This window comes from Terrapene carolina, unplaced genomic scaffold (genome assembly GCF_002925995.2).
Source record: "Terrapene carolina triunguis isolate 2854851 unplaced genomic scaffold, T_m_triunguis-2.0 Scaffold95, whole genome shotgun sequence".
Taxonomy (NCBI): Eukaryota; Metazoa; Chordata; order Testudines; family Emydidae; genus Terrapene; species Terrapene triunguis.
In genome coordinates, this window is record NW_020664446.1 from 43593922 (window position 1) to 43648653 (window position 54732).

General features: G+C 44.4%; 1 protein-coding gene across 1 annotated transcript; it reads right to left on the bottom strand.

Moving 5' to 3' along the window:
• Nucleotides 1–9049: 9049 nt before the first annotated feature.
• TSPAN15 (tetraspanin 15) lies at nucleotides 9050–43762 on the bottom strand. The gene is made up of 8 exons (XM_024198125.2): nucleotides 43527–43762; nucleotides 30290–30475; nucleotides 26780–26854; nucleotides 16998–17093; nucleotides 14923–15039; nucleotides 12625–12672; nucleotides 10929–11045; nucleotides 9050–10441 (listed from the first exon to the last, which is right to left on the bottom strand). The coding sequence occupies exons 1-8, from the start codon at nucleotides 43620–43622 to the stop codon at nucleotides 10289–10291; spliced, it is 888 nt and encodes a 295-aa protein (XP_024053893.1). The 5' UTR covers nucleotides 43623–43762; the 3' UTR covers nucleotides 9050–10288.
• Nucleotides 43763–54732: the final 10970 nt, after the last annotated feature.

Below are 54732 nucleotides of genomic sequence, written 5' to 3' on the forward strand. Positions count from 1 at the left end.
AAAAAAAAAAAAGAAGAAGAAGAAGTTAGTTAGAATAGTTAAGTTTGCCCGGGTCGGGGCATGCCCCACACCCCGGGCTTTAAGTCGTGCGACACTTGCAAACGGCCTATGCCTGTGAGTGATCTGCACGTGGACTGTTTACGCTGTCTGGGGGAAACCCATCTCAGCGACCGCTGCAAAATTTGCAGATCCTTCAAACCTCGGACCAAGAAGGAGCGGGACATTTGGCTCCGAGCCATTTTGATGGAGTCATCCCTGACCCCAACACGGCTGCACCATTCTGCGTCGGCACCAAGCACCGCGGCATCTGTGCGTGGCGATCCAACGGTGCCCTCCGCCAGTCGGCACCACTCCCCGTCCACAGTACACTCTAAAAAGGCGAAGAAGAGACCTTCTCCGCCAAGGCACTGGAGCAAGGCTGGGGGAGAGACTAGACCCGCGTTGTGCAGCTCTCGGTCCCCATCGGCCTTGCAGCCTCTGACTCAAGTTGAGCGGAGTAGCCCGGCCCACTCTGAGCCGACCTCCCTGGATGCCAGTGGCCACATTCAGGTGCCCTCCACACCGGAGGCCTGCAGGCAGCCCGAGACATTATGTCTCTACCGGTACCGTCAACAGCTCCCCGGTCCAGAGGCAAGCTGCTCGGACCCCCACAGTCACCACCTGGATGGTACTGGTCACGGTTGAGGGAAGATTCCCGACACCGTTCTCTGCACAGTGACTGTTCCGCGTGCAGCCCGCACCGGTCCCCGTCGACCCCCACCAGGTTGTCTGGCTGGGTGCCAAGCAGCAGGGGTTCCAGGCACCGCTCCGCCTCAAGGTAACGCAGACCTTGTGATGAGAGCATGCCCCGCTGAGACCGGGACAGACAGCACCGGAGGTCGTTATCTCTGAGAAGCTATCGTAGCCCCTCGTGGTACGGATGTCGACGCCGCTCCTGCTCTTCGTCCCATTCAAGGTCCCCACCACAGCACCACTCCCGCAGCCCCAGGCGTCAATTGCTGTCACTCCACCATCGCGGATCCACCCGTTGGAGCCGTTCGCGGAGCAGCCACTACAGACAGTACTCCCGCTCCTCCATGCCGGGATCACGGTCTCGTGTTCGGACCGCTCCCGACGCCGTCACTTGTTCCCGTCCAAGGATAGCGGTAGATCATATGCCAGCCCAGCATCCCTTCGAAGTCGACAGTCGGTGGGCCAGGCGAGTCAGGCAGGGCAGTCTGCTCTGATGGTTCCACAGCAGGTGCGGTGGCACTGGGCTCCCTGGCCAGTGCCATGGTACCAATGGGCCCCATGGGCCCCGACGCAGCCCCCGATGGTGGCTCACTCAGTGGCTGGAGCCTCGGAAAGACTGTCAGCCTCCCTCTCTCAGCCTCCCAGAAAAGGGTCAGTGGAGTGCTCATCCCCAGTCCCGCACTTAGAAGGGACTAAGTGGTGGGGCCTGCAGCACCGGTGGGGACGCAGACCATCGCACCCCCTTCCTCATCCTCCCCTGATGAGGCGATCATGGACCCTCCTCCTCCCATCTCACAGGAGGACACGAAAGCCCACCAGGAACTGTTGAAAAGGGTGGCATCAAGCCTCAACCTGCAAGCTGAGGAGGTGAAGGAACCCTTGGACTCCCTCTTCAATGTCCTCTCGGCTTCAGCACCAGCCAGGGTGGCTCTCCCACTCCATGAAGGGGTGGCAAAGATCTCAAACGCCCTGTGGCAAACCCCGGCTTCCTTGTCCCCCATCTCTAAGAGGGCAGAAAGCAAGTATTTTGTGCCCGCCAAGGGGCATGAATATCTGTATACCCACCATACCCCCAACTCTCTAGTGGTCGAGACAGTCAACCATAGGGAGCGTCACGGTCAACCCGCTCCTACTCCCTAAGAATAAGGACCCAAGGAGACTAGATTTATTTGGTAGAAAGATTTATTTTTCCTCGAGCTTCCAACTGAGGGTGGCTAACCACCACGCCCTGCTGGGAAGATATGACTTCAATTTGTGGAGTTCAATGCCCAAATTTGCGAACTCCCTCCAGGAGCGTGATAAGCAGGAGTTTAAGGCTCTGGTTGAGGACGGCATAGCTGCCACTAGGGCGGCCCTTCAGGCAGCCTCAGACGCTGCGGATATGGCTGCACGGTCTATGGACTCTGCGGTGTCCATGAGGAGAGTGTCGCGGCTCCTGCTGTCTGGGTTGTCCAGCGAGGCATAGAACTCCTCGCAGGACCTTCCGTTCAATGGCAAGACCCTGTTTGCGGAACAAACAGACCTGAAGTTACAAGGTCTTAAGGACTCTCGCACAACATTAAAGACCCCCGGTCTCTATGTCCTGGCCCCGGCCAGGACCAAGTTCAAACCGCAGCAGGCTCCCAGTCAGGCCACCCGCTCCAGATACGAGCCCCCTTATAAAAAATCAAGGGACTATAAAAAGTGCCTACAAAGGCAATCTTGGCCTGCGCCCCAGCCTAGGCCCTTTAAGGGCAAGCAGGCAGGTAAGCGCCAGTTTTGATGGGATGCCCGGGGACGACTTACCAGTTTGTGCCAGGGATCCACCCGACCTTCCCGTCTCCAACCGCCTATGTACTTTCCTCCTGGCGTGGTCACTGCTGACCTTGGACCGATGGGTCCTCAACACCGTCTCCCAGGGCTATACCCTCCAGTTTCTTTCTACCCCACTCATCCACCCTCCCTCCCCGTCCCTCTTCAGGGACCCCTCTCAGAAGAGCTTACTTGAGCAGGAGGTGAGGCGGCTCCTTTGCTTAGGAGCTGTGGAGGTGATGCCGGCGGAGTTCAGACACAAGGGGTACTACTCCTCCTATTTCCTTATCCCGAAGGCCAAAGGGGGGCTCAGGCCCATCCTGGACCTGTGAGGCCTGAACCAGTACATGGTAAAGCTCAAGTTTTGCATGGTCTCTCTGGTCTCCATCATCCCCTCCCTGGATCCCGGAGACTGCTACATCGCCCTCGATCTATAGGATGCGTACTTCCACATTCATATATTCAAGGGCCACATGCGTTTCTTCCGCTTCACGGTAGGGCAGGAGCACTACCAGTTCACTGTCTTCCCATTTGGCCTATCGATGGCTCCCAGAGTCTTCACAAAGTGTATGTCTGTGGTAGCGGCCTACCTCAGGCGTCGGGGGGGGGTGTCCAGATCTTTCTCCTACCTTGATGACTGGACGGTCAAGGGCAGCTCCAGGTCACAGGTACAGGATCACGTAACACTCCTCCTGTCCACATGCACCACACTGGGAGTGCTGGTAAACAACACCAAGTCCACCTTGGTACCGGTGCAATGCATAGAGTTCATTGGGGCGATTCTGGACACGAGATCGGCCAGAGCCTCCCTCCCACCGGACAGATTCGAAACTCTAAGGGAGCTCATTGGCATGGTCACGAGGTTTCCCGTGACGACTGCCAGAGCATGCCTTCAACTCCTGGGTCATATGTCGGCATGCACGTACGTGGTTCATCGCGCCAGACTCAGAATGCGGCCCCTTCGGCTCTGGTTGGCCTCGGTATTCTCCCAGTCCAGAGACAGGATGGACAAAGTCCTCACTGTGCCCAAACCTGTAATAGCCTCCCTACTCTGGTGGCCCTCCCCAGGGAACATGCTCCAACAGGTCCTGTTCAGTGGCCGGTCCCCAACTGCGGAGTTGGTGTCCAATGCATCGGACTTGGGGTTGGGAGCCCATGTGGGAAACCTCCAGACCCAAGGTCTGTGGTCCACGCAGGACCTAGCCCTGCACATAAATGTCAAGGAACTCAGGGCGGTCCATCTAGCCTGCGTGGCCTTTCGCTCATGCCTAGCAGGCAGAGTGGTCAGGGTTCTCACGGACAACACGGCCTCGATGTTCTACATCAACAGGCAAGGTAGGATCCGCTCCTCAGCCCTCTGCGGGGAAGCCCTCAGGCTGTGGGACTTCTGCATAGCCCACGATATCTTCTTGGAAGCCCACCACTTACTGGGTGTCCGAAACTCTCGGGCAGATTGGCTGAGCCGGGACTTTTCCTCTCAGCACAAATGGTCGCTGCACCCGGAGGTGGTGCACAGGATTTTCCAAACGTGGGGCACTCCCCAAGGGGACCTGTTCGCAACCCAGCAGAACCACAGGTGTCCCCGCTTCTGCTCCAGGGGAGGGTTGGGCATGGGCACAATCTCCAATGCCTTCCTTCTGTCCTGGTCGGGTCAGCTTTTCTATGCCTTTCCCCCGATTCCACTGATCAGCAAGATCTCGAAAAAGATAAAGACGGACAGGGCCTGTGTCCTTCTGATCGCCCCGGCATGGCCCAGGCAGCATTGGCAAGGGACTCTCACGAGCTTGGCAGTTGCCCCGCCATGGCCGTTGCCAACCCGCCCAGACCTGCTCTCCTAGGACCAAGATCACCTCCTCCACCCCAACCTAGCAGCCCTCCACCTCACGGTGTGGCTGCTCAGTGGCTAGGCCGGGAGGAGAGGACTTGCTCGGAAGGAGTTCAGCATGTCCTCCTGGAGAGCAGGAGACCCTCCATGCATCAGGCCTACCTGGCGAAATGGTCTCGGTTTTCCCGGGGGGCTGCTGATCGGGGTGTCTCACCAGTGGGTGCTCTGATCCAGTTTATACTAGACTACCTCCTTCATCTTAGAGCCCAGAGCCTAGCGCCCTCGTCCGTCAAGGTGCACCTGACGGCCATATCGGCCTTCCACCCACCAGTGCAGGGCCACCTGATACTCTCTCATGCCATGACGGTTGATTTCTTAAGGGCTTGGATCGCCTCTTTCCGTATGTTAAACCCCGAGTCCCCCAGTGGGACCTGAACTTGGTGCTGGCCAGGCTAACTGGATCTCCATTTGAGCCACTTGCTACATGCTCCTGGTCACACGTCTCATGGAAAGTAGCCTTTCTGGTGGCGATCACGTCTGCCAGACGGATCTCGAGCTCCGGGTCCTGACCGCCGAACCCCCATACACTGGGTTCCATAAAGTACAGCTCCGCCCACACCCTTCGTTCCTCCCCAAGGTGGTCTCCGCCTATCATATGGGTCAGGACATTTTCCTGCCAGTGCTCTGCCCCAAGCCCTATGCATCCAGTGAGGAGGAGCCACCTCCACATGCTGGATGTGAGACAGGCTCTGGCTTTTTACCTGGAACGTACAAAGCCGTTCAGGAAGTCTTCACAGCTGTTCATCGCCACGGCTGAACGCATGAAAGGTCGGCCGATCTCCACTCAGCGGCCCTCCAACTGGATCAGTTAGTGTATCCATACTTGTTACGATCTGGTGGGAGTTCCCCCGCCGCCGATTGTGAGAGCGCACTCAACTAGGGTGCAAATCTCATTGACTGTCTTTCTGGACCACGTCCCTATTCAGGACACCTGTAGGGCTGCTATATGGTCATGGGTCCACACGTTCACCTCGCACTATGCGATAGTCTCCCAAACCAGGGAGGACGCAGGGTTCGGCAGGGCTGTGCTCCGTCCCGAGTGTCTGCGAACTCCTACCCACCTCAACAGATATAGCTTGGACTTACCTATTGTGGAATGCACATGAGCAATCACTTGAAGAAGAAAAGACAGTTATGTTTTCCGTAACTGGTGTTCTTCGAGATGTGTTGCTCATGTCCATTCCTCATCCCGCCCTCCTTCCCCTCTGTCGGAGTTGTCTGGCAAGAAGGAACAGAAGGTGGGGGGAGCACGCAGCACCCCTTATACCGCACGATAGTGGCACCACTCCACGGGCCGCAGGGGGCGCTCCCCTACAGGTACTGCTAAGGGAAAAACTTCTGGCACCAGTGCACCTGGCGAGCATGCACACCTATTGTGGAATAGCCATGAGCAACACATCTCGAAGAACACCAGTTATGGAAAGGTAACTGTCTTTTTTGCCATGGCTGCCTGGCTCAGAGCTAGACCACACCGGGTCTTTCACTCCTCAGGTTGCCTCTGTACTGGAGGAACCCGGTGCCACAGGGTCCGAGGATCTGTGTGCCGACGGTACCGGGGCAGATTTAGCGGTCGGAGATCGCTTTTTGCATGGCGATTCTCCCTGGAGGGAGGAGTGAGACCACTTCTTTGTTTTCATGGGGGGCTGGGTCCTTTGTGCTCATCTTAGAGAAGGATCCCATGTCTGACATGGCAGTTGGTGAGTGAGTGAGCTGGTGGGGAGGGGTCCCCTGCTCAGGGTCAGAGGCAGGACGCAGGGATTTCTCCAGAAGCATCAGTTTGAGCTGGAGTTCCCTAGCCTTTCTGGTCCTTGCCGTTAACTTTTTGCAGTGCTGGCACTTCTGAGTAACGTGAGTTTCCCCCAGGCAGCGAACACACTGGGAGTGACCGTCAGAGACTGGTATTGACAGTCTACAGGTGAGACAATGTTTAAAGCAGGGTTGGGCAAACTACAGCCTGGGGGCTGCATCCCACCCCAAGTGCTGCCCCCGCAGCTCCCATTGGCCGGGAACCATGGCCAATGGGAGCTGCAGGGGTGGCGCCTGCAGACAGGGCAGTGCAGAGCTGCCTGGCCGCGCCTCCGCTGCTTGAGGTAAGCACCGCCCGGAGCTTGCACCCCTGACCCCCTCCCGCGCCCCAACCCACTGCGCCAGCCCTGATCCCCCCTCCCGACTTCCGAACCCCTCGGTCCCAGCCCGGAGCACCCTCCCTCACCCTGAACTTCTCATTTCTAGCCCCACTCCAGAGCCCGCACCCCCAGCCGGAGCCCTCACCCCCTCCCGCATTCATGGCCCTCCATACAATTTCCATACCCAGATGTGGCCCTTAGGCCAAAAAGTTTGCCCACCCCTATGTGACGTTATTGATATAATATGGGACCATATAGATCATTGGTGCAACCAAGGTCCTGTAGTGGCACCCAGATCTTGTATAAAGGGGGTCAAATGGGGTGTCTAAGACAAGGTTATGGTTTACTGGTTATAATTATGCTGTCTATATGTGTGTATCAATTTTGTAGTTGAAGTTATGAATATTGGCTCTATGCTGTCTGTATTTCAAACTTATGCTATGCTGCTGGGGGACATCCCAGACAAACTGGTGTTAGCTCTGCCTCGCCAGCTTGATGGCCCATTAAGGACCATCAGCTATACAATGGACCCATTGAGAGAAGGCAGATACGCCTTGTAACTCAGCAAAGTATGCAGGGACTGGCCCATGTGACTCCAGACTCCATGTTGCTGTAATTTTCCACAGTAAGAACAAAGAGGTGTTCTTACACCTGGAAAAGACTATATAAGGCTGATGCCTCATCTCCATCTGGTCTTCAATCCTGCTTCGTACCTCTGGAGGAACTTTGCTACAAGCTGAAGCTTTGAACAAAGGACTGAGGACCCATCCCAGCGGGGGATGTATTCCAGAGACTTGATTTGAACCTGCAGTTTATTCTATCTCTGCTGCAAGCCTGAACCAAGAACTTTGCAATTACTGTATGTAATTGATTCCATTTAACCGATTCTAACTCTCATCCCTATCTTTTTCCTTTTATGAATAAACCTTTAGATTTTAGGCTCTAAAGGATTGGCAACAGCGTGATTTGTGGGTAAGATCTGAGTTGTATATTGACCTGGGTCTGGGGCTTGGTCCTTTGGGATCAGGAGAACCTTTTTCTTTTACTGGGGTATTGGTTTTCATAACCATTTGTCCCCATAACGAGTGGCACTGGTGGTAATACTGGGAAACTGGAGTGTCTAAGGAGATTGCTTGTGGGACTTGCGGTTAGCCAGTGGGGTGAGACCGAAGCCCTCCTAGTCTGGCTGGTTTGGTTTGCCTTAGAGGTGGAAAAAACCCCAGCCTTGGGCTGTAACTGCCCTGTTTGAGCAATTTGTCCTGAGTTGGCACTCTCAGTTGGGTTCCGCCAGAACCGCATTGTCACACCCTAGTTTAAAGCCTGGGGAGCCAGGCATAGCCGTTTGAAGAGAGTCTCTGGGGTTTTTTTTTAAAACGGAAAGGGAAGAGACAGGAACCCTGCAGGGAACAGGAAGGGATAATTTCGGGCAAAAAGAAAAGGAAAAAGTATTCTGAGGAAAAGTATTCTGAGGCGCTGCTGTTGTTCCGACCGAAGCTAACGGCAGCAGAGAAGGAACTGGAGGACGGTTGGCTGCATGTGCGCGATACCCACTCAGAGCAGCACGAGCTGGCTGCAGCACGTGCATGGCCAACCAGGGCTCTGCTACCTTAAATCTCTGACTAGAAACGCTGGGGCGCTCAAACACCTAAAAGTGGAGTACCCACAGGGACATTCCTCAAAGAAAAACAACTGAACTACTCTGCACTTGCCTGAGAGTTCATGAAAAATAGACTAGGGAGAGATTTTTCTTGTCAGTATCTCAAATGTAGTAAAGTTCATGATTGAACAGATCCCTTTTAAAACTATAATCAAAATTAGATTTAAACTATGGCCCGTGGGCCGGATTTGGCCTGCGAGCCATTTTAAGCCAGCCCGTGAGCTCCTGCTGGGGAGTGGGGCTTGCCCCGCTCCAGCACTCCATCTGGGGAGCAGAGTTGAGGGCCACTCCACGCAGCTCCCAGAAGCCGCAGCACAGCCCCGCTCCAGGTCCTACATGCTCCAATTGCCCTGCTCCAGTGGCCCCTCTCTGGCACTTCAATGGGAGCTGCAGTGGCGGTGCCTGCGGACAGAGCTGGAGAAGGGACATGCCACTGCTTCCGGGAGCCACTTGAGGAAAGCGCCGCTGGGAGCCTGCACCCCTTAGCCTCTCCCCACGCCCCAACGCCCGCCCTAGCCCTGATCCCCCTCCTGCTCTCCAAACCCCTCGATTCCAGCCCAGAGCACCCTCCTACATCCCAAACTCCTCATCACGAGCCCCACCCCAGAGCCCTCACCCCCACCCTGCACCCCACTCCAGAACTCCTCATTTCTGGCCCCACCCCGGAGCCCGCACCCCCCAACCAGAGCCCTCACCCCCTCCCACACCCCAACCCCAATTTTGTGAGCATTCATGGCCCTCCATACAGTTTCTATTCCCAGATGTGGTCCTCGGGTCAAGAAGTTTGCCCATCCCTGAAATAAGGTGTTTGTTTTTCAAAACAAATCATAAAATGTATTGTTTATGAGAACAATCCAATTTGAAAATGAAATATCTGCACATATCAGAACAACTCCAAAAATCAATAGGCAATCTAGTTAATTTAATTGGAGGGGAAAATACAATATTTACAAGATTTAAATTAGCCAAACATCCAATAACTCTCGTACAAAATCTGTATAGTAATAAACTGTGTTAAAAAGTTTGTCAAAGCATTACCTGACTGCCTCACACACTAGTGTATACCTACATTATTAAAAGGCACAAAAGTTTCATCCATGAAAGTGTGCTGCATTACATGCAGCTATATTTTGTCATTAAATCAGTCACTAGTGTTGCCAACCCTCCAGGATTGTCCTGGAGTTCCCAGGAATTAAAGATTAATCTTTAATTAAAGATTATGTCATGTGATGAAATCTCCAGGAATATGTCCCACCAAAATTAGCAGCCCTAGTCAGGATCAGCATGAAAAAGTTATTAAACATGTATTTGATATTACAATTTAGCTCAATATACAAAGACACACAAGTCTCCCTTATGATTAGGAATCAATATGAAAATACAAACATTTAAATATGTCAAACTAGAATACAAAAGCTCTTTCAAAAAAGTTTAGCTCTGAGTTTTCCCAACATAAAGTATTCCTCACCACAGATCTTTCAGTAATCATTAGCAAACGTTCAGTCAACCACTGTCAAGCAGGGTAGGCCCCGGGGCTTGTGTTTTGAGGGTAGGTCTACACTGCAATTAACCATCCACAGCTGGCCTGTGTCAACCTTGGAGGCCATTTGCTGCCTTAGAGATATAAATGAGGACAGGATGGGAGATACAGGGCCTGTGTTAGAGGCAAACAGCCACCTGGGGCAGCAGAGTTGGGGAAAGCACCAAAATAAATGTTTGAACTAAGCTACAATATGGTGGCAACACTTCTGCCTCTGCAGAACCCACACTCCTATAAAATACACTGAATTACCTGGCCCACGTTTTAATTCTCATGAGATTTAGCACTCTCCAGGGTATGAAATGCCCCAGAGTGCACAGCCTGAGAGATCCTGTGAAAATTCAAAGCATACTCAAAGCTTTGGGAAAAGCAGTTAAGAACACAAGGTGGAGAGACTTAAAGTTCTGTTTTTGAAGTACACTTTTTTTTAAAAAAATCAAAAAGGTTTACAGATTAATTAGGCTCAAGATCTTTAAGATCTGCAGAAATACATACAAGCCACAACACAAGATTTGTTTTTTTTTAAACAGCAGTTGAGATCTTGCACGGCAGCTACATTACTCAGGATAACACATACAGCAACCTGCGCTTGCAAATTCAGTTTCTGATTTCGGCTGTGTTTCTTGTAAAAGATTCTCATTAAGTTTGTATTCAGCAATGATATCCTCTACGCGAGTTATGTAAAGTAAAGATAACAACACTCCAAGGAACTGTAAAATAAAACAGCAAATATAAATAGGAGACAAAGTTCCGCTTATCCAACACCTCTCACTCTAAATTTTTATATATAAAAATTGGGGCCTCAAGCCAGTGCAATCTTGGGGAAGGGAAAATCCACATTTGGGAGGAACGAAGGAAATATATTAATGACCAGCTGATTTTAAAAAAAAGACAATAGAGATTGTTTGAAACCGCTCTGGGGTATGGAATGTTAGAATAAGTCTTAGTGGAGACAGATTAGTGGGCAGAGTTCAGGTGAGGTGATTAGGGTCATGAAAAAATGCAAAATATGACATTGCTGTCGCTAAATCAGTGGGGCTCTGTACAGGCACAAAGGTCCAGCCACATAAGTTTACAGAATACATAAACTTTAAATAAAACCGTATTTTATTAACTATAAAATCAAATCCCATTTTGTTTACCAAAGCAATGAACCAAATATTCCCTTTAACGGACAATGTAATGACCTAGCCTTACCTGGGGTAACAATATGCCAAGCATGACACCAGCCATGATGCTGTAGTTGTCTAAGAACCAAATGAGTACTGCATTTGTGCATCCTCGGATATATATAATGTCTCGAACACTCAGAGGCTGTAAAATAATGAAATATACCTTCAAACAACAGTTTAATTAGAAGAGAACAGAGATGTATTTTTGGAATATAAAGGGACAAATTCTGCCTCATTCATATCCATGCAACCCCTCTGAATTTGGCACAGAGGGCTTATCACCAATAATAATAATAAATAATGCATTCTGAAGTTTTTCAAGTCTAAATAAGTGCTTTTTACATTCCATTTATACTTTGCTGAAAAAAATATACCTGATCCTAATTTTAGACCATATGGAATACAAAGGCATCTATCCACCCTTTCAGCCCTACTTTTCAAGCTGCTGCTGCTGGAATACAAAAATACAAAACCATAGACAAAGTGCTATCCTGCCTTGCAATAGGCTCCAAGTAGGCTGGAGACAAAAGAATATAAGTCTCAATCCTACAATATTTTGAGCACTCTAGACCTGGACTGATAAGGCATTTGAGCCCATGAGTAGTCCCATTGAAATGAATGGAACTGCTCATGTGGTTAAAATCAAGCACGTGTTTAAATGCTTTGCTGGATCAGGGCCAGACTGGAATGCTTAGCAGCTTGCAGGATAAAGCCCTCAGTCAATGAGCCTAAATGAAGGGAAAGATCATATTTAAAGGTGACTGCCAATCTAAAAAAATTAACAATTGAAATTGGCATTTTATGCTAAGTGCCTTATGAGAGAGGTATTTAGTCCAACAGTAATTCTTGTTCTACAAGCCTATGAAGTACAGACCTATGGCAGATCAAGTTATTGGCTTCTGTTCAGTATGCACTCTACTACTGTACTGTGGACCTGAGCATGCAGCCCTTTCTCACATGGCTAGTCCCAGCAAAGCCCACAACACTGAAGTCAATGGACTACTCCCATAAGTGAGATCTACAGGACTGGGCCATATGTCACAACTACACTTAAAAAGCATTAAAAAATACGGAACATCCTACTTCCTCTCCAGTGTTACATTATTTTGTGAAGTTTTCTATATTTTATACCAACTATTATGGGATATAAGATACTGTAAGAACTAAAAGTAAGCTTTACAAAGATGTGTTTTTATTTAGTGAGAAGCCTTGACTTTCCTAAAAAATAATTTCCTGGTTGTAGTCATGGCATTAGCATTACTGAAATAGTCTGTTGTATATTGAATATGCAGCATTAGATGTTGGTCTGTATTTCTCCTATTTGGAAAGGAATTTTTCATCTGAGTCAAACCAGCAAACCTAAAGGTGGAAGAAAGAGAGCATTTCTCAGGCAAGCCATATGTTTCCTCATGTCAAGTATCAGGAGGTAGCCGTGTTAGTCTGTATCTACAAAAACAACAAGGAGTCTGGTGGCACCTTAAAGACTAACAGATTTATTTGGGCATAAGCTTTCGTGAGTAAAAACCTCACTTCTTCGGATGTTTCCTCATGGATTACTCTAGATAAATCAGGTTACTCTTTGATTTCTTTATACTTCAAAAATTGGCAAAAAAAGTTAAAATAATGTAAGCATTATATTAATAATTTACTTAACCTTAACAAAATCCAGAAAGAAGGAACATGAAACACTTTACAATTAAGAGACTTTACAATTAAATTACCTCTCTGTCAATCGTTTTATATCCACACATAGTGTTCATAATGTCTGTCTGAAAAGAAAAAATAAATGTCAAAAATTGGAAAAAATAATCACAAAAGCAAATTTATTTTTACTTTTCACTTATCAGATTTATGTAAAAGCAACTTCAAAACTTGCAGTGAAGCTACACAATCTCTTCTCCTCACAGGCCCTCCTTGTCCAGGTAGGATCATGTCTTGTGCATGGAGTGGGCATGGTTGGTTAGGCAGTTGCACACTAGGGTGAGCTGCCAGGTGTGCTTGCCACGGTGGGCAGTCAGGAAAAGGCATTCAAAAATACAAGGGTATTTTAAAGAGGGGGTGGCTTCCGGTTTCTGTGACACCTGGCCAGTAGAATTTATGGTGACTAGAGCAGTCACTGTCACAAGGAATGGATTATTGTAAGACAGCTGTTGGAGGACAGTTAGGGTAGACACAAGTCACAAAGTGTCTACACTTGCACTGCGTCAGTCTCAGTAGGTTGACCATGGCTTCACGCCATACAAGGAGGTGGTTTTACTGCATCGCTGTAATGGGGCACTTACTTTGGCTGGATACAAATTTGAGCATAGGACATGCACAAATAGGTTGACAGAAAGTGACTTACGTTGACCTAACTTTGTAGTGTAGACCAGGATGAAGGAAAGTGTAGGCCCACTACTTAGCAGAGAAGGAGAGCTAATAATGGAAGACCCCAAGAAGGCTGAGGTGTTTTGTACCTGTTTTGCTTCAGTCTTCACTAAAAAGGTAAATTGTGACCAGATGCTTTACACAACTAATATTAACGATGAGGGGGAAGGAACAAAAGCCAGAATAGGGAAAGAACAAGTTAAAGAATATTTAGATAAGTTAGATGTATTCAAGTTGGCAGGGCCTGGATCTGCGCAGAAAGCAAACATTTACATTTGACATGACAAATACAGTATAAAAGACAATTAGGTAGCCTTTTATCTAAGTTGGAGAACTACAAGTACCTGGGAACATGCAGAAAGATGTATGCAGCAAGTACAGATGTTAATGCCAAATTCCCTTATTTCAAAACTAATTTGGTCAGGATCAGGAAAACATGGAACTGCACAATGAACAAAGTTGAGGAACTATACAAGTACCTTATTTTTCTGTCTTGTACATAGACCTCACTTCCAAAGACTGAAACAAAGTGGGAAAGGCATTTCCAGTATTTTTTTTTAATTGTGGACCATTTCCTTATCAAAGTTAGTGTTACACTTTGCGCCTTCAAAGTAAGAGCACTGGTTACAGAATGCTTGTGATGGGTATGATAGATTTAGAAACTGTTCCAAACCACTAAACAAACCAGTACTTTTGGAAGGGTTCAGATGAAAAAAAAGAAAAGTTAGTTTCTGCCTGTCTCTCTGACAGCAAGCTGACATTCACTGCTTTTGGGCATGCAGCAGAAAGAGCAGGGGTATTTTTGAGCTATTCAGACCAATTTTCCTGCTGTGTGTGTCATGCCATTTGAGGAAAGGAGAGGTTAGTTTCTCATTGTATGTATTCAGGTTTCTCACATCATTGGGAATGAACTACTAGTTAAGAGTGTGTGTGTACATATACATGTGAATGCAACTTTTGAGAATGCATATAATGCTAAAGGGAAAGCACGAACAGTCAAAAGAGCTTAGGGCTGGTCTACACTGGGGGGGGGGATCGATCCAAGATACGCAACTTCAGCTATGCGAATAGCGTAGCTGAAGTCGAAGTATCTTGGATCGAATTACCTGGGGTCCACATGGCGCGGGATCAACGGCCGCGGCGCCCCCGTCGACTGCGCTACCGCCGCTCGCTCTGGTGGAGTTCCGGAGTCGACGGTGAGCGTGTTCGGGGATCAATATATCACGTCCTAACGAGACGCGATATATCGATCCCGGATAAATCGACTGCTACCCGCCGATACAGCGGGTAGTAAAGACGTACCCTTAGAGATGACATGCAAATTAGCAAGGATAAGAGAAGTATTTAGTATGCAACCAAATCAGAATTACTTTCTCCTTTTTAAGTTCCTCAGAGTCACAGATCACCAGCTCCCACTATATACTATATTGGCCCCCTAACAACTTTGGGGAGACTATACTTAGCATAAAAACCTAGCAACTATGAAAATCTGTTCCTTTTTGCTTAATTAACAGACATACTTCCCAAGATTCTTAACTGATGAAAAGTTATTCTTTAAGAGAATGAGTAATTTAGGATAGTTATTTTTCTGTGAATCACTGAGATTTAAAGGAAACCAGCTAAAATAATAATATCAAATAGAGTATACATACCTTATTTCTAATACAACAAGTATAGGGCACTCCACAGGCTAATGGCCCTGGTGCAGAACACGCATGGTACTGATTCTGTGACCAGTCTTTAAAATCTTCCCCACCACAACACTTAAACTTAAAAAAGAAAAAAAAAATCTGTCTTAATAAAAATGTTTCTAATAATTGCAGAATGAATCAAATATAAAAATGAATTAATTTTAAGAAAGCTCAAATATCAGAGAGGAAAGAGGCAGCAGCTACTAAGGTATCTGCTTGTCATACCATTGACTCATTAGCGAAAGTTATAGGACAGCATGTCCCAAAATTGTAATTAAAGTCACAAATAAAATATGCAGGATAAGGGAAAATCAAATTTAAAATGCATTGGATCAGATTCAATGTTTCAAGAAAAATGCCCAAACATCATTTATAGAAGAATCCAGTAAAACCACAGGATTAGAGGCAAAATGAAAGAGGAAAAGCTCTCATCATGTCTGTAGAGATGGTTAAATAGTATATTTTGCATAAAATTGTATCCACAGGAAAGTTTCTATCTGACTGACAAGGAGGGAAAAGCTAAATTGAAAGATCCAGTTTGTTGTTAATGTACATATGCCATGAATGGGTAGTGTTGAAGCTGGGGCTGTAATGGGACTATCAACTTTGCCTTGATTAGCAGGTGTGTGTATGTACATTGCATTGCCCCTGAAAACAGAAAGAATATTAAGACATCTAAAGAATCAGGCTCCTGAAGAGCAGGATCCAACTTCAATATGCTGTCTATTCAAAATGACTAGCAGCATTATGGATACATGTCATGTCCCTCCATCATTCATTAAGCCATTACTCTAAGTTGGACAGTAAAAGTAACTGATACTCAGTCCCAGCTCTATTTCTGAAAGATGATAGATATTGGTTTGGATCTCAATAACACAAAACTTATTTATTTTTTAGTTGAATTTTGAGTTGGTCAATTTTGACCAGGTTCCTATAAAAAAAATAAAAATAAAAGAGTTTAAACACAAAAAAGATATTTTATATAAGGATGTTCTTGCAAATTATAAAAAACAGCAGAATGTTTTCAAAGTGATTTAATAACAGAATAGGACTGTGATCCTGCAAACAAAACAAATATAGTTAATTTACAGTAGTCTAGTTAATTAAAAAAGCCCCCCGCTATTGTTTTTTTCAAAATGAGGAAAAAGTGTGTTTATTTATCACTGGTAATTATAATCATTGTCCATATACATAACTATTTGTAGAACATGGAAACTCTTAGAAGGGTATGAACTCAAATGACAAGATATCTTAAAGATGGTTTGCTTTTGAAAACTTTTTCCATGTTTACTTTGTTTTTGAAAGTACTGTGGTGTTTCCATAATGATGTTACAAAATTTGTGCACCATCTAGAGCCATTTAAGAAAAAGGTTTTAACACATCTATACATTGTATAGGCTCCCTATACACACATCTGACCACTTTCTGTTTCTTCTATAGTCTCAAAAGTATATGTCAGAATTCTTAAATAATCCACTAAACATTTTAACACAGTAGCTTTAATAAAGGCTATGAGTCAACCACATATGCTATTAAATACTGTTCAGCTGCACTCAACATCATTTCTGAATTTTAGTAACAGATATACCTCCTTCAGTAAGCATTTCAAGAAGAAATTTGAAGAATTTGTTTAATCAAAATACTTCATAGCTTTTGTAAGTGGGGCCCAGTCCAATGCCCATTACAGTGGATTTCAAAGGAAATCTTTGCGTTGTCTTCAGCAGGATTTGGATCATGCCCTTAGTCCCAGATTCACATTCAGAGGTGTAGGGGTTGCAGTTTGCACTCCTCACACCTGGGAGGGAAAGGGGGCTTTAAAAGCCAACTAGGACTCCATAAAATCCCTGCCAGCAGAAAGTCTACAAGAGATTTTCCAGCTCACACAAGGGAGTCTATTCCCCCTGTTAATGGGAGTTAGATTAACACACCAATGGAAGAATAGGCTCCGTAATATTTATTATCAAGAGTGACATTCAAGGGTTTACCATGTTCCCTTCTAGCATTAGTTTTAATTAAATACTCCCAGAAAAACAAACCTGCTTTTGAACAAAATCCATTATGTTTTTGAAGTCCAGATCATCATAATAATTCCTAATTCCTCTTCGGATATTATCATTTAAAAAGTCAATTGTCTAGGGGACAAAAGCAAAATAAGATGCATCACTTACATATTCTACAACAATATTTAAGACTCAGCACTTATTGATAGGGTAACTAATGGGCATAAAACTAGCACAAACAGATATTCTGTCATAATAGATGTGGGTAGTAACTAAATTGGGCCCTGATCATGTAAAGACTTATTCACTTGCTTAATTTTAAGAAGATAAGTAATCCCATTGACACCACTGATTAAAGTTTAAGCACATGCATATGTTTTTGGATAATCAGGGCCTTAGATGTCACTTTTTATGATAGTATAAATAAGTAACAAGCTCTTACATAGCACTTTTCATCTATAGAACACAAAGCACTTTACAAAGGAGGCAAATATCATTATCCCCATTTTACAGATAAGGAAACCAAGGGATGAAGAAATGAAGCGATTTGCCCAAGATCACCCAGCAGGCTAGTGGCAGAGACAGGAAACAGCCCAGGTCATCTGAGACCAAGTCCAGTGCAACCTGACCCTTAACAAGTCAGCTCAGATTGTGGGATTGGGGAATGGCCAAGATCCCTGGCAGCTTGAGGGCAATGGCCCGCTAAAGGCAGCCCTCCGGGGTTAGAAGAGCTACAAATGGTAAATTCACAACATATCTCATTTTTGGAATGCCCGCCGAGAACTTTTCCTCTCAGCTTACCCAGAACACCTAGTCGAGTTCTGGGAAAACACTTCATCCAGTTCTCTGGGATCCAAAAACTCAGTTCAACTCCAGCTACTCATTCAGATTACTTTATTAGACATGTAACAACTCTATGCCCACCCTGGCCAGGCCCAGACACAGGGAGGTTAGGTACAGGATGGAAACATAATTACACATCATGTCACACACTACACAGTATATATACATTTTTTTCATGCTACTAATATCTATACTTCTTGAATCTAATTGGTTTGTACATCGTATAGATCATGTAAGGACCAATCACTTTGCAGATCATGTAAACCCCAATTGCTTATGTCCTCACCTTAATATTACAAGCTTATCAGTTCAGGGTGTTCCCGCTTATCGCAACCAGTCACCAGCACACAGTCTCTCACACCCTTGTTTACAGTGTAACCTTACACTCAAATCAAGCTATATGCAAGTTTACTCATGCCCAGCAAGATCTATGCCTACACTTAAAACTGACAGGTTTAGCTGCATGGACCCAGGCACACTCCGTAAAGGGAGGCACAAGGTGGAACCAGGCTTCTTCCTGCTCTACCTTCCTTGCTGCTGCACATCCCAGCCTCTGTTGCCCTCCTTCCTTCAGGGTTATTCCTTGCATGAAGTACATGCTGTGGGGTCAACTGGGTTGGAAGAGATTTCATGGGTACATGTGGTAGAATTCATTTGTCTTTGATTTGCAAAATCACAACTTTGTCTGGTTTGCCCTGGCAGAATGGGTTAGATTCCCCTTCAGGTGATAAAATTAACAAAGAGGTGATTGGTGCTGGTCAGGAGTTAGAATAATGCCCCTTACTAGTACATTGGGTATCAGTCGAACTCTCCTAAAGAAAGGGCCTAGAGATGCATGGAGGCCTAGGCACTTAGAAAATGTTGTTCACTCTCATAATTTTATCCAAGCCCTGCAATATTTGGTTGTTCTTCTTAAATCCCAAGCTAATGGAACCATGTGATTATGTAAGACTCTCAGCTTCCATGTTTTAAAAAGTTTCTAACCCTCAAGGTCGCAGAGAAAAGATTGAAAACATGAATCCTAAAGGCTGTAAAACCAGATGGGCAATAAGTGGATCTGGTTTTTATTTTTAAAAGACACATTTTATGAGGTCTGACTCACAATTTTTGTATGCTTGAGTTGGCAATACTGCTTATGTAAGGCCTGGTTGTTGTGTAAGGCCTCATGAAGTGCTCTGCACAAGACTTTGGCCTTGATCAGGCTTTAGAACAGCTGCAGGACTTGGTAGGCCTTAGAGTAACATGGGTTCGCTTTGGGCCAGAATAGGTTAGGATGCTCTGTCTTTGAGCATTGGAAAGCGGTCTTCCCTCCTTTTCACTGCTGCCAGGAAAAGTGCCTTTAGAAAACACTTTAAGTTAAAGGTTTAGTACAGTTCCTGTCACTCATAAGGTTGCCAGGTGTCTGGTTTTAGACAGGACCACCTGGTCGAAAAGGGACCCTGGCGGCTCCAGTCAGCACTGCTGACTGGACCGTTAAAAGTCCGGTCGATGCGGGGCTGGCGGGCTCCCTACCCGGCTCCACACAACTCCCGGGAAGCAGCTGGCATGTCCCTCCAGCTCCTAGGCGTAAGGGCAGCCACAGGGGTTCCGTGCACTGCCCCCGCCCCACGCGCTGGCTCCCCCCCGGCCAATGGGAGCTGTGGGGGCAGCACCTGCGGGCAGGGGCAGTGCACAGAGCCTCCTGGCTGCACCTCCACCTAGGAGCCGGAGGGACATGCCGGCTACTTTCCGGGAGTCGCCACCCGGAGTCCGCACCCTGAACCCCCTCCTGCACCCCAACCCTCTGCCCCAGCCCTGAGCCCCCTCCCGCACTCAAACTCCCTCCCAGAGCCCGGACCCCATAGCCCCTCCCACACCCCAACCCCCGGCCTTAGCCCGGAGCCCCCTCCTACACTCCAAATCCCTCATCCCCAGCCCCACTCCAGAGCCCGCACCCTTAGCCAGAGCCATCAGCCCCTCCCACACTCCAACCCCCTGCCCCAGACCAATGAAAATGAGCGAGTGAGTGAGGGTGGGGGAGAGTGAGTGGGGGCGAGGCCTAAGGGAAGGGACAGGGCAGAGGGCGGGGCAAGGGTATTTGGTTTTCTGAGATTAGAAAGTTGGCAACCCTAGTTACTTGGCCAAAATATTTCAATTCCTGTCTCTATCCTCACTGCTCGCTCCCCTGCCATTCCCAATGATACAAAGCAGAATAATCTCTCATCAAACATACAAATAGTTTATGGTCTAACATGAAAATAAATAATTGTGCTAAAGATCATTAGTGAAACAAAGAGCTTCAGTTTCGCTGGAATAGAAAGGAGAGGGAAGAAATGAATATTTGCATACTTTACAATCATGGCATTGAGCACATATAAAAGTCATCCAGAAAAGAAGCTGTAGATATAAGAAGCGATGTCTCCTGAGCTCAATGTACTGGGAACTACATAAATGAATCAAGAAGAAAGCCTAAGAGGTAAGAAAAAATGTCTAGAACTTTTCTCTTTTAAGTATCCAATACAGTCACAGACTTCCTGAAATGGGCAGTCCTCAGAACCAGAACACCTCAATCTTCCTTACAAATAAAACTTCCATAATTAAGAAATGTATCAAGACTATACTTCACTGGTCAGAAATAGGTACAGTAGTTTCCTTAGTATGTAGAGAATGTCCCACAATAAATAAAAACTGTAGAAATAATAAAGTATTGTGTTCACTTCTTCGATTCTGTTAATATTATATTTCTTAAATCCCAATAAAACAAACATCTGCAGAAAACAATTGATTATATAAAAAATCTAATCGTCATCTTTTTGTCAATATCAAATACATCCTTTATCCAAGAGTCAAAATCCTGCAAGATGGTGGACTCAACTGATGGGTCTTTTAATTTCTAGCTTTTGTACACTTATATAAGAGCATCCGAAAAGAAGAGAATAACACTGTAAAAGTCAAGAATATATCAATAAGAAAACCAAATTTGTCTTCACAATATGCAAAATTAAACAATGAAAAACTGAAAGTTAAATAAATAGTTTAGCGTTTGAGTCTATAAACCTGTATTTCTTTATACCTAGTTGAAAACAATTGTGAGGGAGCACACATAAAGCAAGCTAAAGATTTATAATACATTTGTATACCTAGATCTGCACACATTAATCACATATTTGGTCTCTTATCTTCCCAATTCCTCTCCTCTCTCCAAGCCCTCAACTTCTTTCTTGACATTTTTATTCAGTTCTGACACACAAGGAAGAAGCTAACTGAGGCCACAGTAGTTCTTTCCCTATAGCTCTGGTAGCTTAACATTAGTAGTAGTTTAACATTATAGCCAACACATATCTATGCAAGAAGATGGACTCATTTTCTTCAGCTGTCAGCTCCTCAGAGAAAGCCTTCATAAGAGCATCTTCCTTCAGACTTCAAGAAACAGAAACAGAGGATGTTCATTACAACAACAAGGTAGGCCCCATGAGCTTGTCAGGGTGGCTTGTTCCTCATCATGACTAAGGCTATGCCCACACTACAAATTTTGACTGCAACGTATCAGTATAAAGTAGTATATCACTCATGCACGTGCATACTTGGCTCCTTGAGTCAGAGCTGCACACACTCACCAGGATTGCTTGCATCGATGCACTGTGTGGTGCACCATGGGCAGGTAACCCAATGTGCAACTCACCACCATCCAGCACACTGTTTTTTGGGAAGTTTTGGCAATGCATGTTGGGGCAGTAATGAATTGTGCAAGGGTGACTGGGAGCAAGGGATCAACTTCCCAGCACGCAACTTTCTCCATCCCATAATTTCATCCATATCCCATATTTTTTGTGCCTTTTGTGCCACCTTCTGGCAACTGCATGTAGTGTGGTAGCTCTCTTTCTCTCTCGTGCGGCAACTGCCTCCTTCTGCAGTATAGCCCACCCATCTGGGCCAGATCAATCCTAGGGCTTTCCTCTGCTGGAGTAGTCCAAACAAAACAAAGGGAAAATAATAAAACTTGGAGTCCATATGAAAGGAAGAGGGGAATGCTTCCCTCTCAGGCTGTCTCTGTAGCAGGTCCTCCCTTCCCTCAGGGAGGGACCCTTTGGCAGTTGTCCTGGGGAAAGAGTCTGCCTTTCCTTCCACTCTCTTCTGCTGGGGTTGCAGGTCTGGTCCCTTCCCTGCTCTGCCACCAAATGAGCTGCTCCCCTGCCTTTTAACTCTTCTACCAATTGGTGCATTTCCTACAGGTGTGAAGGGGCAGGGCTGGCTGAACCCAGAGCAGTTCCTTAATCCCTTGTTGCCCAGTGTGGGGTTTGTATACCCCATCACATACCCCTAAAGTTTTAAACAAAACATGCTTATTGACACTTCTGCTTCAGAGTGCTTGTGCACAGCACCACTCACAACACCAGCCATTGTGAGTATGGCCCACCAGGGGTGAGGGAAATGAGGAGGAAATTGCTTGATTGCATGAGACTATGAGTATAAAGCAAAGGCACTGAAAACTGGCACCATTTTCACAGGCAGTGGTCATTTTAACTGATATCTCCCTCCTGAGGGTAACAAAAGCACAGAGAGCACAGCTGCTGCCGGCATCCCGCATGGGCCCGTATGCCACTACCCTGTTTACTGCAATGGTGCGTGCCAAAGCTATTGCCGACTGGCGTGGGAAAGCATCCTACCACAGAGGAAGAAATAAGGCTGCCATTCACAGAAACTTTCAGGAGAGAATTGCAGAGTACCTCGATGAAAGTTTCAGCGATATCTCTCAGGAGGATTCAAGGGAAATTCCTGTGTACACACACACAAAGTGCTCTGTATGGCCCCCCATAACTCTATAGGGGGGATGAAAAGCAGATAACAACACTATCTCTGTTTGTTGTACCAATGCTTCTTCCAATATCAGTAAATTAATGAAAAGTCAATAGCTGTGTCCTGCTAAGTTGGGGGCATCATCAGTACATCATTGAAAGGAGACATACATTTACACACATACTCCAATTTCCTTCCCCTTGACCTAGGCTCAACTGCCATGACTGACTGGATTGCAAGTGGAATCTCAAAAAGGTCCTGGCTCATGGCATAGTTGGACCCCCGGGTTGCATGTCCCCCATCCTCCTCCTCCTCCTCATCATCATCCTTGCTGTTAACAGGTATCCACAGTGGTCTGCAGGGTTGTTGTGAGGTCTCCACCAAGTATGGCATGCAACTCACTGTATAAAGGGCAGGTCTGTGGCTCAGCATCAGTTTGACTGTTGGCCTCCCTGGCCTTCTGGTATGCCTGCTGCAGGTACTTCACTTTCACATGGCACTGCTGCTGATCCTCCATGCAATCTGCTTGCAGATATATACATTTCTGTGGCTGGTCCATACCTGTGCCTGCACAGCCTCTTCTCCCCACAGTCCCAGGAGGCATAGGCGCTGACTCCATAGGTGCTCAGGGGCTGGAGCACCCACGGAAAAAAATCGGCAGCTCCCCTCCCGCCCCCCCCACTCCAGCTTACCTCCGCCTCCTCCTCGAGCACGCTGCCATGTCCTGCTTCTCCCCCCCACCCCCCCGGGCTTGTGCCACGAAACAGCTGATTCGCGGGGCAGGGAGGGAGGGGGGAGGAGGGGGAACGCGGCGCGCTGGGGGAAGAGGTGAGGCCGGGGCAGGGATTTGGGAAAGGGATCCAATAGGGAGGGGGCGGAGTTAGGGTGGGGACTTTGGGGATGGGGTTGGAATGGGGGCGAGGCCAGGGGTGGGGAAAGAGTGGAGTTGGGCCCAGGGTGGGCGCAGGCCCCCACCGGCACCAGAGAAACTTGGCGCCTATGCCAGGAGGTCCAATATCTCCAGTCTACTCCAGGCCAGAGTATGTCTGGAATGTGTAGCTGGCATGGACAGCTGGGCACTTGCACACAACAATGGAGAGCCAACATGTGTGCTCGCCGAGATGAACAATCAGGAAAAGGCATTTCAAAAATTTGTAGGGTTTTCCGGGTGGAGAGATCTTCTGGTCTCCAGGTCCTTTGGGCAGTGACCAGAGCAGTCAACGTTGGGCATTGTGGGACAGCTGCTGGAGGACAGTTAGGGTCAACATAAGTAACACAGCATCTACACACATGCTGTATTGACCCCAGTACATCGAACAAGATTCAGTGCTGCTTGGGGAGGTGGTGTTACTGTATCGCCATAACAGGGTGCTTAGATCAGAGGGAGACAAATTTAAGTGTAGACACATGCACAATTAGATCAACGCAAGACAGCTTATGTCAATCTACCTGTGAAGTATAGACCGTGCCTTAGTCCCCAAAGGATGGTCCAATGGTCATCTCACCTCTTTCATTCTGGGAATCTCATTTTCCCTTCTGAAGCCCTCATCTATTTCTCTGCTAGTTAACTGTAATTGCTCATCCCTTGACTAGAAAGGCAAACGAGAGGGCTCATTTGACGTCTGTAAAAGACTGCAGATATTTGCTAAGGGAGGGAGCGAATAAAGATTCTCCATCTTAGTTATATTTGATAATGTTTCAGAAGGTGGAGATCCAACTGGTGTATCTTATTGGCTGAGAATTGCGTGCAAGAGACATTGTGCTGCTGTCCTAATGAATTCATTTCTGCTGCACAATAGGAAATAATAAAACAACCTTCCACAGGCAAATAGAAGTAGGAAGAGAAGATAAGAAGATGCTTTCTAGAAGAGATGTATATCTTATATATATGCATACCACCAAACTTTCATATTTCCACATGCATGATAGTTTTCTTTCTTGATCATTGAACCAATATTCTGCCTAATTAGATACCAGCAGGGATGATACTTATGCTTAGTCAAATTCTCAATTTTGGCTATCCCATGGGAAACTTAGAGCTAATGAAGTGTGGTGGAGTTTCATGCTGCCATCTACAGCAGTGGTCCCCAACCTTTTTCATCTGGTGGGTGCCAGATGATGAGCCACGGAGGACCGTGGCGGTGGACGAGCATCCGCCAAAATGCCGCCGACAAGCGGTAACGTCAATAGGCGTCGCCGCTGAAATGCCGCCGACAAGCAGCAGCATCCAGAGGTGGCCGCCAGACAAGCAGCCACCGAAATGCCGCCGAGAAGCAGCAACGTCAAGAAGCGCTACCGCCGAAATGCCACCGAATTTCGGCGGCATTTTGGCGGCGACGCCCCTTGATGACGCTGCTTCACGGCGGCATTTCGGCGGCGACGCCTCTTGACATTGCCGCTTCACGGCAGCATTTCGGCGGCTGCTTGTCCGGCGACCACGGTCCTCGGCAGCTAATTGTGTGGCACCCGCCCCACAGGAAAGGTTGGGGACCACTGCCCTATACAATACACAATGGCCCCATAAAAATGAAATTGCTATAACGATTTCAAACATCACTTACACACTAGAATAATGGGGACAGGCTGTACATAATAGCTGCATGAAAAATAAATACATAACTGATACTTTCTCTGTTATGAAAGATAAAGGATGGTAAACAGATGCCATTATAAAATATTTCTTACAGTAAGTATGACTCAAAGAAAAGCAACGTAACTTTTCAGCTTTCAGAGGGAAGTGGCTTATGCAAAACATCAGCATTTAAATTCAGTGCATCACTGAATACAATAGGATGTTTAAAATCATTTCCTTATCCATAAACCATTAGCACCAAACCCTCCACCAACCCTAAAAGAGGGTAGTACAGCCCCCAGATCTCTTCAGTTATTAATCTCTCTGCTGAGACAGTCAACTAAGCCAATAGAAATAAAGTTGTGAGGGGAGAGTTAGAGGAATGACCATTTGGACCCTTTTCTTTATGAAAATCAATAGCAACCCTTCCCCCACACTCAAAAAACAGCAAATTGAATTTCAGATATTTTATTTACCATGAACTAAATCTTCTATTTACTATAATGTCTGCTCATTTTGATTCTAATACAGTGTAAACACATTTGCTGGGTTCCATTCTGATGTCTAGTTTCTCACTTTAAGTGGAATTTAGAAGAATAATTTGCACAATGTTAAGTATACGTTACTGTCACTGTTAAATATAACTTTTAAAAGTGAAGATAACCCATCTTTTGATATTACAATTCAATTTCAGAACTTCACTGTAGCATCAAGTGGAAAGAGCAGTGCTGGGGAAAGGGAAAGCTTGTTTCAATACAACAGTGAGAAGTAAAATGGCAAGATTCATCATTTAAAAATGATGTGTTTAAAGCTATCCATAAGAACACTTTCTGTACAAGAGATAGATGTAGGACACTGGGGGGTGGCCCTTTGTTTTTTTGCTCCTTTGTTCTTTTTGAATGTTCTTACTGATTTTGCCAATATAAAAATAGAAAAAATAAAAATAAATGTGTATAGGCTTCTGCTACTTAATCTGGCATATACATTTATGTCCTAAAACTTTAACAGAAAAGAATAATCTATTATCTATCTGCCAAAAACACACACACACATAGATTAAACAGTCCATTTTTTAATTTAATTAGTACGCAAAGTGTTTGGTTGTTCTAGTCTGTCGGAGCAAAGTAGTTTGGTTATTGAAAGAAAGATACTCTGACCCAGTAACAGAACTGAGATAATGTAAGCACTACTGTACTAATATACACGAGTAAAGTGAAAACAAAATGCAAAACAGATTGTTCACCCAAAAGTGCCCAAGTCTCCCTAGGCAGCTGAAATTTTCAGAAAGCAGCAAAGGGACATGGGAGATAAAATGAAGAAAAGCATTTCACAACACAGAAAGCTTTTGCAAACCAGTTCTGCACGTATTGCAGATCCTTACTAATGAGCCATACACACAACCTTTTCCCTTATTCTTCGGTCTCAAAATAAGTTGCACAAGTTATGACAATTCCTTTTTTCCTACTAATTTGAAAAAAACTTTAAAGCCAGTACCTTTCTTTAGTCCCTCACCTTTTAGTGTTCAGATGACAATTTGAATACTTTTACCCTCTAAACAGTGTAGCCACATATTTGCATATTGTCATAATATTACTAAGGAATAAAAATGTAAACTAATTTTGCTTACCTGATTTCTGAAGATTAGTGCCACAACTCCACCAACCAGTTCAATCAAGAGACAAATACCAAGGATGTACATAAACTGCAAAATGTAATTGCAAAAAAATATCCTAAATAAGTTTAGGATTAAATTTCCTCAGTTATTCCTTCAATTATTCTGCTTTAAATCAGGAATTTTTAACCTCCAACATACTGAACAATTTTCAAAATCTCGATGTACTTTTGAAAGACAACAGGAAAACTCAAGGTTAAAATATATATATATAAACTGTGGTTTGAGAGATTCTTTCCCCCATATTACTAATTGTACCTTTTTCCATTTGGCAACACTGAAAATTGATTTTCCTGTTTTCAACTGAATTGAAATTAATATAGCTTTTTTAAAACTTGCATTGCATTTACCATGCCAAAGCACCTCTTCCTCTCTTTATAACAGCATCATAGCTCTTGGAATAGCATATTAACAAATTGCTAAAACAAACACAGAACATTATGTTTTTGTGCTTCCTGAAAAGATCAGTAGTATTCAAAGTCAGCCAAATCTGGGACTTAGTACATTTGATAGCAAAGTGAGAGCACTTTAAGAGGATCAGATGTTAACTACCACCACACTTCCCTTTTTCAAAAACATGAGGGCAAAAACTAGTGCTGTACTATGTGGATAGAGCACGGGAAATTTTCGTACTTCCTGCTTCTGACCTATTCCTTCCTCTCCCAACCCCCAACCAGGAAAATACAGTTTGTCACTTGTGAACACAAACCCATACCAAGAGTAAACAAGTCCCAGAAGTAAACACTGCAGACTGCCCACATTAATAAACTGAGTTTATTCAGACTGTTGTGAACGACCTGGAACTACTACAGATTGAAGTCCTTTTCTCTGCTAGAGACAGAATTAGTCTAAGAAAGAAGCACCATGAACCTTCATGGTTCAAATCCATGGTAAACTTTCCTGCCATAGAACGGGAAGCAATACCGCTGTACAATTAGAGACTATGATCATTCAACCTCAGATTCTCGGCAGTTTTATCTGTATCTGTACTGTATCTGTCAATTTCCAGTGTACTTTTTAAAATCACAATCACCCATCATTTTAGCCTACATTATGTATCACATTTAACTATTCAGTAAATAAAATTTGACAGGTGAATAAAAATTGTGTTTATACGTTTTCCTTATTGTAATTTATGTTTATAACTTAAGTTTGTGACCACAGCACTCTGCAGGGGTGAATGGAATTGCCCTCAAATAGCTACACTCATTCTTTCACAGAAATAGCAGAGAAGTGCTAGGTTACTGCTGTTTCCTCCTCAGGGATCTCAGCTCTAAGACTTTGAGGAGCTATGTGCTACAATGTCATCAATATACTGAATACGCAGTTGTACATCTCCTTTTCAATGAACCCCACAGAACCATTCCCCCTGCTTTCCTCAATGAATGGTAGACAGAGATTTGGATGTGAGCCAACTTGTTTAGATTCAGTCTGAGTCTAGTATCAGGGGGTAGCCGTGTTAGTCTGTATCCACAAAAACAACAAGGAGTCCGGTGGCACCTTAAAGACTAACAGATTTATTTGGGCATAAGCTTTCGTGGGTAAAAAACTTCACTTCTTCAGATGCATGGAGTGGGGGAGGAGCTGCACTGTGGGGGCGGGGGAGCAGGCGGGCGGTGTGGGTGGCGGGAGCATGGGGAACGCAGCCGGAGGACTCAGGAGGAGCACTGGGCAGCCGCGCAGCCGGACGGAGAGAAGCGGCGCTTTGAAGGGGAAACCGCCGCTTCTCTCCAGCTGTGCGGCTGCCCCTGCTCCTCCTGAGTCCTCCACCCATGTTCGCAGGGCCACATTTCGAAAGGGCCTTGGGGTTTGGCCCCAGGCCCCAGCAAGTCTAAGCCAGCCCTCGTGACCCCATTAAAACAGAGTTGCAACCCACTTTGGGGTCCCAACCCACAGTTTGAGAACGGCTGCAAAATCCATCTATCGAAGTAGTTCACAGTTTCAAGGTTCTACTCTTCTCTGTTCTCAAATAGTAGCAGTGGCCAGATATTTTTTCTTTCATTTTCAGCTGGCCAAGAGATTGTGCCATTTCCTCTCAAATGCAGTCCTCACCACAATACATGCCTTTGTTATCATTAGGTTACACAAATGGCACACAGTGTACCTGGGGCTAACTTAGACGGCTATTTGTAAGCGTCAGTCAGTGCAATCCACTTTGACCGCCTATTCATGATTGGGGTTATTACCTATAAAGCCCTTACTTCTCTAGGTCCCAGTTATCTCATCAAAGACTGATTCTCCTCCTAGGTGCGGTTATATCAACAACACATAGAAAGATTGCTTCAGCTATCTTTTTCAAGGGTGAAGCTCACACAAGTTTGAGGTAGGGCATTCATAGGCCTTGGCTACACTGGTGCTGTACTGCGCTGCAACTTGTGCTCAGGGGTGTGAAAACGCCCCCCCCCCCGAGCACAACGAGTGCAGCGCTGTAAAGCGCCAGTGTAATCAGTGCCTGCAGCGCTGCACGCTCGTTCACAGCGCTGCAAGCTACTCCCCTCGGAGAGGTGGAGTACTTACAGCGCTGCGAGAGAGCTCTCGCAGCGCTGGCGGCGCGACGACACTCGCGCTTCGCAGCAGCGCTGTGAATTGCCAAGTGTAGCCAAGGCCATAGTGGTGAACCTTCTAGAATTAGATATCACTAGGCATTCACCGTCTTTTAAAGTGAGTTATAGGATATCCCTTTATTTAGCTTTTCTCTAGCTGTAAGCCTTGGAATCTCTTAAAACTGTTTATTTACAACTTTCATCTGACATAGATCACTTGAGAGAAGCTCAGTTTACTGCTACACAGGACTGCAAAGAATATGCTCTTTGTTTTTAGAAGATGCTGTTTGGTACATTTCTAATCTCCAGGTATATAAAGTGAGACCAGATACTATGATGATGGGAATCTTATTACCTTACTACTAATTAGAAAATATTACAAGTATTCATAATATTAATTCTACTTATAAATAAACAATCTAATCTCTCAATCTTTGACATTTTTATTTATTCATCATTTGTTCACTCATTGCGCTGTGCACACACACGATGAGATTTTCAAAAGTGCTCAGCATTGGCTGAACTCTGCTCCCACAGAAGTCAATAATGATTTCAGTGGGAGCAGAGCTGGGCCAATGCTGAGCACTTGTGAAAATCCCACTTGTACATATTAAATAATAATCCAGATTATTCATTACAAAGATACCTGTGCAATGAAATATTCGTAAGAACAGATTGTTATAAAGGATTTAAAATGTTTAAAGTAAAAAAAGTGACTTGATTGTATTGCTTCTAAAGTTGTGTGTACCAGCCTTCCTTTACATAGTTTCTCTCTATTATTTAATTGAAGGAGAGGAAAAAATATTGTGTTTTTTATACAATGTTATAAAAGATAGATGAAGCAATGGTTAGGGAGGCTGAGTTCAAGTAATGTCTAAAAATACAAAAACTATAAAAGACAGTAAAAAACGAGAGTACTTACTGCTTGAAGAAGGCATATATTGTCTCTTAAAGAAGCCAATACACCCACAAACGATACAACAAACATTACAATGCCCAAAAGTATTAAAATAATTGCTGGGGCTAGAAAGGCACTTTCAAGGGTTTTATACTTCTGTCTTTCAACTTCTGCATAAATTCCAATAGCAAGAACAAGTGCTCCTATCAACTGCAATGAAAAAAAGAAAAACAGGTGTTATTTTTGTTTCAAATAATAATATTTACCTTAAATACAGAGATGTCATTTGATGAATTATATTAAATTTGTCTTTGTCACTTCTTGTCATATACAAATATTGTCACTAATTGCTTTGGAATTAATTACAAATCATTTACTTCTACAATTACTGTGCACTAGGTTAAGGAAAAAACTTAAAAGTACTGGTCTCTAAATTTAACTTGTATAATGTTCTCTTTGCAGATCATACAGACCCCAAAATTAAAGTACACTGCAAGCAAATAAGTTCAAAGTGGCCCTGTACATAGTTATTCATTTGCACACCACTTCATGCCAAGAGAATTATGAAAAGTTGATAAACAAAAAGTTTACTATAGATACTGGACCTATAGATACTCCACTAACATCAGTAACAAAACTCCCACTGACTTCTACAGTGCATGCTTAGGCTCAATACAAAGAAGGATTTTCTAGGAAAGACAGGACTAATATTTGGTTAAGCATCATTCAGTTCCAATTATCTTCCAGTGCAAAGGCTCCTTCTCGTTTTCCACTTAATTGGATAAACCTTGGCCACCTCTGACAAACAATACTGTTTTGGGAGGCAGTCTGATAGCTCCATATTTTGACAATAACAGTCACACAGGCATTTTTCCACTTAGCAAAACTCTGCATAAGATGTACAAGGGCTTAGTCCATGTGTAAGTTTTACCAACCTGCCTTTTTTCCTTCCCTCCGCCAACTGAATTTGAAGAGAGAATTTTATGTTCCTTGTAGACCAGATCTTCCTACTTGTATGTCAGACTTGCAAAAAAGTCTGTATATTACTTCATGTTAAACAGAGGATGAGCAACAGTTCTAGAGGACTTCACATTTCTTTCAAACATTTTCCCTGGCAGGTTTAATATAGTGGATTTTCTTAGCTATCCCAAAATAAAATTTGAGATTAGATAGTCAAAAACAGTAGAATGTTTTATTATAGTTGGGAAGAGTCAAATGTAAGTATCTTTAAACCATAGGCATGACTGTTACTCTAATAATTCAATTTTCCCAAGATTAGCAATTTTCCCCTTTACATCATAAATGCAAGCTTTCAGGAAAAAAATATTAGACTTGTTATTCTGCTCTTGTGTGGCTATTTCAGCCTGCCAATTCAAATTCTCTACTATTCAGTCCACAAGATAATTGCATTTGGACTCATATTAGCTATGGACACGTGTATTTAGTCACAGCTTCTATTACTCTTGTGAGGCTATGTCTACACTAGCACTTTTGTCAGTAAAACTTTTTTCGGTCAGGGGTGTGAAAAAACACTTCCCTGACAGACACAAGTGCCTGTTGTGGACAGCGCTATGTCGACGGGAGGCGCTCTTCCTCCAACATAGCTACTGCCAGTCGTTGGGGGTGGTTGAATTATGCCAACGGGAGAGCTCTCTCCAATTGGCAAAGAGCGCAGGAGACCTTACCGTGGTGCAGCTTCTGTGCCACGGTAAGGTCTGTAGTGTAGACATAGCCAGTAATACTATGTAACTTCCAAGAGCTTTGCAAGTTCTTGATCCTTTTGCTGCCATAGCAAATCTCACCCACACAACACTTCTATACATGGTATACTTGATATTAATGTCTTTTTCTCTTTGTGCATTAACAATTATCACTGTCTTGTTGAATTCAACCATTAAATAACTAAATCAATAAGACTGAATTCAAGCTAACACCCTTCCCTCAATTCAGAGTGCCTTTTGTATAAGGGAGTTTATGAATCACAGAAGAGAAAAGACAGAGCGCTTATTCAACTTTACTATTTACATTACAAGCCCTTTTCTACTCTAGCTATTTTTAACTGGTTTTACATCTTTAGAAGGCTGATCTCTAATGTTAGTTTAGCTTTTAAAAAGCAAAATGTTTTGAATTATCAGTTATAAATTATATTATTTATCATAACAATTCATATTACTCTAGCTGGTATGAAACTTAGGAACATTGGCAAACAACCCAAAGAATCTTCAATAAACCTTATAATAGTAATTGTATAATAGTAGATTTGCAAAGTCCATTAATTTTAAAAGAATTATTATGTAATGTAGTATTTTAATCTTATTCTAAAAATGTTGATACTGAATAATGCTTTGAGGTTATTGCAGTTTACAAAGAACTCTGAGATGAGGAAAATAGTTTGCTAAAAGCCAATAACAGAACACACAAATGGATTATTCCTGTGTTTATTTAAAATCTGTCTCTCATCACTTGAATACAATTGTATATGATTTTTCAAGTTCACCCCTTAAACAGTGTCTTATCAAAAATCTTGAGTACCAACTTAATGGATAAATTGCAGCTTTTCGGCTATTATAGCATGCATATTAATATAACAAATAAATGTCTAGAAAATACCTTTTTTGTTAAAATATATACATCTGGGTTTGGCTAGCCTTACAGCCCTATATTCCTTACTTGGCTTAAAGTTTTATATTAATTTGTGTGTTAGATCTTCCTATCCAAGACCTTAAAAATAAATATGCAGTGAAATGATTTGCAATAAAAAGTTAAAAATGTGCCCTTTTAAGAATAGATAAACTCACTATTAAGCCAATAAAGTTCCTAGTGTTACTGCCCAGAAACAGCACCGCTTTTTCTTTTACACACTGCTGCGGTTGTACAGGTCTAAATCTGAATTTGATAAATCAGCACCTTCAGATCTGCCATGATTTCAAATGCCTGCTTTACACTCTGCTATATCAAAGCCTCTTACAGCCACCACAGTTAGGACTGTGTCAGTTTTTCCATTACAAACTCCAACTTTCAGGAACTTACATTTCAACAATAAAATCTACTCCAGAGTGAAATCTGGTATACAATGTTTCTTGTTTGGAATTAGTTTGTTTAAAAAGAAAATAAGAAATCTGTCCACAATAATCTCTTGAATTGTATACATTGTAAGAGCTGAAAAACAAGTTTCAGGTGTATGTTTGCACTAGCAAACATAGCTAGTAGCTTAGAAATTGTAAATTTTACAACACTTTACTATACACTGTTCAAACTCCCTACTACTGCAGATAATTTAAACCTATTATAGACTTGCAGTTACACTAAGTATACTCTGCTAGGAAAGGCATGCTGCGGACACTAGAGATAAACAAACCATCTCGGCCCACCAGTGGCTTATCCTGATGGCCTGGGAGCCAATGTTTGCTGACCCCTGAATTATAGGATCGGCTTATGAACGGGTTATAAAAATTTTCCATTTTTACTTATCCATCTGGGTCGGCTTATAAATGAACCAGCTTATGATCGAGTATATACGAATTACCCCTCTATCCAACAATACCATTACTTGAATAAACTTGTCCTCGTGTGCACTTCTCTTACACACAGGTGCAATATTTTTTTGTAAAATGTGCATAATAAACCAGCTTTATTACTGTACTCATTATTTCTATTAGCAAACCATCAAAAAACAAAACTCACAGCCTAGATGGCTAAAAAAACCAGCATCATTGCTTTGCCTCAACCAGGAGGTAACAGTTTGGGAAAGGACTTTAACCCCTCCAACTTACCCTTTTCTGCCAGTGTTCACTCTTCTCCTCCTTCCAGCTGCTGCAGAAATCTAAACCACACATAGGCCATGTCTACGCTACCAATTTGTGTCGACAAAAGTGATGTCGACACCCAAATGTCGACATAATAAAAATCGCAATTTCGTGTTCACACTTGCTCCCTCTGTCAGCAGATCACGTCCACAGTGGGGGCACCAACATCAACAATGTGAGCAATGCACTGTGGGTACCTATCCCACAGTCCAGCACAACACCTGTAACCGTGCCTTTGGGGGCCACAACTTAGGATGCCAAATTCAGGAAAAACTGATGAGAAATAGGGTAGACACACCCCAAGACTGGTGGCTAATCCCCCATAGGATATACCAAACCAGCAACAAAAGTAAACTTCTGTTTCACCACACTGGCTAACAAGAAGTCATAAAAGCAGTTTCCTTAGACATTCCAGTTCTTATATCACCACTAAAAACACTGGATTTAAAGGTGAGTGGTTCTTTACAACCAGTCTCATCAAATAAAAGAGTCTCCTGATCCCAAAGGACCAGCCACACACCCAGATCAATATATAACCCAGATCTTACCCAAAAATCACGCTGATGCCAATCCTTTAGTATCTAAAATCTAAAGGTCTATTCATAAAAAGAAAGAAAGAAAGGTGAGAGTTAAAATTAGTTAAAGGAATCAAATACATACAATAATTGCAAAGTTCTTGGTTCAGGCTCGTAGCAGTGATGGAATAAAGTGATGGCTTAAGTCAAGTCTCTGGCTGCTTCCAACTCATTGGAAGGTCCTCAATTCCTTGGTTAGAATGCTTCCATTAATGTAAGTTCATAGTCCAGAGGCTGGAGCAGAAAAGAGGCAAAACAGAGGTGTTTCCAGAGCCTTTGATATCTTCTGCCATGTGGAGAGTATCCCATTGTTCTTACTGTGGAAAAGTACAGTAACAAGATGGTGGTTGGAGTCACATGGACAAGTCACATGTCCATGCATTTCACTTAGTCATTGCAGGAAATTCCATTAAGTGTAATAGGCATCTCCCATGGTTCATTATCACTTAAATGTTCTTTTGATGGGCCACTCAATTTGAATAGTACCTCCAAGATGTGCTGGCTAACTACCTTGTGGGTGTTACTCCAGGAGCAAACATTTGAAATCCAGGTATAGAACCAATACTTATAACTTCAAATAAAAAATGATACATGCATATAAATGGCATGGGGAGGGATAGCTCAGTGGTTTGAGCATTGGCCTACTAAACCCAGGGTTGTGAGCTCAATCCTTGAGGGTGCCACCTAGGGATCTGGGGCAAAAATCAGTACTTGGTCCTGCTAGTGAAGGCAGGGGGCTGGACTTGATGACCTTTCAGGGTCCCTTCCAGTTCTATGAGATATAGGTATATCTCCATATATTTATTTTTATAATCATAACCAGCAAATCACGGTGGATCACAGCGTATTTTGGGACAGGGCTAAATGTCCCATGATGCATTGCTTTCTGTCCCAGCACTCAAGGATCTTCTGGCTTTTTTTGCAGCATTTTTTGCAATGGCCCTTCTTTGCTGTGCAGCCTGGCATCTTTGTGAGAAGGGCTGGATCCTGCCCTGCTCGCCTATGCTCTGTTAACTGTCATGAAGACTTTGCAGATGGCAGTGCCATTAATCGTGAAGTTCCTAACTGAGGAAGACTCGCAGGCGCCCAACATTCTGCGTGATATGGATAGGAGCAACTTTAGATTGCTTTTGGCATTCACAGAGTAGGTGCATAGGGTAGATCGTTGCTTTTGGGCTCAGGAAGCAAGAACTGAATGGTGGGATCGTATCATCATGCAGATGTGGGATGAGGAGCAGTGGCTACAGAACTTTCGGATACGGAAAGCCACCTTCCTGGAACTGCGTGCAGAGCTCACCCCAGATCTGCGGAGCAAGGACACTAGAATGAGACCTACTTTCTCGGTAGAGAAGCGTGTGGCAATCGCTATGTGGAAGCTGGCGAGTTCAGACTGCTACCGTCGGTCACGAATCAGTTTGGAGTGGGGAAGTCGACGTTGAAGCTGCGTTAAGGGCAATAAATCACGTCCTGGACCATGACTCTGGGAAATGTGCATGAAATAGTGGATGGCTTTGCAGAAATGGGTTTCCCTAACGGTGGAGGGGTGATAGGTGGCCACACATATTCCCATTTTGGCACCAGACCACCTTGAGACAGAGTACATCAATAGGAAGGAGTATTTCATGGTGTTGCAGGCGCTTGTGGATCACCATGGGCGTTTCACTGACATCATTGTGGGGTGGTCTGGAAAGGTGCATAACACATGCATCTTCAGGAACACCGGCCTGTACAGAAAGCTTCAAGCGGGGACTTTCTTTCCAAACCAAAAGATTACAGTGGGGGATGTTGAAATGCCCATAGTGATCCAGGGGGATCCTACGTACCCCTTACAGCCATGGTTCATGAAACCTTACATGGGACACTTGGACAGCAGTAAGGAGCGGTTCAACAACAGGCTCAGTAGGTGCCGGATGACAGTTGAATATGCCTTTGGCAGATTAAAGGCACGCTGGTGATGCCTTTATGGCAGGTTAGACCTCACTGAGGATAATATTCCCATGGTCATAGCCGCGTGCTGTATGTTGCATAATCTTTGTGAAGCTAAGGGTGGAAAGGTTTGCTCAGGGGTAGAGTGTTGAGGCAGACTGCTTGGCCACTGATTTTGAGCAGCCAGATACCAGGGCTGTCAGAGGAGCCCAGAAGGGGGCTATTCGAATCAGGGATGTTTTAAGGCAGCACTTTGACAATGATCACCAGTAACATATCTCTGTCAGAGGTGCTTCAATGTTACATTACATGTAGTTTTCTAGGGGACAATGGTGACATTTGGGGGCCTTATATTCCAGTAAGGAAGTGATTAAATTGCCAGTTCATGTATTGGTAGAGCCTGCTATCTCAATTTGTAGGAAATAAATAAAGATGATTTACCATTATAAAACTTTGCTTTTATTGCACAAGAAACAGCACACAGAAACACACAGATGCTTGGTGGGAAAGGAGGAACCAGAGAACGACAGACTTTTCACAACTGTGTGTAGGTCCAGCTATCATTGTGAAAGTTCTCTGAGGGGGTGGAGTGAAAGGGAAACCGAGAAGTCCCAGAGAGTGGAAAGGAATGTGCAGGCGGAGTGCATGGACAATAGTTCTGAATACTCTGCAGTGGAGGTGGAGCACTTGTCTTCTCAGTCTGCAGCATTATTAAGGACTTCAGCATATGCGTTTTCTCCTCCATTACTTTAATCATTCACTCAGTTCCGTTCTTAACAAATGCGTGAGTCTCTTTTCTGTCATGCTATTCGGCTTCCCAGTACTCCTTGTGTTCCCTCTTTTCTGCATTGGAGCACTGCAGGACCTCCCAGAACATGTCTTTTTTGCTGCGTCTGGATGCTTTCTTACCTGGTGGAGATGCTCAGACAGGGTGCATGGGGTGTTCCTGAAGGCCACATCTGGTGAAGCACAGGGGACAATGCACAGAAGCAGGATTGTTAAATTCATGCACAGCATTGAAACATTTCGGTTAAATACACTTTTTGCAACATTGCCATCACTTTTTCACTGACCCCAGCCAGGTACACATCTCTGCGAACAGCGAAAGCATGGTGAGTGTTGGCGGGGGGGGAGGAGAGGGGCGCTCCAGAAGGGGGGAAGAGCACACACTCTTTGCAAGGTTCATGATGCAGCATTCGAGGGAACAAATTCTAAAATTCTCCCACACTTTTCACAGGCGGGGATCATTCTAGCAGACATCTCACTGCCAAGGGTAAGCAGGGAAACGAGGGTACATCTACTCCATGCTTGTGGCTTTTGTTCTGCTCCCTATGCTACTCGCCTGTCTGCCGCTTTGGTCCCTGCAAAAGTGGTTGCCGAAAGGTGTGAGAAAGTTTCCTACAGTGGGGGAAGGAACAAAGCAGCTCTGCCATGGAACCTTTGGCAGAGGATTACCGAGTACCTCCAGGTAATTTTCCTGGATATCTCTCTGGAGGATTCCCATGAGATCTCAGCGTGCATCAACACCCAGTTTCACTGTACCGATTAGCAACACAGGGAAATGTCCAGCTCACAGAAACACAGCCAGCCTCCCACATTTCTATGCCCTGAACCCACCTCCGGACTACACAAGCTACAACCACTTACCCGGCGTCTCATCTCCTGCTCCCCAGAGAGCGATTGCTGAGACTGGCTAGACACCACTGGAGAGGAGACCAGGTCCTGGCTGCCTGCCCCACTGGGTGACCCCGACAGGAGCTGCACATCCTCATCTAACTCCACCTCTTCATCAGTAACTTCATCCTCCCGGTTAGGTCCTCTTTCCGCTGCCTCCATGCCCTCCGAAGTATCCATGTGGCTCTTGGCGATGGAGGTGGGGTCACCACTGAGGATAGCATCCAGCTCCTTATAGAAACGGCAGGTCTTAGGTGCAGTACCAGAGTGATGGTTTGCCTCCCTCACCTTATGGTACACCTGCCTCAGCTCCTTTATCTTCGCTCGGCACTGCAGCATGTCCCGATCATAGCCCTTGTCGCACAAGCCTCCAGAAATCTGCCTGTAGGTATCCCAATTCCTACAGCTCAAGCACAGCTGGGACTGCACAGCCTCCTCTCCTCATATACTGAGCAGATCCAACGGCTCTGCAGTGGTCCAAGCAGGAGAGCGTTTGGTGCGATAACCCGCGAAGGTCACCTGGGAAGATGTGATGAGACTTCTCCATACCGAGCCAGCAGGAAATGGAATTTAAAAAATTCTCGGGGCTTCTAAGAGGGAGGGGAGGATGGTTGTTTTCCTGGCTGCAGGGCAGTGGAGTTCAAACTGATGACCACAGCGGTCAGGATCGGCATTGTGGGACACCTCCTGGAGGCTAATTAAAGTGATGGAATCAAGCCTGGTGTCTACACTGGCACTTATCAACAAAAATGTAGAGGAAAAAGACATAAATCTCTTGTGAGGGTGGATGAATTTTGTCGCCAAAGCCAGGCATTTTTCCCAACAAAAGTCACCTTGCAGTGTGTATGCACTCACTGTTTTGGTCGACAAAGGGCAGTTTTGGCAACAAGACTTGGCAGTGTAGACAAGGCCACAAAGACGTATGTATATTTTGCATCCTGTCCCTTCACAACTGAATTTAAATTTGGCAAATCATATTTTATTCACACCAGAAGTGATTTGGCCTTGATTTGTATTAATTGGATATGTCTCACCAAAGGATAGGGACATCCTCTGTATTTTTGTGTGTGTGGAAAAGAGTGGAGTCACTTTCCCAAGTGGAAGAAAAAGCAGTTTCTTAATTACTGGTCCCAGCACAAAATTTACTATTTAATTCACATACAAAAGTTTAAGTGTGTCAAGTAATTCTGTGACTATCAGCACTAATTATTTTCATCCTGAAATCTTGGATGGGGGAAATGGGTTTTATTTTAAAACATAATTATGGTTAGAACCTCTGGAAAAACAGCTTTTTAAAACTGTATCAGTGACTAAGATCTTATCTACATTAAGGTTGTATTCGTGTTTGACGCCAGTTTCAAAACTCAATTACAGTCTAACAGTGTTGTAAAATGCTTTATGTTCACATCACACCCACTATTGTTACAAACCCTACTACAGGCCAACCTAGGATGCAGGCCTTGGAGGAGAAGGGAATTGATAATGTTATTATGGCTAGCATAACATAAATACTTCTTCACATTGGAGAGATAAATTATGCTACTACCTCATTAGCTGGAAGTGTTGGAAATCAGTTGTCTAGAAAAGTCAGCAGTTTTTGAACAGAGTTCTAGACGCACAGTTGAAACCATAGCAGTGACAGGACCTTGCAACAAATTTATTCATTTTGACAGTCAAAACAAGTTTTTTCAGACTATTTTTATTCTTCTTTGTGCATCTTCAATAATGTTGACAGGAGCAAAAATTAGTTTAATTAAACAGATGTGTCTCAGAAAATCTGTAAAATGCACATGTGGCAAGCAACAGGATTAGATTTGGAGAGACCCATGTGCTTGATCAAACCCACAAATTAAGAAAAAAAAGTCTTACAATTTACAAATTTTATACTTATTCTTTAATTAAATGCTCCAGCCCTGACCCATTATTGCAAAAAATCATTAATGTTGTGTTACATTTTTTTACAAGAACAGTAATTCTGGCAATTACCAGGAGAAACAAGGGGTAAAGGTAGCTTTACATTACCTTTGCCTCAATTCTATGCTGAGACTGCCAGCAGGTGGTTTGGCCCCTATTGCAGGTTAGCAAAACTCTTGACACTAGAGGAATTCCCAGTTGCCCCAGTAAGCCAGCTCTCTAGCTGCTTTGCAAGTGTACTCAAGAGGGTAGCGCCCACAGAAACTAATGGAAGTAAATGGGAGGTGAATGTGCTCAGCATGAAACAAAATATAACCCTAACAGAGGGGAAAGTATAGGGCAGTTAAGTACAGTCAATAAAGGTTTAAGCAAGTGAGTATAACATATTGAAATTCCTTCACAAGCTAGAAGGGTTGTTCACTATAAAGAACAAAACTCTACTCTCACAGAAGTCAGTGGGATTGTGTCAGCATAACAGAAAAAAGAATTCAGCCTTAGGTACTTATTACACATTTGGACAAGTAAGGAGATCTGTTTCACTTGACTGGGAGAATGGAGAATTTAGAGGGAACACAAGCCTGTGACATATTTCAAATAATACATCATATGTTCAATCTGTGAAAGAAGACAATTATACTAACAAAGGAAGCCCTCTGCAAGAATAAATGCCATCAGCCCCCATCCTTTCCTCCTCCAACAGTTCTTTCATTGTGGCCTCCGTCCCACTTCAAGTTCCAAACCACCTTCTTAATATATTAATGAGTTAAGCATTTAGATATAAACAAGGTTAAAATAAATAAAATGAAAGGATCACTAAAATATAGACACCTTGGGAATTCTATATTTGTAGGTCTGTTATTTATAGTTTTTCTTCTTTTCATTTTTGGAACATTTACAGTAATTTTGTTGAGGGTGGGGTGGCATGGTAAAACCTGCCTGGACTCTGTGCTGGGGTGACAAGGAGTTATTTAAAGGAAGATACAGTGTTTATAAACTTTCCTCCATTAACATAGAAATTTAAATTCTGTCTCTTCAGGATTTTTTTGTAAACTATATGTTTGCAAAATCCATTCACATAAGCTAATCTGAGCTCACCCGAACATTATTATGAACTAACATTTCTAATTACCAAAACATTATATCTAATTTCCTTTTAACAACTATTCCATGGTGTTAGACTGCACCTTATGTATTTTGATATATGATAGGAGGAACAAGTTTAGCATACTTTCTTAGTTGAAAATCCAGGGGGGAGGAAGGGGAGAATTACAAATAAAGACTAAGTTTCTTAAGGTGTTTGAAAGCTACTTTGGTCTGGGCAGGTACTCAATGATACCAGGGCTGACTTTTCTGTTACTTAGTGGTGTATTATTAAGTGATGTATTATGCCACACTAGAACAAGCCTACCATGCCAAATGAAAGAGCAGACAAGTAAATGAAGTACAAGGGTGCCTTTACAGAAAGTTTGCTTACAGAAAAAAAGATAATGTGGTGTTTAAGAAAGAATAGAAGGCATACCTGTGTATAAATCAATTTACTAGAAACCCTTTGAACACAGAACAACAGAACAAAATTAGTAAAATGTTATTACTAGGACAAGTATCCTAATGTGGGAAGGCTAGAATTATTGTTGCCCTGACCTTTTTTTGCAGAAGGTTCTACTTAGGGAATGGTTGCTAGAGTGAAACTAGGAGTCCAAGGAGGAGAAAAGGTTAATTTTCTATTAAAAAATAATAAAACAAAAAAGGCTAAAAGATACCTAATACCCAAAAAAGTCTGAACTAAAGGCAATGTACTTTATACTCTGATTTTCACTTATTCCTCAAATTGTAGTTGTTTCTTCAAAACAAAACCTAAAGGGATACTACATTATAAAGACTCAGAAACCCAAGGTAACATGTTCTCCCAACTCATGCTTTAAAAACAAAAAGGCTTACTTTAAAAATCTATCCCTACTAGGGAAAAATTATCAGATCTTCAAAACAAGAAATGCAGTAGTCTTGAATTTGGAGCATTTTGAAGACAAAGACAGAAACAAATCTCATCTAGGAATCTGAAATGTCAACATATGTGACATTTCCCAGCACAGAAAATAGCCTGTCAGATTCTACTGTAAATCCAGAACTTCACACCCTGAAAATAGAAATTTGCCATTTTTTTTTTTACCTAAATGAGTGTTCACCACTGATCATTGTTTCATACTCAGGATGCATATCAAAGGTGAAGTTGCCATTTTCGAGAAGGAGAGACCTGTAAATTGGATTTGGGCTGTAACAGCCTGGATGATGTCTCTTTCAACAGAAGCTCTATTAGACTACTTTCTCTTCATGCCTGAACAATTTTCTTAAGCACTATGAGAGCTGGTATGCTGCTTTGCACAATAGTATAACTATCACACAGCGGAGAGTTTGTACTACCTTTCCTATGAAAATCAGAAAAAGACATCAAACAACATTGCACCTTCCTCTTTTACAAGCACAGAACAGAACAGAGCAGATGAAACATCACTGAACAACTCACAAGCTTAAAATTGAAATCATCCTACATTAATCAGACACAAAACAACTGGTTCTCTAGTGGGTGAGGTCTTTCCCCTTCTTAGCTTTCCTACTCCCATCTGAGTGAGACAAAGCAATGTTTTATGGTTAGTGTACACAACTGATTTTCATGCCACCTGCCACACCCTTCCACCTCTGAAAGTCGCTAACTGCCAAAACCAGTTGATTGTTACCCAGTGACAACCACAAAACTGCGCCCCAGAGGCTTCGGAGGGTCCTTCTAGGGCATGCGGTGCATTGCCGCCAGAGATCTCATTCGGTTACAAAATTCTTCCATGCCCATCCACTAAACCCTGCCGAAGGGGGAAACGTCCCTGGCCTTCACACGCACATCACGGACCAGCACACGAGGTGAGCCCCGGGAACGCACATCCACGCTGAGGATGACTCGAGAGTTCCGCCCCCCCCCCCCCCCACCAAAAAACAACCAAAAATAAATAAAAACAACAACTCTGCCCCGCGGAGTGCGCGGGCAGCTCTCGCCCTGGCATGGGGGTATCTGCTGGTTTGTTGTTGGTGTAACACAAGGGCGCACTGCCAGGGCTGGAGAGGCGGTGCCTCCCTCCCCCCACGCACACCCACACGGGCCGGGGGCGCTGGGCTCCAGGACCGCACCCGCAGCGCCAGCTCGCTTCAGCGCAGCATCTCCAGGCGGGCGCTGTATCCCGGCCGCCTCCCGGCGCCTGGGCAGGGCGGTGAACTTAGCCCTCTCGCGCAGACCGGTCCCAGCGGGGATCGGGGTCTCTCCTCGGCCGCCCCGCTCCCGCCCCAGCCCGCGGGAGTCCCCGGCCGGCGGCCCGCGCTCACCCAGAAGAACGTGGAGTAGGTGATGAGGGTGAACTTGAGGCAGAGGTAGGAGAAGCGCGCACAGTAGCGGATGTTCTCCGAGTCCCCGGCCGCCATCCTGCTCCCCGGCCCGGCCCGGCCCGCTTCCTGCTTCTCCCGCCGCCACCTGCCCGCGAGCGGCACCCAGCCGGCGGCGGAGTCTCGCAGCCGCGGCCAGCACCACTGGGTGGCAGCGGCGCAGGAGCTATCGCTCAGCTGGGGGCGGGGGACGACCAGGGAGGGATGAGTGAGCGCGACAGAGTGTGTGTGTTTCACTGGGCTGGGAGGGAGAATGCAGAATACAGAGCGAACACAAGCCTGCGACGTATGGCAAACGATCCATCATAGGCTGAAGCTGTGAACGAAAACAATTCTACTAAGCAAGTCGGAATCTCAGTGTTCTGACCGTGGAGCCTTTCTGCTTATAGCTGATGAGTTACAGCACGATTCAGTCAAGAGCTTAAAAGAGTCTAATTCACACTGTGTCTTCAGTCATGACCTGGAGTTTGACAGCATCTCTTCCCTGACGAAGGAGACGGAGCACAAATTTACACTGTTTCTAATTTCTTTATGTCAGTGTTATGAACATAATTTCGACCATACTGGGAGTGACCAGTTCCTCACAGAGACCCCCTTGGGACTGTCACCTGACATGCTGAAATTACCTCTGAGCCCGTTTTCCCTGCCAACTTGGGATTTCAGAACCCTGCCTTGTTGAACCAGACACTCTAGCCTGCTGCAACACAGACCCAGGGTCTGGACCACACCCCCAAAGATGCAAGCTTTAAGTGCTCCTGTCTCTAGCACCCAGACACCCAGCTCCCAATGGGATCCAAACGGCAAATAAATCCATTTTACTCTGTATAAAGCTTATACAGGGTAAATTCATAAATTGTCTGCCCTCTATAACAGGGATAGAGAGATATGCACAGCTGTTTGCTCCCCCAGGTATTAATCACTTACTCTGGGGTTTATTAATAAACAAAAGTGATTTTATTAAATATAACAAGTAGGATTTAAGAGGTTTCAAGTAATAACAGACAGAACAAAGTAGCAAAATAAAACAAAACATGCAAGTCTAAGCTTAATACATTAAGAAACTGATTACAGGTAATATCTCACCCTCAGAGATGTTCCAATAAGCTTCTTTCACAAACTAGACTCCTTCCTAGTCTGGGCCCTATCCTTTCCCCTGGTACAGTCCTTGTTAGTTCCAGCAGGCATCTTAGGTGGTAAGCAGGGGCTTTCTCATGACTGACCTCCATTTGTACTGTTCCACCCCCTTTTATAGCTTTTGCACCAGGCTGGAATCTTTTGTCTCCCTGGGTCCCCACCCCTCCTTCTAAATGGAAAAGTACCAGATTTAAGATGGATTCCAGTATCATGTGACATGGTCACATGTCCTGTGAGACCCCAGCCTTCATTCTTCCTGAACTGGCCCACATGTACACAGGAAAGTTTGCAAGTAAACAGAACCATTTACAGTTCATTGATTCTGAAGCCCCCTTAATGGCTTTCCCTTAATATGTTTACATCAGTAATACAAGTTTATATCTTATTTTCCTAAATCCAGACATAGAAATAATACATGCAAACAAATAGGATGAACACACTCAGTAGATTATACGCTTTGTAATGATTCCTTACAAGAGACCTTTTGCATAAAGCATATTCCAGTTACATCATATTTACATTCACAAGCATATTTTCATAAAGCATATGAAGTGCAACATTACACTGGGTCAGAACAAAGGTCAATCTAGCCCAGTATCCTGTCTTCTGACAGTGGCCGATGTCAGGTGTCCCAAAGGGAATGAACAGAACAGGTAATCCTCAAGTGATCCATCCTCTGTCGCCCATTCCCAGCATCTGGCAAACAGCGGTTAGGGACACCATCCGTGCTCATCCTGGCTAATAGCCATTGATGGACCTATCCTCTGCTGGAATGCTCTCCTTACCCAACCAAAGCTTCCACTTATTTCTTCTGAGCATTCATCACTCTGGGTAATGGGAGCTTTGCATCTCAAAATTCTGCACACAGGAACTTGGGTACATGTAATGTTGCATACATAGGGTTGCCAGCCCTCCAGGATTGTCCTGGAGTCTCCAGGAATTAAAGATTAATCTTAATTAAAGATAATGTCATGTGATGAAACCTCCAGGAATTTGTCCAACCAAAGATAACCCTATTAATACACAAAGCTGTAGGTTGAGTTGAAGTCATAGAAGCAGGAAAGAATCCACTGATTGTCCTTCATGTGGGAACAAATGATATGGCTAGATTGTCGCTGGAACGAATCAAGGGAGATTATGCAAGGCTGGGGAAGATGCTTAAGGAATTCGAGGCTCAGGTGATCTTCAGTGGGATTCTGCCTGTTCCTAAAGAAGGGCAACAAAGGTGTGACAAGATTATGATGCTCAACAGATGGCTCAGGCAGTGGTGCTATAAGGAGGGCTTTGGGATGTATGGCCACTGGGAGGCATTCATGGACACAGGACTGTTCTCTCGGGATGGACTTCACCTGAATAGGGCAGGAAATAGACTTCTAGGATGGAGGCTGGCACAACTGATTAAGAGAGTTTTAAACTACGAATTTGGGGGAGATGGTTGTGAGATGTACAGGTAATCTCCACGCCGGATTTTAACATTGAGAGGGAAGAAAACGAAGTAAGAAAGGATATAGACGTGGGTAGGAGAATGGACATAAGGAGGAAAGGTAGTGTAGATACCAGTCTAATAGGTGATACTGGCAGTAGAATGTCAATGCCTAATCGGGTAAAGAATGTGAGCGAAGCCAAACAGCAAAAATTAAGATGCTTGTACACTAATGCGAGGAGCCTAGGTAACAAAATGGAGGAACTAGAGCTACTGGTGCAGGAAGTGAAACCAGATATTCTAGGGATAACAGAAACATGGTGGAATAGTAGTCATGACTGGAGTACAGGTATTGAAGGGTATGTGTTGTTTAGGAAAGACAGAAATAAAGGCAAAGGTGGTGGAGTAGCATTGTATATCAATGATGAGGTAGACTGTAAAGAAATAAGAAGTGATGGAATGGATAAGAGAGTCTATCTGGGCAAAAATCACATTGGGGAAGAAAGCTACTAGAGCCTCCCTTGGGATAGTGCTTGGGGTGTGCTATATATACACAAATGCGAGAAGTATGGGTAATAATCAGGAAGAACTGGAAGTGCTAATAAATAAATACAACTATGACATTGTTGGCATCACTGAAACTTGGTGGGATAATACATGATTGGAATGTTGGTGTGGATGGGTACAGCTTGCTCAGGAAGGATAGACGGGGGAAAAGGGAGGAGGTGTTGCCTTATATATTAAAAATGTACACACTTGGACTGAGGTGGAGATGGACTTAGGAGACGGAAGTGTTGAGAGTCTCTGGGTTAGGCTAAAAGGGGTAAAAAACAAGGGTGATGTCATGCTAGGAGTCTACTACAGGCCACCTAACCAGGTGGAAGAGGTGGATGAGACTTTTTTTAAACAACTAACAAAATCAGCCAAAGCCCAAGATTTGGTAGTGATGGGGGACTTCAACTATCCAAATATATGTTGGGAAAATAACACAGCGGGGCACAGACTATCCAACAAATTCTTGGACTGCATTGCAGACAACTTTTTATTTCAGAAGGTTGAAAAAGCTACTGGGGGGAAGCTGTTCTAGACTTGATTTTAACAAATAGAGAGGAACTCATTGAGAATTTGAAAGTATAAGGCAGCTTGGGTGAAAGTGATCATGAAATCATAGAGTTTGCAATTCTAAGGAAGGGTAGAAGGGAGAACAGCAAAATAGAGACAATGGATTTCAGGAAGGCGGATTTTGGTAAGCTCAGAGAGCTGATAGGTAAGGTCCCATGGGAATCAAGACTGAGGGGAAAAACAACTGAGGAGAGTTGGCAGTTTTTCAAAGGGACACTATTAAGGGCCCAAAAGCAAGCTATTCCACTGGTTAGGAAAGATAGAAAATGTGGCAAAAGACCACCTTGGCTTAACCACGAGATCTTGCATGATCTAAAAAATAAAAAGGAGTCATATAAAAAATGGAAACTAGGACAGATTACCAAGGATGAATATAGGCAAACAACACAGGAATGCAGGGGCAAGATTAGAAAGGCAAAGGCACAAAATGAGCTCAAACTAGCTACGGGAATAAAGGGAAACAAGAAGACTTTTTATCAATACATTAGAAACAAGAGGAAGACCAAAGACAGGGTAGGCCCATTGCTCAGTGAAGAGGGAGAAACAGTAACAGGAAACTTGGAAATGGCAGACATGCTTAATGACTTCTTTGTTTCGGTCTTCACCGAGAAGTCTGAAGGAATGCCTAACCTAGTGAATGCTAATGGGAAGGGGGTAGGTTTAGCAGATAAAATAAAAAAAGAACAAGTTAAAAATCACTTAGAAAAGTTAGATGCCTGCAAGTCACCAGGGCCTGATGAAATACATCCTAGAATACTCAAGGAGCTAATAGAGGAGGTATCTGAGCCTCTAGCTATTATCTTTGGGAAATCATGGGAGACGGGAGAGATTCCAGAAGACTGGAAAAGGGCAAATATAGTGCCCATCTATAAAAAGGGAAATAAAAACAACCCAGGAAACTACAGACCAGTTAGTTTAACTTCTGTGCCAGGGAAGATAATGGAGCAAATAATTAAGGAAATCATCTGCAAACACTTGGAAGGTGGTAAGGTGATAGGGAATAGCCAGCATGGATTTGTAAAGAACAAATCATGTCAAACCAATCTGATAGCTTTCTTTGATAGGATAACGAGCCTTGTGGATAAGGGAGAAGCTGTGGATGTGGTATACTTAGACTTTAGTAAGGCATTTGATATGGTCTTGCATGATATTCTTATCGATAAACTAGGCAAGTACAATTTAGATGGGGCTACTATAAGGTGGGTGCATAACTGGCTGGATAACCGTACTCAGAGCCCATGAAAGCTTATGCTCTAATAAATTTGTTAGTCTCTAAGGTGCCACAAGTACTCCTGTTCTTTTTGCGTACTCAGAGAGTTATTATTAATGGTTCCCAATCCTGCTGGAAAGGCATAACAAGTGGGGTTCCACAGGGGTCTGTTTTGGGACTGGATCTGTTCAATATCTTCATTAATGACTTAGATATTGGCATAGAAAGAACGCTTATTAAGTTTGCAGATGATACCAAACTGGGAGGGATTGCAACTGCTTTGGAGGACAGGGTCATAATTCAAAATGATCTGGACAAATTGGAGAAATGGTCTGAGGTAAACAGGATGAAGTTTAACAAAGACAAATGCAAAGTGCTCCACTTAGGAAGGAACAATCAGTTTCACACATACAGAATGGGAAGAGACTGTCTAGGAAGGAGTACGGCAGAAAGGGATCTAGGGGTTATAGTGGACCACAAGCTAAATATGAGTCAACAGTGTGATGCTGTTGCAAAAAAAGCAAACATGATTCTGGGATGTATTAACAGGTGTGTTGTGAGCAAGACACGAGAAGTCATTCTTCCGCTCTACTCTGCGCTGGTTAGGCCTCAACTGGAGTATTGTGTCCAGTTCTGGGCACCGCATTTCAAGAAAGATGTGGAGAAATTGGAGAGGGTCCAGAGAAGAGCAACAAGAATGATTAAAGGTCTTGAGAACATGACCTATGAAGGAAGGCTGAAAGAATTGGGTTTGTTTAGTTTGGAAAAGAGAAGACTGAGAGGGGACATGATAGCAGTTTTCAGGTATCTAAAAGGGTGTCATAAGGAGGAGGGAGAAAACTTGTTCACCTTAGCCTCTAAGGATAGAACAAGAAGCAATGGGCTTAAACTGCAGCAAGGGAGGTTTAGGTTGGACATTAGGAAAAAGTTTCTAACTGTCGGGGTGGTTAAACACTGGAATAAACTGCCTAGGGAAGTTGTGGAATCTCCATCTCTGGAGATATTTAAGAGTAGGTTAGATAAATGTCTATCTGGGATGGTCTAGACAGTATTTGGTCCTGCCATGAGGGCAGGGGACTGGACTCGATGACCTCTCGAGGTCCCTTCCAGTCCTAGAATCTATGAATAAACCACCGGGATCTGATTTGGATATGGATAGAGACCTCTTTAATGTTTTTAATGAAGTAAATACTAATGGGAATTTTGTGATCATGGGAGACTAACTTCCCAGATATAGACTGGAGGACAAGTGCTAGTAATAATAATAGGGCTCAGTTTTTCCTGGATGCGATAGCTGATGGATTCCTTCACCAAGTAGTTGCTGAACCAACAAGAGGGGATGCCATTTTAGATTTGGTCTTGGTGAGTAGTGAGGACCTCATAGAAGAAATTATTGTAGGGGACAACCTTGGTTCGAGCAATCATGAGCTAATTCAGTTCAAACTAAATGGAAGGATAAACAAAAATAGATCTGTGACTAGGGTTTTTGATTTCAAAAGGGCTAACTTTAAAAAAATTAAGGAAATTAGTTAGGGAAGTGGATTGGACTGAAGAACTCGTGGATCTAAAGGTGGAGGAGGCCTGGAATTACTTCAAGTCAAAGTTGCAGAAACTATCAGAAGTTTGCATCCCAAGAAAGGGGAAAAAATTCATAGGCAAGAGTTGTAGACCAAGCTGGATGGGCAAGCATCTGAGAGAGGTGATTAAGAAAAAGCAGAACGCCTACAAGAAATGGAAGATAGGAGGGATCAGCAAGGAACGCTACCTTATTGAGGTCAGAACATGTAGAGATAAAGTGAGAAAGGCCAAAAACCATGTATTGTTGGACCTTGCAAAGGGAATTACAACCAAGAGTAAAAGGTTCTATAGCCATATAAATAAGAAGAAAAAGAAGGAAGAAGTGGGACCGCTAAACACTGAGGATGGAGTGGAGGTTAAGGATAATCTAGGCATAACCCAATATCTAAACAAATACTTTGCCTCAGTCTTTAATGAGGCTAATGAGGAGCTTAGGGATAATGGTAGGGTGACAAATGGGAATGAGGATATGGAGGTAGATATTACCACATCCGGGGTAGAAGCCAAACTCGAACAGCTTAATGGGACTAAATCGGGGGGCCCAGATAATCTTCATCCAAGAATATTAAAGGAACTGGCACGTGAAATTGCAAGCCCATTAGCAAGAATTTTTAATGAATCTGTAAACTCAGGGGTTGTACCGTATGACTGGAGAATTGCTAACATAGTTCCTATTTTTAAGAAAGGGAAAAAATGTGATCCTGATAACTACAGGCGTGTTAGTTTGATATCTGTAATATGCAAGGTCTTAGAAAAACTTTTGAAGAAGAAAGTAGTTAAGGACATTGAGGTCAATGGTAATTGGGACAAAATACAACATGGTTTTACAAAAGGTAGATCGTGCCAAACCAACCTGATCTCCTTCTTTGAGAAGGTAACAGATTTTTTTAGACAAAGGAAATGCAGTGGATCTAATTTACCTCGATTTCAGTAAGGCATTTGATATGGTTCCACATGGGGAATTATTAGCTAAATGGGAAAAGTTGGGGATCAATATGAAAGTTGAAAGGTGGACAAGGAACTGGTTAAAGGGGAGACTACAACGGGTCATACTGAAAGGTGAACTGTCAGGCTGGAGGGAGGTTACTAGTGGAGTTCCTCAGGGATCAGTTTTGGGACCAATCTTATTTAATCTTTTTATTACTGACCTTGGCACAAAAAGTGGGAATGTGCTAATAAAGTTTGCGGATGACACAAAGCTGGGAGGTATTGCCAATACAGAGAAGGACCAGGATATCATACAGGAAGATCTGGATGACCTTGTAAACTGGAGTAATAGTAATAGGATGAAATTTAATAGTGAAAAGTGCAAGGTCATGCATTTAGGGATTAATAACAAGAATTTTGGTTATAAGCTGGGGATGCATCAGTTGGAAGTAACAGAGGAGGAGAAGGACCTCGGATTATTGGTTGATCACAGGATGACTATGAGTCGCCGATGTGATATGGCCGTGAAAAAAGCTAATGTGATCTTGGGATGCATCAGGCAAGGTATTTTCAGTAGAGATAAGGAGGTGTTAGTACTGTTATACAAGGCATTGGTGAGACCTCATCTGGAATACTGGTCTCCCATGTTTAAGAAGGAACAGGTACAGAGAAGGGCTACTAGGATGATCTGAGGAATGGAAAACCTGTCTTATGAAAGGAGACTCAAAAAGCTCAGCTTGTTTAGCCTAACCAAAAGAAGGCTGAGGGGAGATATGATTGCCCTCTATAAATATATCAGAGGGATAAATACCAGGGAGGGAGAGGAAATATTTAAGCTCAGTACCAATGTGGACACAAGAACAAATGGATATAAACTGGCCATCAGGAAGTTTAGACATGAAATTAGATGAAGGTTTCTAACCATCAGAGGAGTGAAGTTCTGGAACACTCTGCCAAGGGGAGTAGTGGAGGCACAAGACATATCTGGCTTCAAGACTAAGCTTGATAAGTTTATGGAGGGGATGGTATGATGGGATAGCCTAATTTTGACAAATAATTGATCTTTGACTATTAGCGGTAAATATGCCCAATGGCTTGTGATAGGATGTTAGATGGGGTGGGATCTGAGTTACTACAGAGAATTCTTTCCTGGGTGTCTGGCTGGTGAGTCTTGCCCACATGCTCAGGGTTTAGCTGATCGCCATATTTGGGGTCGGGAAGGAATTTTCCCCCTGGGCAGATTTTGCCTTCATCTTTAGTGTGGGGCACGGGTCACTTGCTGGAGGATTCTCTGCACCTTGAAGTCTTTAAACCATGATTTGAGGACTTCAATGGCTCAGATACAGGTTAGGGGTTTGTTACAGGAGTGAGTGGGTGAGATTCTGTGGCCTGCGTTGTGCAGGAGGTCGGACTAGATGATCATAATGGTCCCTTCTGACCTTAAAGTCTATGATTCTATGATTAATCTTTAATTAAAGATAATGTCATGTGATGAAACCTCCAGGAATTTGTCCAACCAAAGATGGTAATCCTATTCATACACAAAGCTGTAGGTTGAGTTGAAGTCTCGGGAAACTTGGTCCACTGTTATTGATTTCTTAATCCCCTACTGTTCCATTTAGTTATTCTTTATAAAATATTTGAACATATAAAGTCCTACATATGTGCTAAATATTATTATTCCTAAGAAATTTATTAGCTCTTCAAAACAAAACTGGAAAACAAAAGCTTCTCAACTGAGCAGCCCAACAATAACAATTATTTCCAGTCATGGGTACATGAATACACAATTTGCATTATTCCTCCATTTTGTCAGCTTGCTCCGTTCTCCAAAGCAAACAGGATATTAATATTTACAAGAACCCTGTTCTCAAATATAAAGCTGACTATCCAAATATTAAGCCTAAAAGACATAATAACAACTGAGTTGGTTGGAGAAACTTCAGCAGAACCATATTCTGTCAGAATATGCAGGTCTGTCTAAATCAAAATGCTTTGTGAAATTGACCTAATTTTGCTGGAATTTCATTTCAGAAGAAACAAACAAGAATAGTTCCAACAATGTTGAAACATCCCATTTTGATATTTTTGTGCATGAAATATTTTGATATTTTGTTTTGAAACAACTTTTCAAATTTTTTATCTTGTATATATAATATTATGTAAAAAAGTCAAACTCGAAATGAAACTTGTTAAAACAAAACATTTTGTTTGACCTGAAACAAATTTTTTTTCCAGAATTTTCCTTCAGGAAATCTCAAAATTTTTGGTTTTCATTCCAATTCAGAACCAAGCCAGATTTCAAAATCTCAAAATCCATCATGAAATGGAACGTGCATCATCCACAGAGCTTTAGTAACTGTACAGCAGTGTTTCATGAGTTTAGCAATATATCCTGTGCAGTTGACAATTCGCTGTTTTAAGACACTATCAACACAAATATTTAAGGCCAAATTTTCAGCTATACCCTCTGCTTTTCCCACCAAAAATATACACATTAATGTTTGCACCTAAAAACTACATACACAAACACAGGTACACATCCAATTTTGTGAACATAAACATTTAGAATATAAATGTATTTTTGTGATCTAAAAATTATGGGTCAGCTTGAGGTCAACTGAACTTGGCCCCACATATTTAAAATCTTGTAAGCACAAGAAATTTGCTTTAATGGGTCCACTCAGTGCATAATGCTAAGCAGGGCCAGCTTTAGGACAATTCAACCAATTCCCCTGAATCGAGCCCCGCGTCCAAGCCCCGGTACCGGGGTGCTCCGGCTTCCCCAGGGGGCAATTTAAAGGGCCTGGGGCTCCCAGCAGGGGCTGGATCCCCAGGCCCTTTAAATTGCCACCAGAGCCCCACTGCTGGAGCCCTGGGGTAGGGCTGCGGGGCTCCCATTGCTTCTACCGCCCCGGCCCTTTAAATAGCCGCCGAAGCCCCGCCGCTTCCCCAGGGCTCCCGCGGCTATTTAAAGGGCCGGGGTGGTGGAAGCAGGGGAGCCCCGGGCCCTTTAAATAGCCCCCGAGCCCCGGGCTACTGCTGCTGCTACCCCGGTGGGGGAGGGAGGAGGAGGAGGGGGCGCTTACCGTACAGGGTGGGCTGTACCCGCACCCCCTGCCCGCACCAGCCCCGCACCCCCTGCCCTGCCCGCACCCGCCCCCCGCCTCCCGCCCGCCCTGCCCCCCCCGCCCGCAGCCAGCCCCTGCTGCACCCCCTGCCTGAACCAGCCCTGCACCCCCAGCCCTGCACCCTCTGTCCTGCCTGCACCAGCCCCACCCGCCCTGCCCTGCCGCTGCCTGCAGCCAACCCCTGCTGCACCCCCTGCCCTGTCTCCAGCCAACCCCTACCGCACCCCCCTGCAGCCCTGCCCAAAGCCAGCCAGCCCCACACACACCCCTGCCCTCACCAGCCCTGCACCCTCTGCCCTGCCCACACCAGCCCTGCACCCCCTGCCCTGTCTCCAGCCATCTGCCGCAGCCCCCTGCCTGAAGCCAGCCTGTCCCACACTCCTCTGTCTCCAGCCCTGCCAACCCATGCCGCCAGGGCCGGCTCCAGGCACCCAAGCTGGTGCTTGGGGCAGCACCTGGAGGGGGGTGGCGGCGCGGCGCTCCGGCCACCAGGGAGAGCGGGGCCACAGCAGGGCTTGCCGCCCTCCTCCCCCCCGGCGCCCTCCCCCCAGCGCTCTGGCCGCCCTCCCCCCGGCCACCTGCGTTGTGCAGGAGGTCGGACTAGATGATCATAATGGTCCCTTC

Coding starts and splice junctions, on each gene's coding strand:
- TSPAN15 (XM_024198125.2), bottom strand. CDS start 43,622: ATGGCGGCCGGGGACTCGGAGAACATCCGCTACTGTGCGCGCTTCTCC. Junction 26,855..30,289: donor ATATATGCCTTCTTCAAGCA/GTAAGTACTCTC, acceptor TACATTTTGCAG/TTTATGTACATCCTTGGTAT. Junction 11,046..12,624: donor ATAAAACGATTGACAGAGAG/GTAATTTAATTG, acceptor ATTATTTTACAG/CCTCTGAGTGTTCGAGACAT.